Source organism: Mercenaria mercenaria, chromosome 7 (genome assembly GCF_021730395.1).
Source record: "Mercenaria mercenaria strain notata chromosome 7, MADL_Memer_1, whole genome shotgun sequence".
NCBI classification, from domain to species: Eukaryota; Metazoa; Mollusca; class Bivalvia; order Venerida; family Veneridae; genus Mercenaria; species Mercenaria mercenaria.
This window is the reverse complement of record NC_069367.1, coordinates 60,900,938-60,961,771: the sequence shown is the minus strand read 5'-3', so window position 1 is coordinate 60,961,771 and position 60,834 is coordinate 60,900,938. Positions and strand designations below refer to the sequence as shown.

At 36.0% G+C, this 60,834-nt stretch overlaps 2 protein-coding genes across 2 annotated transcripts; both read right to left on the bottom strand.

Annotated features, from left to right (window-relative positions):
* Positions 1 to 7,909: 7,909 nt before the first annotated feature.
* Positions 7,910 to 37,588, bottom strand: LOC123554074 (cullin-4A-like). Its single transcript, XM_045343963.2, has 21 exons — positions 37,146 to 37,588; positions 34,873 to 35,092; positions 34,502 to 34,571; positions 33,946 to 34,019; positions 32,985 to 33,147; positions 31,383 to 31,472; positions 29,329 to 29,411; positions 27,095 to 27,162; positions 25,878 to 25,996; positions 25,233 to 25,308; positions 24,034 to 24,162; positions 22,970 to 23,074; positions 22,398 to 22,508; positions 19,981 to 20,066; positions 18,607 to 18,714; positions 17,495 to 17,608; positions 16,252 to 16,357; positions 13,854 to 13,927; positions 13,058 to 13,156; positions 8,946 to 9,098; positions 7,910 to 8,328 (listed from the first exon to the last, which is right to left on the bottom strand). The coding sequence occupies exons 1-21, from the start codon at positions 37,423 to 37,425 to the stop codon at positions 8,233 to 8,235; spliced, it is 2,424 nt and encodes an 807-aa protein (XP_045199898.1). The 5' UTR covers positions 37,426 to 37,588; the 3' UTR covers positions 7,910 to 8,232.
* Positions 37,589 to 52,608: 15,020 nt separating this feature from the next.
* On the bottom strand, positions 52,609 to 56,211 carry LOC128558304 (ladderlectin-like). The gene is made up of 3 exons (XM_053547228.1): positions 56,077 to 56,211; positions 54,742 to 54,838; positions 52,609 to 53,398 (listed from the first exon to the last, which is right to left on the bottom strand). The coding sequence occupies exons 1-3, from the start codon at positions 56,209 to 56,211 to the stop codon at positions 53,175 to 53,177; spliced, it is 456 nt and encodes a 151-aa protein (XP_053403203.1). The 3' UTR covers positions 52,609 to 53,174.
* Positions 56,212 to 60,834: the final 4,623 nt, after the last annotated feature.

The following is a 60,834-nucleotide window of genomic DNA, read 5'->3' as shown; positions in this document are numbered from 1 at the left end:
GGGACAAGAGCGAAAGTCAAAGAGACAATGATGGTTGGCTGCAATAGGGATCATCTGCTCGGCATGTCCAATCATCCAATTAAGTTTCAACATTCTGGGTCCAGTGGTTCTCAAGTTATGGATTTTAAACAGTTTTCCATGGTCTGGCCCGTGACCTTGACCTTTGATCAAGTCACCCCAAAATATATAGGGGTCATCTACACTGCATGTCCAGTCATCCTATTAAGTTTCACAACATTCTGCATCAAGTGGTTTTCAAGTTACTGACTGGAAAGAGTTTTCCATGTTCAGGCCCCTGTGACCTTGACCTTTGCTAGAGTGACCCCAAAAACAATAGGGGTCATCTACACATTAAGTCTTACCATCCTATGAAGTTTGAAGGTTCTAGGTCAAATGGTTCTGACTTTATTGATCACAGTTTTACATGTTCTGGCCCCTGTGACCTTGACCTTTGATCGAGTGACCCCAAAATAAATTAGGGTCATCTACTCCATAAGCCCTACCACCCTATGAAGTCTGAAGGTTCTAGGTCAACGGTTTTCCAGATATTGATCGGAAATGAAGTGTGACGGACGGACGGATGGACTGCCTGACTGACAGGACAAAAGCAATATGTCTCCCCCATAACTAAACTGAATCAAAAGCAACCAAGGTAGCTATTTAAGTAGGTTTGATGACTGGAAAACCTTGTGTGATCCAATACATGAAATGATTACAGAGATATGGTTTTGTACACTGAACTTTGACCAAGGACTGACAAAGACAGTAAAACTTAAGTTGAGTAGAAAAGCTTTCGCTAGTACTATAATCCTCAAAAAGCCTAGCTAAAAATGGCATAATGTTATCAGACCTTGCTACTTAGTTTATACACGTACACAAAAAAATACTTTTTTTTTCATAAAGTAAAAAATACAAAAACATCTGTGTTAGATCTTCCGCCATCTTTAATAAATAAATAACTGTTACAAAACATCTCACAGTAGCACAGATCATTTCAAATAAGTAAAATTTATTTACAGACATATTTGAAATATATGGTGGTGATCAATTAACTTCATAAATGATCCATGTTGCAACAGGGGTAACATTTTTATTAGCACAGTCAAGGGGTTGTAAAACCTATGTAAATTTGGCAATTACATCTGGGTATTAGAGAAAAAATCCAGACAAATTGCAGAATTGCACAGAAGTTTTCCCCAGATTTTTAAATATAGCACTAGAGCAGTCATAGATAACTTAATAAAGTTAACATATTTATTATTTTAGGTAATCACATTTTTGCCATGTGCACAAATGACAAAAAGAGAATTATATACACTTTACTTGGCAAAGACAAACTAGAAACAGGTTTCACAGAAATTGCCAGCAAGGATAAATATATTAATGATAAGTATCATACTTGTACTATTAACTTTTCTATGTAAATGGAAATAAGGTCACCATATCTTACTATCTTATATATCTAGATACTTACATCTTAAATTTGGAATTTAAGTACAAGTACTAAGTACGCGGCTTAAAAAAGAAAATACAGACACTGAAGATAAATCTGAACTTACTTGAAATAGCAGGCAATCTTTTAAAAGGCACACTTCCAGATTTACGTCAATTCAAATAAAAATAATCTGGTGTGTTCTAGTGCTAAGTAATTATAAATGAAATTTAGAAATGAAGTGATCCAGCAACTTCTAGGTAGTATCTATAAATAAAAGCACTTGACTGTGTCCAACATTTGTTGAAAAGCTCTCAAGTTATAATAATAACAAGAGCTCGTCGAACACGAAATGCCCCCCTTGATGCATTCAGTAATTTCGCAAGGAACAGAAATTATATGCTCACTGTAAACAAAAGTTCTACCATTCTGGTTTAATCTGACCTTGACCTTTAACCTATTAACTAACAGTGATCTTGGTACCATCCACTGAGCCATTTTTGAATGTTCCAAATTTCAAGACTAGCTCAAGGTCAAAATCGATGTCAAATTTCATTTCGGTACAAAACAATGTGTATGTGGTCCAAATTTGAAAGCTGTGGCTTGAGAAATGTGAAAGAAGGTCACTAGGTCAATCTCAAGATCAAAGTTCATTTCAGTACACAAAACTATGCTTGTGGTTCAAATTTGAAGGCTGTAGCTTGAGAAATGTGAAAGTAGGTCACTAGGTCAAAATCAAGGTCAAATTTATTTTGGAACAAGAAACTATGCATGTGGTCCAAATTTGAAGCCTGTACCTTCAAAAATGTGAAAGTAGGTCACTAGGTCAAGATCAAGGTCAACTCATGTCAAGGTTCATCTTGCCACTCAAAACTATACATGTGGTCCAAATTTGAATGATGTAAGTTATGGATATGAAGGTTCTAAGTTTTTCCCTATACAAGTCTATATGAACCATATGACCCCTGGGGCGGGGCCATATTTGACCCTAGAGGGATAATTTGAATAAACTTAGTAGAGAACCACTAAATGATGCTACATCACAAAATATCAAAGCCATAGCCTTTGTGGTTTGGACAAGAAGATTTTTAAAGTTTTTCCCTATATAAGTCTATGTAAACCATGTGACCCCCAGGGCGGAGCCATATTTGACCCTTGGGGAATAATTTGAACAATCTTAGTAGAGGACCACTAGATAATGTCATATACAAAATATCAAAGCCCTAGGCCCTGTGGTTTTGGACAAGAGTTTTTTTCCAAGTTTTTTCCTATATAAGTCTATATAAACCATGTGACCCCCGGGGCGGGGCCATATTTGACCCCAGGGAAATAATCTGAACAATCTTGGTAGAGGACCTCTAGATTTGGCTACATACCAAATATCAAAGCCCTAGGCCCTATGGTTTTGGATAAGATCAGAAACCGTTTTAACTGTTCCTGGCCAATGTGACCTTGACCTTTGACCTAATGACCTCAAAATCACTAGGGGTCATCTACTGGTCATGGCCAACCTAACTATCAATTTTCCTGACACTAGGCCCAAGCGTTCTAGAGTTATTGCCTAGAAACCATTTTACTGTTCCTGGTCACTGTGACCTTGACCTTTGACATACTAACCTCAAAATCAATAGGGGTCATCTGCTGGTCCTGACCAACCTTCCTATCAACTTTCGTGACCCTTGGCTTAAGCGTTCACGAGTTATCATCCGGAAACCGTTTTACTGTTCAGGGTCACTGTGACCTTGACCTTTAACATACTGACCTCAAAATCAATAGGGGTCATCTGCTGGTCATTACCAACCTCCCTTTTAACTTTCATGATCCTAGGCCCAAGTGTTCATGAGTTATCATCCGGAAACCGTTTTACTATTCTGGGTCACTGTGACCTTGACCTTTGACATATAGACCTCAAAATCAATAGGGGTCATCTGCTGGTGATGATCAACCTCCCTATCAACTTTCATGATCCTAGGCCCAAGCGTTCTTGAGTTATCATCCGGAAACGGATTGGTCTATATTCCGACTGACCGACAGACCTACCGACCGACCTACCGACCGACATCTGTAAAACAATATACCCCTCCTTCTTCGAAGGGGGGCATAATAATACAAGTAATAAAGAAATTTAGCCCCTCATTAAAATTTTCTGAAAATTTGATGTTTGTCTGGAGGTGTGCCCCTTTAAAGTTGTAAGGAACATGGGATGTTGTTACATTCTATATACAGCCATGAATCTCAAACAAATCTGCATAATGGTAACTTTGTAGACAATACTTGTCCCTGTCAGTGGACTTGAAGGCATTTTAATGATATATTAAAGAATTACAACTGAAACAACATCCTGAACAATCCCAAGTGACAGATGTAGTATTCCTATAGAAAATGAAGGTAAATATGCTCTCTGATTAAAAGTATATCATTATATAGCTTAAACACTTTAAATGGAATGGAGTTAAATCTACAGAAATATATAACCTTGTTCAATGACATGTTTAATGCAACAAACAATCCTTACTGTCTCATCTGTTCCTTTCAATTTCATACTGTTCCCATAATATAGAGCAAATCTATGTTACATACAGATCTGTTTATATCTTGTTCAATTTCCTTATTGCAACCTTTATTTACCCTGAAATCTTTCCTAAAAATACACTGCAATCTGTTTAAGAGTGTACAGCACTGAGAAGACTGACATGTGGTACAGAGACTATTACTTTAAACAGTTTAATCATGTGAGAATTTTGTCTACTGGGAAGTATATATCTACCTCTATAGGGAGGTATCCTCAGACATGTCATTTACACAGGTAAGGCCTTTACTGTTCTTATCTTCTATTGCAATCTTCACTCTCAAAATGTACAGAATGATGTAGAATTTCAGGGCTTTTTTCACTTGATGACTGAAACTGACATTTAGCTACTGCATAATCTCAACAAGAGGACCATAATGGTCCTGAATCGCTCACCTATCCCCACATGACCCAGTGTTGAACTGAGTATAACGTCGTTATTTCTATTATTTGACATAGTGACCTAGTTTTTGAGCACATGTGACCTAGATATCATCAAGATAAAAAATTCTGACCAATTTTCATGAAGATCCATTGAAAAATATGGCCTCTAGAAAGGTCACAAGGTTTTTCTATTGTTTGACCTAATGACCTAGTTTTTGAAGGCACGTGACCCACTTTTAAACTTGACCTAGATATCATCAAGGTGAACATTCTCACCAATTTTCATGAAGATCTCGTGAAAAATATGGCCTCTAGAGAGGTCACAAGGTTTTCTATTTTTCGACCTACTGACCTAGTTTTTGATCGCACATGACCCAGTTACGAACCTGACCTAGATATCATCAAGCTGAACATTCTCACGAATTTTCATGAAGATCCATTGAGAAATATGGCCTCTAGAGAGGTCACAAGGTTTTCCTATTTTTAGACCTACTGACCTAGTTTTTCAACCCACGTGACCCAGTTTTGAACTTGACCTAGATATCATCAAGGTGAACATTCTGACCAATATTCATGAAGATCTCATGAAAAATATGGCCTCTAGAGAGGTCACAAGGTTTTTCTATTTTTAGACCTACTGACCTAGTTTTTGACCGCACGTGATCCAGTTTCGAACTTGACCTAGATATCATCAAGATGAACATTCAGACCAATTTTCATGAAGATCCATTGAGAAATATGGCCTCTAGAGAGGTCACAAGGTTTTTCTATTTTTAGACCTACTGACCTAGTTTTTGACCCCACATGACCCAGTTTCGAACTTGACCTAGATATCATCAAGGTGAACATTCTGACCAATATTCATGAAGATCACATGAAAAATATGGCCTCTAGAGAGGTCACAAGGTTTTTCTATTTTTAGATCTACTGACCTAGTTTTTAACCCCACGTGACCCAGTTTCGAACTTGACCTAGATATCATCAAGATGAACATTCTGACCAATTTTCATGAAGATCCATTGAGAAATATGGCCTCTAGAGAGGTCACAAGGTTTTTCTATTTTTAGACCTAATGACCTAGTTTTTGACCCCACGTGACCCAGTTTCGAACTTGACCTAGATATCATCAAGGTGAATATTCTGACCAATTTTCATGAAGATCTCATGAAAAATATGGCCTCTAGAGAGGTCACAAGGTTTTTCTATTTTTAGACCTACTGACCTAGTTTTTGACCCCACGTGACCCAGTTTCGAACTTGACCTAGATATCATCAAGGTGAACATTCTGACCAATTTTCATGAAGATCTTGTGAAATATATGGCCTCTAGAGAGGTCACAAGGTTTTTCTATTTTTAGACCTACTGACCTAGTTTCTGACCGCAGATGACCCAGTTTCGAACTTGACCTAGATATCATCAAGATGAACATTCTGACCAATTTTCATAAAGACCCCATGAAAAATGTGACCTCTAGAGTGGTCACAAGCAAAAGTTTACGCACGGACGCACGCACGCACGGACGCACGCACGGACGACGGACGACGGACGCTGCACGATCACAAAAGCTCACCTTGTCACTCTGTGACAGGTGAGCTAAAAACGCTACTTCACAATTTTGAAACAGCTACTTAGCAACTGAAAAGAATCACATAAATTGGTCATTTTTGTAGATTCTGTTCCAAATGCAGAGTATCGGGTTTTATCCTCTCTAGCTATCTTCATGCAGATGTAATATTACATGCACCATAATAAAATGACAGTTGAAGTTAGCACTGGTGCTACTTGTGATTAAATTAAAAGCATACAATGTGCTTACAACAGAACAAATTTTATCATAACAAAGTCAATTCCTCAAAGAGAACATAACTGCACTACCTATTTATATGTAACAGTGTGATATTTATGGATACGATCTTTTGTTATCACCATAAATAAACTTCCACTTTTGATTCAGCGTATCACTAACGAAAAATCTGATGTATTCGTTAGAAGTCTAGCAATTAGATTTTATTAAAACAATAAGTTATTCTAAAGAAAAAGCATTAGCTTCACAGTTCAAAATTAGCTTCAAAACAAATGACTGCTCCAGAGCAACTGGATGGAAGCAAAATCAAATAAAACCTTTAAAGCTATGTATGAATCTGTTTTTCACAAACTGAGTCAACTTTGTGCTTTTTTATTTCACAACTCCTGGGAAAACAATGTTAACCTTTAGCATGCTTGCTGCAACAGGTGCAGAATAAGGCCAGACTGCACATCTGTGCAGGCTGATTCATGGTCTGCGCTGTTTGCTATTCAGTCAGTAAATTTTCGGTGAACACCCCTCGAAAAGTAAATGGTACTGCCCAAAGTGAACGTTAGACCAGTCCATTTTAGAATTCTAGCAGGCTAAAGTTTAAGAAGAATCATGCTCACTTTCCACACAAAGAAAGAGGCATACACTTCTTCACTATATGGGGGGAAAAATGCCCTGAAATTCAACAAATCAGGTATAAACACTGGCTATACATGTATGTCTTGACCAGTTTGCAGACAACCATCAGCAGATGAACTAATACAGGCATTCAAATATACAGGAAAAAATATAGAAACTGTTGTCTAAAATTAACAAGTGTCAAAGTCGTAATATATGCCTTTCATAGCAAATGAATACTCTCCTTATGGAGTTCCACAATTTTGATTATTCAAGGACTTAAATGGAGATACTGCTCAAAGCTGACATATCAAGCTTGGCTTAGAACTTCTATCTAAACATATTCTGCAACAGTTTGACTGAGGTAATAATTCTTAACTATTCCTTTTTAAGACTGCAATGTCTAGTTTCTCCGTTCTGTGTAATTAAAGGGTCATAATCCTAAACGATAGGCTGGTTCTTTAAATGGACCAGAGTTTTTTGAAAAACACATTCTACAAAAATCTGGTTAATTTCAAGAAAGTGTACTGCAGTAATTGAGTGGGCTTTTTTTTTCAAGAGCCACAACTCAAGGGCAACATGGTTATATTATACTGAACCAAGATATTATGTCAATAAACATTCTGGGGAACTTAGTCGAAAACTGGATCAGAACTGCACAATTTATAGAACAGACAATTCTTTTTTTATACCCCTGCAAACCAGTAACATTGCTCAGGCGTATAAAAAGGAAGGTTTTGACAAAAATGTACGAGCTGTGATGCAGAAAAAAACTATTTTAGCTTATAAACCATTTTTATCAACTCATGGAAAAAGTAATTCCATTACTGACAAATATCAAAGTAATTATCAAGATTAATCTTTTAGAAAAATTGGAAGATTTATTTGTACAGACTTGAAAATAGTGAAACTAAGTAAGAAGAAAGGAGCCTTGGACAGTATTTCCATTTTTTTCCTCTCCATAACCTGCAATTCCATTTTGCATAATTATAGAATATCCCACAATTCTAAAAAAAAACAACAGAAGAAAAAATAGCATTTAGAATTTAGTTGACAGCCTGCTGACAAATGGAAAAAAATTATGGTATATAGCCAAGATTAGAACAGGTAATGATATTTCTTATTTTACTCATTTGTACTTCCTATAACACATTTACATAGAAAAAAAAATCGCAATAATCATCAATTTTAACTCTGCAATCTAATCTTGCATATTCAAATTCTGATATTTCATTCACTTCTTTTATAATGTATTCCAAGCTTCTCTGGCGGAAAACACAAACTGTAACACACGTATGCGTAAAATCTTCTGGTTTTGCTTGAATCACTTTAATCCAGGCATCATCTATTTTAAACATGAAATATCTATGCAATAGTCATTTCTGTAATTTTTAGTCTGTTATAATCACAGTATATCACACGTGTTGAGATTATTTATGCTACATAGTTGTATGTATTTGGATTATCTTTGTCACGTTCCATGTAGTCTCTGTCTATCAAACTTTCTATACGCTTTTTCAAATCTGCCATCTGAAAACAAAAAAATACTTAAATATTGTCTGGTTTGAATTCATAAATTTTGCAAAAAACATCTAAGTCAAGACTGTATGTCAATTAATCTCAACAGTTGTTTGTGCTTTGATTTAAAATCAAAATATCAGAATATCAGTTAGAATTTTGATGCATACAATTTTTCATCTTTACAAAGTTAACAAGTGTGGTCTAACAGATGAAACATCAGCCACTCAATCCTGAGGTCAAATATTAAAACTAGAAGACTCGATTGCAATTCAAACAAGCCTTATGCTTTCTTCGCAATAAATCTTGAATAAACAGCACCAACTTACAATGTCAGTGCTCTTTATTAACTGCCTGACATTTAGCAATGTGCAAGACAGAGTTATTTTCTTGACCTCTTTATTAACCTTACGATGATCAGTGTACAAATCCTAAAAGTTATAGCTAACAGTACAGTTTTCAAGAAAAGAAGATCTTAAAAAAATCTTAGCATATGCATGAGCTCTGTCAAGTGGCAACAATACCAAGTTGACAGTATCAATACACAAAACTTAACCTTTTGTAAGACACAGGAAAGTTAACCACTTAAAACTAAACCAAGTGCACAACAAGCTACTATAGTATATTACCTTGACTGGAAATTTGAGCTGATTATACAACTCTGATATCAACAGATTGTGTGTCAGGGTTTTACGCGTTTTCATGATTCTCACAATGGCTGCGTCTACCTGGTACTGTCTATCCTGGAACACTCGTTCTGTAGTGCTCACATTCTCTTCTTGCTGTAAACGTTTAAGATATCATTAGTTACATGGTAAGTTGTAGGCATTGTAACTGAAAATACAAACTTCAAGCAGGAGCTATCTATATTAGATGTACGTGAAGTTAACTGCATCAAAGACCAAGGACTGAAAAAATTATTAAAATATCATTTCCTGAAAAAGAGTTATCTGAGCTGAAAAAAATGATCCCGGATGAAATATTTGGAAAAAATGGAAACAACTCTGCAAATTTATGATAGGCTTAAAGCCCTGCTCCCGTCCTACCTTTTAATGCTGAATGGTCACTGAAAAAGCATGGAAATCCTGACTATGAACAGTGATGCCTGTCAAAATAGAATCTATTTTATATAAAATTCTGAATGAAATACCGTTTTACGTGCTGAAGTGTGGCATGTGACCGTTAACTGTTGCCTATTGTAATCATGGGTTGCATACAAACAAAAGAATTTGAATAGCCACGGAGCAGGGCTTCAAGTGACTACTGACCTAGAACCTCATGCAGACTACCCACTTTTTACCTCTAATCATGAAAAAAGCATGCATACTTGCCACATGGATTAGCAACCTGAATACAAAACTATGTAAAGATCAAATAATTGATTGCCCTGGGGAAAGTGGGACATTTTCTGTGATGAAATTTGTCAACAAACAGACAATTTTTTTTAAAAGAGTCAAAACCCACAGAATTTCACAAGGTGAAATATGTTGGTAATGCTACTGCTGGAAAGAGAACAATCTCAACTACCCATACATATGCGTCAAAGTATGGGAAAAATATCTAGAAATATGAGAAAATTGAAGAAATCAATTTCGAGATTGTTAGATGCATAGCTGTGTAATCATACATGGCATTTATCATAGATAGGTTACTTTTCCTTTGCACTGATATAACATGGGCAGGATTAGGATTAAGAAACGGTGTTCACTCAACAATTTCACTATATAATCGGATTGTTTCCCTTGTGTAAAGAAGACTTAGGGTAAGTCTCTATAAGTTGGTGCATAAACTCCTATGGAAATCTGTTTACTAAGCCAGATAAAGAAGAGAATTTACAATGTATATTCTGTAAATGGTTACTGTAGGCTTACTTATTTTAGCGGTGTACTAATTATCGCACGTGCGCTAATTCATGTTAGCGCATTAATTTGTCCAAGCATTTTCATTTGATGATGTTTTCTTCGAACTTTTGCAAATAAGTACTCTTGAGAGTTTGCATTAGTTACACTGCTTGCTAATATTTTAAGGTTCGTATGATATTCCTGTTTATTGTTCATATTATTATTTTAAATATATGATCATACAAAATAAAATATTTAAGCTTGTAGTTTGTGTTTTTTCTCATTTGATCAAGTTGTTATTGATTTCCGTATCACCTTCGGGCATGTCCGTTGTTGCAGTCGCTCGTTTATGGAAAGGTGTGAACGTTTGTATTAAGACACAATACATGTAGGACAAAGGGGATTCAATGATTAAAATGTGTGACAATCTCGTTTTATTTCAGCAATTATAACTAGTATACATAATATATAACACGCAGATTATTATAATCAGGGTCCACGCTTCTAGGCGACGTGAGCGAAGTGGTCGCTTTTTTTCTGATGACTTCGCTCTGTTTGTACAGAAAAGCGAAAAACAAGTCGCCCTAAAATCTGGCGCCCGAGGCAGTTATCATACATGTATATATCACATCTATCAGCTTCTAATCAGCTTGTAAAAACATTACATAATCAATTAGCGAAACTTATCCCGTTACAGGTTGTGAACTTCACCTGTCAACAAAGTATGCTCCGCCTATCACCGAATAATGTTAGGATGATTTTAATTGGTCGAAAACTTTGGAAACACCAATCAAACGAGGCGAAACAAAATTACCTTTAATTGATTTTGCGCATCACGGATAAAAAGTGTGTGCATCACGTGTGAAAACAAACAACTAAAAACTGTCAAAAGTAGGGTAAATAAAAACAAAAACACAAGTATGTCGGCGCAAGAGTCAGTAGCTGATTATAGGATGATAGCCCATCGCAAATTGACCGATAGGGCCTAAAGAAAATCTCTGAATAATAATCAGAGTTGTTCGTAATGCATGGTTTTAATTGCGGCTGCCAGACGTAAATATCCGTGTTATACACAAATTAAATTGAAATTCAGACAACAGATATTTAATTTCAATCAATAAAAATCAGTCACAATCAATTTTAAATAAGAACACATTAGCTTTTATCTTTTTGTAAAAGTTTTTTGAAAACGAAAGTAGGCTTTCAGGAGGTCTGCTCGCGGTGACAACTTGCCGGTATTTCATGAACATTTTTCTTAATTTTCTTCAATAAAAGGTATTGTCATTGTAGACTTTAATATCAGATACTGTCCAGTGCTGTTAAATTGTCTTTGCATCATCACAATTTGTCAAATATATTCTTTAGACTGGAGAATTGGGCAATGCTTATGAAGTGTATCAGTATCCGGACATAAAATTTTGGATATCTTGATTTTGACCAGCTGGGGTTTGAAACAGGGGTAAGAATTGAAAAATTAATTTTCTATTATTAGTTTTGACTGATGGAAGGAAGATGAGCCTGGCAAATCGCACTGTGTTATATGTAGACTGGCAAAATTTGATAATGCATATGCAAGGGGTCATGACACATGAGCCGAACAACAAATCACACTACACATGCCTGTTATAATACAGATGGTGATTTAGTATTATTTATGAATGTTTCAAACTACTGCATAAATACATGCTCAGTGTGTGTGTTTGTATTTGATACTTGGTATTTTGTACTTAAAGTAAAATATGTGTTGTTTTGAAATGTTATTCCTTTGTGTTGTACCATCAAAACTGTAATATACGGTTTAATTAACGACTGTTCTGACCCGCAGCCTCACTTCTCCCTGTTCTGAGAAAACTTCTCCCTATTTTCACTGAAGGGAGAAGTCACTTCTCCCAATTTTTCTGGGCTAGCTTGAACCCTGATAATTAAATACAAGAAGAGATTTACGGTATAACACTTAAGTAAATAATTTCAAATAAATCGTACTTTCTTTAGCCCGCTAACAGTGAAAAAAGTTGATTTCATAATCAGTATGACGTATAATTACAGCAGAAACACATTACATAAAAATTGCCGAAGGTTAAGTTTATTTCCGAATATTTTCGCGAATCTCCGTAAATCTCCGAGAGCCTCATCTCGGACAGCGCTAAAATTAGAAATTAGCGGTCTCGCGAGAGCGCTAATTCACGTCCACGCATTAATTAGATATTTCACCAAAAATTGCGTTTGCGCTAAATTTTTGCCGCGCTAATAAATGTACGCCTACAGTAACAAGAAGTTGTGTAATGACTTTATCTTGCTGATTACCCTTTGACTTAAAATATTTGCTGAACTTGGACAATACTTAATTAACCCTTACCATGCTGGACACAACTGATTCTGCCTCTGTGACCAGTATAGATTATGATCAGCCTGCACATCCATGCAGTCTGATCATAATCTACACTGTCCCCCATTCAGTCAGTAACTTTTTGGTAAGCACCTCTTTTACCAGTTAATAGTACTGTCTAAATTGGAAGATGTACAAGTTCATTACAGAAACTTAGCAAGGTAAGGGTTAAGCAACTAGGTATCAAATATATAAAGTCAGCTTTTTACATCTCTTGACATGAAGCAATATTTCTGTAAAAAACCTGCACAGTAACAAAACTTTCCTACTTAGTTATTTTGTTCCAGTTTTGAATATAAAACATTTTTCAAATTTTTTATTATTACATGCATGTACACACAATATTGTAGTAATATTTTTGGAGTTCTGACCACTAAGTAGACTGAATTACTTTAAGTTGCAGTCAAAAATTTTCATGTAAAATCAAAAAGCATGACCAACAAACTGATTTTTTCAGCAAAACATTCCAAGAAGCAAAACACTGGAAAGAAGACTGCAGAAAAAGTGAACGTACTGTTTCTTTCATCTGTATCTGATTGATTTTGATTCTGTATAACTTGTGTTTGAAATCATCGTTGAACTTGAACTTGTCATCATTGGCAACATCCTTACCCTAGAAACAATAAAACTTGAAATTTAATCAATTTAAGAACTGTGACACTGTTTTGTGTGTATAAAATTGGTGGCTTCGGTCACGAAGGCTTCTTCGTAAGGACATCAATGCACAGATAAATACATGGAATGGAAATTTTTGGCATTCCTTTGCATTTAATTTTGTTGACTGGACAAACAATGAAAGCTAGTCTCCGAAGTATATTTATGATTTCATAGTAAACAGAACTTCGTACCTTTCTTATTTACTGACAGATTTATGTGATCAGAAATATGCCACTCTGATACTGAAACTCTTGGAAAAATACTTAATCTTACTTCCTTCAAATTTGATAGGATTCTATTTTGCACTCATTCATTAATGTTCCTAGATTCCCTACCAGTACTGATCCGTTCTCAACAAGAAAATGACATTTCCCTTATGAATTAGAGGTAGAGGGCCAATAACCTCAGATACACCGTCTTCTATCAAATCAAGGATGAAGCCCTGGGTCTCGTACTTAATAAACTTAAGCTACTTTAACAACTGTCCTAGCTCTTTTTTCATGTTTACTAACTGACCTGTATCATTTAAATATATCAAAATGGTGCATAAGGAATTTATTTAAATACTTCTCTTTCTTTCTGAATGCCTTACAACAAAACTATGAAAATATATTAATGTTCTATCTCTTAACAGCTTCTCTAGCATTACATACCTTAGGTGCTTTCAAAAGCAATCTGGCTTTTCCACACGCTAAAGACTGCAACGTTCTCCTAAGTTCACTGTCCTCTGCAATACAGAAAAATTAAAACTACATTTGCATTTTGTTTTTGTTTGTATTTCTAGCTAATGTCAACATAATTTAGGTCATATGTCAAAGTGGAGCTAGTGGTAGAGGGAGACCCTGTTTAAACCTTCAGCAGTAAGTAGTCAGCTATATGAAGTCAGCAACCTTATCCACTCGGCCATTAAATTCTTGCACATTCTTTTGTGCGAAGCTTAAAAGTTAATCATTAACAAATCATGTCCACTTTAAAACTGTGATTATCAGAACATTATCTGAGATATCAAAATAAATTTGCTCTCCACCATTTAACTGCTAATTAGTAAACCTCAAGATGTGGGCTTAGGGCAAATATCATCAATGTTTTAAGTCTGAATCTTAGACAAAAGAATCTCAAATGTTCAGTATAGGATAACTTTCAAGTTGTTGCTTTATGATACTGGATGTTTCAAGGCTGTGTGTATCTACCAGGCAGTCATTCCAGTCTGTGTAATTTGAACAATCACTGAATAAAATAACAATTTAGCACTTACACTCAAAACCTAATTTTCTCTCTTCAAATATTGGTAAGTATGAGTCAACGTCATTCAACATTACAAGTATCATAAACATAATAAGACTTAATATCCCTAAATATAGAAGTTATTGTTACTTCTTGCTAATGCATCTACACTTTTCAACATATGAAAACCTTTTGTAATTTCAGCCAACAGAAGTTGTTTTTTTTGTAAAACAAAAGTCACTTAATGAAAACATTTAACAATTTAAGATTTAAAGTTATGAGTTCTGGCCTATGTACTAATTACTGGCATTCATCACATGAATATAACAAGAGGACCATGATGGTCCTGAATCGCTCACCTATCCCCACATGACCCAGTGTTGAACTGAGTATGACGTCGTTATTTCTATTATTTGACAAAGTGACCTAGTTTTTGAGCATATGTGACCTAGATATCATCAAGATAAAAAATTCTGACCAATTTTCATGAAGATCCATTGAAAAATATGACCTCTATAGAGGTCACAAGGTTTTTCTATTATTTGACCTAATGACCCAGTTTTTGAAGGCACGTGACCCACTTTCAAACTTGATCTAGATCAAGCTGAACATTCTCACCAATTTTCATGAAGATCCATTGAGAAATATGGCCTCTAGAGACATCACAAGGTTTTTCTATTTTTAGACCTACTGACCTAGTTTTTGATCCCACGTGACCCAGTTTCGAAACTGACCTAGATATCATCAAGATGAACATTCTGACCAATTTTCATGAAGATCTCTTGAAAAATATGGCCTCTAGAGAGGTCACAAGGTTTTTCTATTTTTAGATCTACTGACCTAGTTATTGATCGCATGTGACCCAGTTTCGAACTTGACCTAGATATCATCAAGGTGAACATTCTGACCAATTTTCATAAAGATCCCATGAAAAATATGGCCTCTAGAAAGGTCACAATAGTTTTTCTATTTTCAGACCTACTGACCTAGTTTTTGATCGCACGTGACCCAGTTTCAAATTTGTCCTAGATATCATCAAGGTGAACATTCTGACCAATTTTCATGAAGATCCATTGAGAAATATGGCCTCTAGAGAGGTCACAAGGTTTTTCTATTTTTAGACCTACTGACATAGTTTTTGACCCCACGTGACCCAGTTTTGAACCTGACCTAGATATCACCAAGATGAACATTCTGACCAATTTTCATGAAGATCCATTGAGAAATATGGCCTCTAGAGAGGTCACAAGGTTTTTCTATTAATAGACCTACTGACCTAGTTTTTGACCCCACATGACCCAGTTTCGAACTTGACCTAGATATCATCAAGGTGAACATTCCAACCAATTTTCATGAAGATCTCATGAAAAATATGGCCTCTAGAGAGGTCACAAGGTTTTTCTATTTTTAGATCTACTGACCTAGTTTTTGACCGCACATGACCCAGTTTCGAACTTGACCTAGATATCATCAAGATGAACATTCTGACCAACTTTCATAAAGATCCCATGAAAAATGTGACCTCTAGAGTAGTCACAAGCAAAAGTTTACGCACGCACGGACGACACGCGATCACAAAAGCTCACCTTGTCACTTTGTGACAGGTGAGCTAAAAACTAGCCTACATTAATCAAACATGGAGAACAAAATTAATTACTTATGGCTACAAACATTTTTCAGTTTGTAAAATTAAATTCAAATTCAAATTTTCCAAGTCTTTGAATCAAACTTGCAAGGATTACCGGTATTAACCACTTAGTCTGTGCAAATAATCAAAACACATTCACAACAAGCAGAATTAAAGTACTATTTATACTAAAAGTTTACCTATTGCTGTTGCCTGTTTGATCTCCTCAAATGAGAACACGTCACCTTCATTGAAGAGGAGTAAACATAATGTCTGGAACAATGAAACCTGTAACTCTTTCATACCCTACAATATCAAACAAAGGTAGTTTACATTCTTGTGCAGTGTTATTATATTTTACCAGTTCTGTTAAAATGACTCAGTGCTATAAAATATTTTTTTTTTATAAGAAAAAAGTACTTAACAGAAAGAAATCTGTTTTACTTTATTTCTTCTATTGTTTGTAAAATACAATATGCATGAAAATGAATCTACCATTGGTTGTAGGTGCAAATGAGAACATCTGGTGCTTGTGGTAACAGTTTGGTAGTAACTCGGCTGAGCGTTTTACTATCTAGCTGGGTACAGGCTTTCAAGCAGTCCTTGACAATAACTTAGGGCAAATTTCTGGGCAAAAATGGACATAATCTAGGGCTAAAGCATTTTTAGCGTCAATCTGGTGGAATATATTTTTTTTCTAAACATTGTTAGAGGACCAAAGAGGTATACACAACACGCCCAGGTACAGGCTCATACCATAACAACATATCGTTTCTTTTCTGTTGAAAATACTTTTGAAGTTTTCCAGAGTGCTGTAAAATCATTTAATTTCGTGGGCATGAAATTTCATGGTTTTGGTCAAAACAGCAATTTCATGGGGATATGAATTCGTGGATTCCAACTTTTGAACATAAAATATATGGGAAACATTTGAACGAAAATTAGTCCCCCACCAATGTTAATGATTTCACAGTATCTTTGGACCTCTGTGACAGTACAAAATTTGACCAAAGAAACCTGGCATGGATAAACTAGGTTAACAATATATGACAATCATTTTAATTAATTTCTGTTATGATTTCAGTTATTCTAGAACCCATATGAGCATCAATTTTACAAACTAAACGGCAGATGAAAACAATGGCAGAAAAGATTTGCTTAAGTGCAAAAGTAGTCATCAACTCAGCTGTTTGCACAGTCAAATATACTATTTTGTTTTCTAAAATACAGGCAAATGATAAAAAGTTGGTCGGTCATAATTCAGCAAGTGTCCGACACTCAAGATTTGTCACATTCTTTTTCAAGTTACAGATCTGCTAGATAAATATAGGTTTATTTCACTTTTAGATGCTGGTAGTTGATTTTGAACTTGAATCTGACCAATGACAAAGCTGAACTCTGTGACAGGTCTTCAGAATTCAAAAGTTCTACCGTTCTACTCACCCCTGAAAAGTCAGCTTTTAACACACAATGTCCGAGTGTAGGCTGCCACTGGAGCTTGCGTCCACTGTGTTTACTTAGGTAAAAAGTCTTGAAAATTTCCTGCAGTTTTACCATCTGGAAAAACAACTTTTTTTGTTTTGACAAGCTACATGTCACCAGAGGGGTTGTGGTGGGGTGTGAGTGTTGGTGGGGAGCAATTGCAAAATACCAACTTTGTTTTTAGCTTTCATAAATGTCATGTATTTATTTTATTATTTTTTTTGTTGGATTTAACGTCGCACCGACACATGATAGGTCATATGGCGACTTTCCATCTTTAATGGTGGAGGAAGACCCACCGACCTTCCGTAAGCCAGCTGGATGGCTTCCTAACAAGAAGAATTCAACGCCCCGAGTGAGGCTCGAACCCACATCGATGAGTGGCAAGTGATTTGAAGTCAGCGACCTTAAACACTCGGCCATGAAGGCCCCTTTCATCAATGTCTACTTTTCATCTAAATCACGATACGAAAGTTCCAAACTTGTGATCTCCTTTGAAATACTTCGTCCTTTACACATTTTCAACTTAATTTCCCTTTAAGACACACAATACATCTAAATCTGCTTCCTAATTTTGATAGTGAGCACGACTAAGACCTTGCTTTGAATATGGCCAGTCACATAGGTAAAACCAACTGCATAGGCTTCTTGCATGGAAAGTTCTACATCCCAAGATGGGGGTTCTAAACCCACAGCGATGCTGAGGCAAGTGATCAGGTCACCCAGCCGAGAAGGCCCTTCAACAAACTAGAGCAAATGATTCTTAGAAGAAATCTGAATTAATTATAAAAGATTACCAGATTTGCATCAAGAATTATGAACAAGTTCTGAAGTGGAAATAGTGCATGACACCTATCAAAGATTTGTTCTCAAACTAAAGAACAATGAAAATATTGACATTCATGAACTTTTAAAAGCAACACATGATGTAAGAAAAGACCCCCCAGATACAGTTGTGACAAGTTTACACATTAATATGGAATAATATTTATGCCTCTGATGCTGTTGTAAGTAAACTGGTATTTGTGTAGAGTAAAAAATATAATATACATTTTGAATATATGAATACACACCTCACTAGGCAAATGAACGTCCATAGCTGTGTAAGTTGGCCAGTATCCCATTGTGAGGATGTTCACTGTCAGCTCCAAATTCTTTGATGCTCTCTCATTTTGTACAGACTATAACAAAGATAATACACTGAATTACATTATATGTAAAATAGTTTTTCGCTTTTAAGGAGATGTACGGTGCAAGCTTTTCAGAGCAACTACACAGTGACAGCTGTAGTTTACTTGTTGTACAGGTGCTGTTACTGTAGACATGTTACTTTACTAAGAAACTGATATTTGTCTTTGTACTGTAGAGGTACTAGCTCCATAGAGGTCATACAGAAGTTGTATTTCAACTACAATACACCCTACAACTTTAGATGCTGTTACTGTGAGGAGGATAAGTCATAATGAAAATGATAACTTAATACCTGCCTTTGTACTGTATTGGTATTAGCACCACAGAGGTGGTACTGTAATGTACAAACTACAACACAACCTCCCAACATTGTACACTTGTGCAAACACTAAAGTTTGTTGTACTGATGTTGCTGCTCTGGAGATAGTAATTTACAAAGAAAATAAATGATAACTGCCTTTGTATAGTAGAGTGGTATTAGCACCACAGAGGTCATACTGTCATGTACTAACTACAGTGGCAGTTTACACCAGTACAGTCCAAGACCCGTCTCTTGTGCATATGTTGTTGCACTTCAGAAGCTAATGTAATAGGATTTAACATAACCAAAACAAAATAATTATTGTCCCTGGTAGAGAGCTTTTCACTGTTGGTATGTGTCACTCAGATGGGTTATACCATATATTTTACTTTTTTGTCAAGTTTAGAGCCACACCAATAAAACTTAGGTCATAATGGTTTATTTTCAACAATCTGATGGTGGAAGAAAACCAAGGTGCCCATATAAGTATTATTAAGTTTATTTCCTGGATCCAATAGCAACTATATGTATTTAGAAATATCATTTTGGTAAGTGAACAGCAATAAGGTCAACTTATTTTATTTTGTTGGGTTTAATGTCGCACTGACACAATTATAGGTCATATGGAGATTTTCTAGCTTTGATGGTGGAGAAAGACCCCAGTTGCCCCTTTGTGCATTATTTCATCACAAGCAGGCATCATGGTAGAACCAACGACCTTCCGTAAACCAGCTGGATGGCTTCCTAACATGAAGAATTCAATGCCCTGTGTGAGACTCGAACCCACATCGATGAAGGGCAAGGGATTTGAAGTCAGCAACCATAACCACTCGGCCACGGAGGCCCCTGCAATAAGGTCAAAAAAGGATTATATCTGGCTATATTTCTTTTGACAGTTGGAATTAAAAATTCTTCAGCCATCATTCAATCTTAATGCAATATGTTTTTATAATACCTGTTTAAAGGCTAACATAATATCTTTAGACAATTCCATGTCTTTAAACATGCCCTCTAACTTCACTGTAAAACCGCTTCCACATTCTGTAAAGAGATAATGTGTTTTCAGCCTTATAGTCTTATCCATAGTTTTACAGAAATAACACAACAAGTGGAGCTAAAATTGTAAAACTACAAACACTGATGTCAAAAATAGCAGATTTTTACAACTGAAGTAGATTTTTGATAAACTTAAAACAAATATTTTTCTTTGAAGAGTCTTTTAAAGGTCTTCATAATGATGTTAATTCCCAGCTGTTAACCTTTTGCCTGCTGGTGGCAAATGAATCTGCCTTTGCGACCGGTGCAGACCAAGAACTGAAGATCAGCTTGCACATCCGTGCAGGCTTATCATGGTCTGCACTGTTTGTTATTCAGTCAGTAAATTTTAGTGAACACCCTTTTGAATAATAAATGGTATTGCCCAAATTGAATGATAAACCAGTCCATTTTAGAAATTTAGCTGGGTAACGGTTAAAGATATAAAACATACATCTTGCACTTTAACATTTATATCCTTTAATATTTACTTCAAATGTAGAAAATTCTCATCGAACACATTTAACATTATTAAATATACAAATCAATTGTGTCTGTAGAGCTACATTCATAATTAAATTCGTACAGTAACAGATGTCTGTTAAAAAAACAACTTCTAGTTTTAAAATGTAGTTAAGAATGGGTATTATCTGAAACTTCCTAAAATGATCTATTAGCACATCGAAAAGCCTTATCACGGCACGTGACATATTATTATCTGAAAAGTGATATTTCAAATGAAGTCTAAAGTGCTTTTTGCCTATCTGCTAAACCAGCACCAAAACATGATCAATACAAGAAATGCGGCAATTCCACGAAACCAGGTTTTCAACACTTTTCATAAGAATAAAAAAAGTATACTGAATCACAGTGCACCACTTTAAAGCACAACCCTAACCCTAACCTAACCCTAACCCTATTTTTAGTAACAATGACCTTGACCTTGATCCCAGAAACCCCAAAATCAATCCCAAGCTACAACTTTATATAAGTTTTCTATACACCAAGTTTCATCATGATACCTCATTCCTAAGTTAAGTTATTGACTGGAAACCGTTTTTCTATTTTAAGTAACAGTGACCTTGACCTTGACCCCAGAAACCCCAAAATCAATCCCAGCCTTTGTCTTGATATAAGCTACATACATAACAAGTTTTATTCAAATATCTTTACCGAAACAGAAGTTACTGACCGGAAACACCAGTTTGACGCCGCCGCCGCCCGCCCATCCGCCCGCCCAACGACATACCCCAATCTAATAACTCAGGTTTTCACGAAAACCTGGTTAGTAAGATTATCAAATATACTTGAAAAAGGTGGTATTTTGAATTTTAATGTATCTTCTCTATTTAATGCATAAATTTTACAAAATATGAATGGGAACTTTATGCTGAAACATTTAGGCCCATGATGCATCTTTTGAACAGCTGTATCATTATATACTGTTATATAGATAATACTGCTTTATCCCTAGTGGAAGTACACATTTGTACTGAGTACTACGAGTGCACTATTTTAAACCTAATGCATATTACTATTAATAAACAAATTTAATAATTTTATTTTACATAAACTATATACAGTAAATAAGAAATTTGGGTCTAGCATCCCTTTAACAAACAAGAGCTGTCAGTTGTCAGCACGCTCAACTATTTTCAGTGCTTGATAGTATAATATAAGCTATGAGTAAAACTTTAACATTACAGTAAGCATATTCTAAGTCGAAAACGGGCCATAATTCAGTCAAAATGCTCGACAGTTGTCTGCTCCTGTTTTCAGACTGGGGTCATAATGGTAAACAAGTATGCAAAATATGAAAGCAATATCTCAATGGACTTTGAAAATATTTGGAGTGATACGCAAACTTTAACATTACAATAAGCATATTCTAAGTCGAAAAGGGGCCATAATTCAGTCAAAATGCTTGAAAGAGTTGTCTGCTCCTGTTTACAGACTGGGGTCATGACGGTAAACAACTATGCAAAATATGAAAGCAATATCTCAATGGACTTTGAATATATTTGGAGTGGTACGCAAACTTTAACATTACAATAAGCATATTCTAAGTCGAAAAGGGGCCATAACTCAGTCAAAATGCTTGATAGAGTTGCCTCCTCCTTTTTACAGACTGGGGTCATGATGGTAAACAAGTATGCAAAATATGAAAGCAATATCTCAATGGACTTTGAAAATATTTGGGGTGGTACGCAAACTTTAACATTTGTGTGACGCTCACACCGACACCGGGGCGAGCAGGATAGCGCCCCTATTCTTCGAATTGTCAAGCTAAAAAACTTGTTATGAAAACAGTGAAACAACCATGACATATACATTTACCTTGTTTTAATTTTGAGAGCATTGACTTCTCAGCATCAACTGACGCACTCTTCCCGACCAGAAGACGTTTGGCAAGATCCTTTTTGTAAAAAGCTTCAAACACATCCTTACCTGTAAAAATCAAAGCGCACTGAATAACTAATTAAAATTTTGTCTTAATCATTCTTCTCAGTATTAACTATGTTTATTGGGTTTTGAGTGAAATAAGACACAATTTCGGACAAATGGCAACCTCCAGCTTGCAGGTGCCGCTCCAGGGACCAGTGCCACTCTAATGACCAATCAGCAAAATTCCCCTTTACTAACTAGTTTGCTAGCTATCCACTGGCCAGCTTGCTGGTGCCCATGCACTGACCAGCCTGTGGATGTATCTCCATTGAAAAGCTTACAAATGAACTTACACTTACAAGTCATAATTTCAGGTTCAAGCAGGCACCTAACCTCCTACAAACCAGCAAGAGGATTCCTTACATAATCATAATTCTCCATCTGAAATAGGTTTTCAACCTGCTGGGGGAAAATTGGACAGATTCAAGACACAAACCAACACAGTACAAGAATACATTTCTTACCATGTATAAACCTGAAGAGGACCATGATTTTATCAAGCAATCTCTCTAACTCTTCTTCTGTTGCCTCTTTGTTTCCTGCACGTAATTTGTTATCTACATATTTGGCTGAAAACAGAAAAAAAAAATCATTCTGCTGTCAATACTACTGATTTACAAGTTTTCAGAAAGTATCCTTACCTAAGCTCTATGTAAATAGTATCTAATCATTCCCAAAAATTCAGTATCAATCCTGCATGAGCAGCAGAACTGTGCATGGGGAACATGAGAAGTATAATCTTGCAGCCAAACGAGTCCTCTCAGACAAATGAATGCTCTCAGCCAAGTAAGTGCTCTCAGCCAAATAAGAGCTCTCAGACAAATGAATGCTCTCAGCCAAATAAGAGCTCTCAAACAAATGAATGCTCTCAGCTAAATGAATGCTCTCAGGTAAATGAGTGCTCTCAGACAAATGAATGCTCTCAGCCAAATGAATGCTCTCAGGTAAATGAATGCTCTCAGTCAAATGAATGCTCTCAGGTAAATGAGTGCTCTCAGACAAATGAGTGCTCTCAGCCAAATGAGTGCTCCCTGACAAATGAGTGCTCTCAGACAAATGAGTGCTCCCTGACAAATGAGTGCTCTCAGCCAAATGAATGCTCTCGGGTAAATGAGTGCTCTCAGACAAATGAATGCTCTCAGCCAAATGAATGCTCTCAGGTAAATGAATGCTCTCAGACAAATGAATGCTCTCAGCCAGATGAATGTTCTCAGGTAAATGAGTGCTCTCAGACAAATGAGTGCTCTCAGCCAAATGAGTGCTCCCTGACAAATGAGTGCTCTCAGCCAAATGACTGCCCTGACTGTCTGGTGATAAAACAGTTATATCATGCATGTTTTGTCCTTGGAAGGTGGGGGTGTCAGGGACGACATTGCTGACAGCAGCTTATCAACACCTGACAACAGTTCTAAAGTCATACCCACTATCATGACGCAAAAGAAAACTGATTCATAGTAGAAAATGTAATCACTCAGCCAGACAGGGTCCTACCCCACTACTTACAGTAGCTAGACTATGCAGCACTAACCTATATATTCTGCAGGTTTGTTCTGACGAGCGTTGATGAAGTTCTCAAAACTCTCTCTCATTGCATTGATAAACTGTTCATTTTTAGCAAAACATGTTGTTATTATATTGTCTATTTTGTCTTTGAAATCTGCAAAAAAACAAAACAAGATCGATTATTTCTTTTCTTATTTTATTCACCCTGCAAGTTACTCATTTCTAAAAGGCAGCTTGAATATTCGCAATTTCAATAATCCCTGGTCTGTCTGAAAAAAGTTAAGACATTATTTGGTAATCATGAATCTAAGCTCCTGCCTAAATTTATTCTTCTGATAAAAATAGGGGCACATTTTTTATTATATGACTCACTGTATAAATCAAGTCCAAAGTTTGTGCTATATCAATATGACTGGTCTATATTCAACATGTGTTTACTGAGCTAATAAGTCAAAAATTTAACAAGAAGAGCATGAACCTCTTCATGGCCAGTCAGTAATCGGGGGTGAGTAATTATATCATCCTATCAAATTTAAAGGGTTTGAGTCAAGTGCTTCTCAACTTACCATGCAGAAAACTTTTTCAATGTTTCAGTCCCTGTGACCTAGACCTTTGACCTATTGACCCAAAAAATACTAGAGATCATCTAATTCATAAGCTCAATCAAGCTATCAAATTTGAAGGTTCTTGGTCAAGTGGTTCTGAAGTTATTGAGTAGAAACCATTTTCAAGGTTAAGACCCCTGTGACCTTGATCTTTGATCTCAACAACAATAAGGGTCATCTACTTCATAAGCCCAATCATGCTTCCATGGATGATCTGGGTCAAGTGTTTCTCATGCTATTGAACAAAACTTTTCGCTCTTACCCGCAGACCCGCAGACAGATGGACCAACACAAACTAAATGGCTTGCTGGCCAACAGTCAAAACCTCCAGCAATGGTTTTGTCTATTTTATGGCAATTCACTTAATAAGAGTATATTACAGATTCTACTGTCCAGACTATGTGACAATGTTTTTGCCTATACCAAATACTGCTGAACGACAGATTAATGAAATTATTAGAAGACTTTGTCAGTGAAACAAATAAACATGGTTCTTTCACTGACAGTTTCTAGATAAAATCCTTAACATACTATACTCAAACACTGTTTTCCACATCAAGTATCTAAATAAAGGATGGTTTAAGGTTACAGCGTCAGTGAAAGAAGTTAAACTGCTTACCCAACATGGCTTGCACCATATCTTTGTCTTTTTCAGGATCATTGCTTACATTTAGGACAATAATTCTACCCGTTCCCTGAAAAAAAAAGCACTAAGTCTACAACAGTGCAATAATGCTTACTTGCAGAGAGATTTTATGTCATAAAGGGAGTCAGCGGCACAGGACAGACTACAATGCTGGTGATCTGTGTTTGTGTTAAATTCCCAGTCACGGCTGTTATCCCATTATCCCAATCTACTTATATTTGTACTGTTCTCAGCAGTACCAGCCTAGACTTGATGCTTGGAAGGTAAGTGAAGCCTTCTGTGCGTTCCACCAAAAAAAAAATTTGTTCCATCCATTCAGGTTGGAACTTTCCTTGACACTAAATAAGATACACTTTGTTACCTTTTATAACTGGTGATATTGGTTACCTAACACCCAAGTCTTTATAGAATTTGTTTGTAAACACTCAAGTTCTTCCTCATCAAAAGTTAAACTCAGAAATTTTAGGTTTCAGAAGTACCAGCCTCACATTTTTTTTCCAATTCAGTTTTATAAATAGGCAACATTTTGCTACTGATCTTTTCAGTATGGAATCTGTTACATTTTCTGATCATCTGATCAAGTTGAAAAGAACTTCCCATTGCTGAATTCTAATGTACCTTAATGTAAGTTCCAAAAGAAGCACACAATTCTTTCTGCCCATTTTTCACACGGGAAAACAGATTATACATTCTGGTAAGATCAGAGATCCGGTTTTCTGACAACAGTTGATCCAGACCTGAAAGTAGTTAAGACAAGACTTTTTAATGCAAAATTAAGTGAAGTTATTCTGAACATAGAATTTTTCATATTTTCAAATAAAACATTGAGTGCCAGACTGTCACAAAATACGCCCATCATCAAACTTGGCCTAATTCAAGGGGCATAATCCAAAAGTGCCTGGGGCAATTTGGGTGGTTATCGTACTTGGCCGAGATATAATGCCAACAAACATTGTCAGCAAGTTTGGTGAAGATTGGATGAAAACTGTTGGACTTAGAGAGCGGACAAGGCTAAATTCGCAGTTTTTCGAGTAATTCAAGGGCCATAATCCGAGAGTGCCTAGGGCTATTTGGCTGGTTATCGAACTTGGCCGAGATATTATGCCCACAAACATTGTCAGCAAGTTTGGTGAAGATCGGACGAAAACTGTTTGACTTAAGAGAGCGGACAAGGCTAAATTCACCGTTTTTCGAGTAACTCAAGGGCCATAATCCAAGTGCCTGGGACGATTTGGCTGGTTATCAAATTGGCTGAGATATTATACCCAAAAACATTGTCAGCAATTTTGGAGAAGATCCGGTGAAAACTGTTTGACTTAGGGAGCAGACACGCTTTGGACACCGACTGCCCGCCCGCCGCTGCCCACCGCCACGGGTGTTCACATAATACGCCCCGCATTTTCATAGACGGGCGTATAAAAATATCATGAGATGTGTATAACTGCTTCAACACTTGACTTACTTCATTTTTACTTTTTTCAACATTTAATTCCAGCTATGAACCATGGTTAGATAACGTAAGCATTGTTTCTGGATTCCTAACTGATATCTTCCCAGATGAATTCAAACATGATGACATGTCAAAACTGTCATGGGATCAAACTTGTGACCCTTTGACTGGAAGTCATGTCCTCTATATTCCACACAGATCTGGTAAGCTTATTCTGACATTTACAATGCAACACAAAACAGCATGTGATCATATGATCATATGCTTAAAATCATGGAATTAAAAGTACACACCACAAAAAACTTTCATGCGAGGTATGAAGCAATTACATATGCACATAACAAGTGACAAGACCTATTTTCACAATGCAAATAGTTTAACTTACCTTTTACCAACATCTGAGTTACATGCTGCTCCAACAGTTGTTTCTCTACCAAATATACCAACGGTTTTCTGAAAATAAATAAAATCTATGTTGAAATATGTGCTTCTAATGCTAAGTCTAAAATGTCAATATAAACCTCTAGACAAGAACAACATTGCAGACTGCTTTTAATTTTATTTTTTTTTGCCTTACTTATAACACTAACAGAACTTCATAGTTTTGGGGTTCCAGCTGGTGACAAATATGTCCTCCATACAATAACTTAAAGTACAACTGTGGTTAGAATATCAATATAGTAACATCTATAGACATCATGTCACTCATGCATGCATGGTTTAATTCAGTTGAACAGAACATTATGTCCCAATAAAATAATATAAATCTACAAGCTTCTCACAACTTATCAGAACTCTGTTTTGTTCCCAAGGAGAATGATCCCATTTCAATAATGTGGATTTAAGGGGTGAATGTCTATCCGTCCCAAAATTTAATCAACAGTGTTTTACTTTTCAGCTTTAGTGGAACGGTGGCACGGCCTGTCAGAATGGGAAAATTGCATCGTTACAACTAAACTGAATTGTTATAAAAACAATTTTTTTCATAAATAGGTCACATTTGTCAGAGTTATGGGACTTGATGCTATCACCTAGTTTTATAGCTCCGAATACACATGTAAAGTTTCATTTCAATATTTGCATTAGCTTTGGAGATAGTAACTTGCATGCAAAATTTTAACCAGGATTTCCTCAGTCCAAAAGGGGGCATAATTTTGCAAACTGCATGTCAGAGTTATGGGACTTGTACACAAGTAAAGTTTCATTTCAATATTTGCATTAGCTTTGGAGATAGTAACTTGTACGAAACATTTTAACCAAAATTTTCTAAGACCAAAACGGGGCATGATTTGGCCAAAATAAATGTCAGATTTATGGGACTTGATGCTATCACAGAGTTTTTTAAACCTGAAGACACAGGTGAAGATTCAAATCAATATCTGCATTAGTTTTGGAGATAGAAACTTGCATGCAAAACTTGAACCAGGATTTTCTAAGTCTAAAAGTGGGTATAATTTGGCCAAAATACATGTCAGTGTTAGGGCACTTGATCCTGTGAGGTTGGTTACTGACCTAGAAAAAGAAAAAATAAATTTCAGAACTATATTCCTTTACATAATAGCTATATATGCTTGCATAAAAAACTTTAACCAAAAGGGGGCATAGTACATGTCAGAGTTATTGGACTTAATGCTATCACCTAGTTCTATAACCCTGAAAACACATGTCAAGTTTCAATTCAACATCTGCATTAGTTTTGGAGATAGTAACTTGCATGCAAAACTCTAACCAGGGTTTTATAACACCGACCCCGATGCCAGGCTAAGTAGAAAAGCTAAAAATTGAGAGAGGGGGTGGGGAGGCTTATAAAGAATAGGATAAAAATACCTTCTTTTTGGGGACAGGAATGTTGCCCTCCTAAAAACACACTGCAACACTTGCTTACAGGTTTCTGAGTTCTGACAATGCCTGTATATGCAGTAACCACTTGGTATTTTAAGACCAGGCAAGAAAGAGTCTTAAATGACTATTATTACTTCACTGCTACTGTTTAGTAGGGAACAGTTTGACAATTCTGCCCACTACACTTCAACATCAACACTCATGTGTATGTGTGTTCGGGTTTAACGTCTTTTTCAACAATTTTTCAGTCATATAATCGACAGTGTCTACTTGTAGCAGTGAGCACAATGCCCAACTTTATAGTGCTGCCTCACTGAAATATCACGCCGTAGACACATGACATGATACCCTACCCAGTCACATTATACTGACACCGGGCTGACCAGTCCTAGCACTATCCTCTTAATGCTGTGCGCCAAGCGAGGAAGCTACTAGTACCGTTTTTTACGTCTTTGGTATGACCCGGCCAGGGATCGAACCCCCGATCAATACTCATGTTTATAATGTAAGTACACCTGGCCCTATCTTCAACAACATTTTCAGTCTGAAACTTTTAAATGGTAAATACTCCTTTTGCTCCACCACTGTTAAATCAGTGTAGAAAGTACTGAAATTTTCACCGACATGCACTCTGCAGCTGCAGACAGCACTGAAAAAATTTAATCACCATAAACCTGCTCTAAGCAAAGTTATGGCAACCTGAATATTTGCTGTTCTTAAACTTACATTCAGACATTAAATGTTGAAGACTACTGGTCCATTATGATTATTACTTACTTTGTAGACTGATCCAGATAATGGAGAAGTCTTTCATTTTCTTCCTCCAGACGCTGTTCTACATGCTGTAGGTACTCGGGAACCTGTAATTATAACAACCAGCTAGAATTCGCAGAAGTCCTACAAATATTTGTTGTAAATGATTTTCTACTCATGCCTAAAATTAAATTGTTGATGCTATTCTCTATCTAACGCTGTTTTTCAACAGTCTTCTTTAGCATACTACCAACCACAAACTGACCAGCACAGGTTTTTTTTCTTCTATTGCCTGCTTAGCTCAACAGGGAAAGTGCTGATCTACTGATCACAAGGTCAGTTTGATCCCAAAGCAAGGCAAATGTTCTCCCTGACGATTTGATAAAATGAATTTCTGACATTATGTCTGAAGTAGTTTTGTCCCCCACTTCTGATTCATATAGAGGAGTTGGTAAACAGGTAAATGCTGGTACAGAATCCAAGAAAGCATGTTAGGTTAACTGCCTACTGTTTCGTAACAGGAATAACGTTTAATAGAAAAAACGATGCCAAAATCCCCAAAACCAAACATTTTTTGAAGGTGCCATTTAGAAGGCTTTTCCGCCTGAGAAAATTTCAAGTCATGCAGTATTCCCCTGTAATTGATACAGCAGGATTTTCAATACCTTTTGCCCAAATACCATGCCAGTTTTTCCTCAATAAGGCTCATGCACCTTCCCCTCTTGATAAACAAGAGGGCCAAGATAGCCCTAGGTCGCTCACCAGAGTAACACACCACAACAGTGTAAACATGTTTGTCCTAGTGACTCAGTTTTTGACACCACATGACCCAGTTTCAAACTCGTCTGAGTTTTCAAGGAGATAAACATTCTGACCAAGTTTCATGAAGATTGGAGCAAAAATGTGGCCTCTAGAGTGTAAACAAGATTTTTCTTCTATTTGGCCTACTGACCTAGTTTTTTACCCAACCGGACCCAATTTTTAACCAATCCGAAATTTCATGGAGATAATATTCTGACCAATTTTCATTAAGATTGGACCAAAAATGTGGCCTGAGTGTAAACAAGCATTTTCTTTGATCTGACCTAGTGACCTAGTTTTTGACCCAACATGACCCCGATTAGAACCTGTCCATATCATGAAAACAAACATTCTGACAAAGTTTCGTGAAGATTGGAGCAAAAAAGTGGCCTCTAGAGTGTAAACAAGCTTTTCCTTTGATTTTACCAAGTGATCTAGTTTTTGAACAATTCAAAATCATAAAATACTTCATGATACCAAACATTCTGACCAAGTTTTATGAAGATTGAATGAAAAATGTGGCCCACAGAATGTAAACAAACTTTTTCTCTGATCTGACCTGGTGACCTAATTTTTGACCCCACGTAACCCAGATAAAAACTTATCTGAGATTTCATGGAGACAAACATTCTGACCAAGTTTCATGCATATCCGATGAAAAATGCAGCCCCTATTGCATACACAAGGTTTATCTTTGATTTGACCAGGTGACCTAGTTTTTGATCCCAGATGACCCATAATCGAACCTGACCTAGATTTCATCAAGATCACTCTGATCAAATTTCACGAATATCCATTGAAAAATGCAGCCTCTATTGCACACACATAGTTTTTCTTTCATTTGACCGGGTGACCTAGTTTTTGACCCCAATGACCCATATTCGAACTTTACCTAGATTTCTGGTGAGCTAAAAAAACACCTGTAGCAATTATAGATTCCTTTATAATATAAGCATGATATATAAGTAACTGACAACTTCCATACAGTTGCACATGAATATATCTGAGATACTATATTCGATCATTATGTATAACATTGGAAAATTATGGCATACAGCCAAATGTTTAAGAAATAGATATATACATTTTTCTTTCAAAATTATGACTGCGATCAATTACCAAATGCCTGTTTTTGTGCATGATGTGCCTCAATATCAAGAAATATTTGCCTTAAGCTGAAGTGAAAAACAAAATGTACAAAAGGTCAAGTCCTGCATGTGCAAAACTTAAGAAATGTTTTTTGACACATTCACATATTTCTGAATTAACAGACTTACATCTCTCTCTTCCATTAATCTCTGACCCTCTGCCCTATACAGACTGTCTGTCGCCTCCAGGAATTTCTTCTCAAATGCATCCTGATAAATCTGCAGGAAAAAATGACAAGTTTTTGATTATGAGAAAATGTGTTCGAACTTGAACAATAATTTAAGGCATTCCATTTTAAACAGACCATTTAAACAGAATGCTACTTTTGCTTTGTATATTTGTATGCTAGGAAGGTAACTAAAACACCTACAGAAACAGCAAGAAAAATAAAATTATTTCACCTCAGTATTTTCTATATAAAAATTTAACAATTAACTATGTATTTCAACAGTATGTAACTTATGCAATGACTGACATCTATCTCAGCCTCCTTACATGTAACTGAAGAAGAGCATAAAAATGTTCAGGGTATCCACAAGTAAATGAAAACTTCCCAATTTGAAACGTCGATCAAAAACACTTTCAGATGCACTATAAAATATAAAATTGTCATAGATCTGCCAGAGGAGACAACATGCTCAACATGTGTGATTGTGATGTAAGGCTTATCTGTGGAAACTAGAGCAGTGATTACTACCACCAAAGTCAATGATGATATGGGATATCAGTTTAAAATCCATTTATTAATAACAGAAATTGAGTAATAGACAAATACAAAACATGCAGAATTTCTGAGTAAAAACAGGACATAAATTCTTGGAATATTTCTGTCATGCACCTTATGTCATATAATGTTGTTGATGATGTGGAACAACTGTAAGTTTGAATCAAATCCATTTAGTTTTAAACAGACGAGGGAAACTGGTGCAACCCAACAGTCTTTCTTCTTCAGTTGTTCTTTTTTTTTTTAACTTTTCGAAAATGTTTTCAGTCTATTTTTTAAATTAAAAAATAGGGTCCTGAAATTGTAAAGTTAAAACATTACGATTATTATTCTTTTGTATGTATTCTGAATAGTCAATTTATACTTATTGTAAGGTCAGTATGGGATAGTTCCCCGACACATGCTGACCGTTTGACGGGGAGAATAAACGGGGTTACCCTATTTTTGGGGCCCGAAACAAAAACAAAAAAATCTATTTAGTAATAACCAATATCAAGTGAAAGTGCATAAAATATTTATCCTGAAATTAAAAGTAAAAAAACTCATAATTTTTTTTTTGTTGGGTTTAACATCGCATCAACACAATTATAGGTCATATGGCGACTTTCCAGCTTTGATGGTGAAGAAAGACCCCAGATGCCCCACTGTGCATTATTTCATCACGAGCGGGCACCTGGGTAGAACCACCAACCTTCCGTAAGCCAGCTGGATGGCTTCCTCACATGAAGAATTCAACGACACAAGTGAGGCTCGAACCCACAATGTGACATCGGTGAGGGGCAAGTGATTTGAAGTTAGTGACCGTAACCACCCGGCCACTGAGGCCCCCTTGATGAGGAACAACTACATTAAGTTTGGAGCAAACCCACCAGGTAATAACAGAGATAAAGTAAAAGTACCAAAAAAAACTTTAAACAAGGTGTGGACACAAATGCTGATGTCAGGGTGAGAAGGATAGCTCCCTATATACTTTGTACAGTCAAGCTAAAAAGCAATGTAACTATACCTGAAGATCTGACAACATTCTCAGAAGACTTTTAAGCCGACCCCTATCAACTGTTTCCCCACTCCTTTCTCTGTCTATCAACTGAAGTAGACCATCTACAGTTCTACCCTGAACTATATGGTGCCCAACAATATGTATTCTGAAAAGCTCCAAGCCCATATCCCTACAGGAGGAAGAAAAAGTTCAGTTCACAGAAACTCTAAAGGTATTATATATCTGATTAAAATTTTTCCATTAACCAATACTGCAACTGTGGCATCATTATCAAAAACATCATATACAGACAAGCCATCTTTGTTCATTATGGAAAGTTTTTGGTTTTATTAGGCACACCATGTCTTTGTTTACAAAGTGGCGGCCACATTTTTCTTGTTATGAACACAAATTGAAATATATTAATTTCTTGTTAAATCCTACTGTAAAAGAGTTATCAAATTTAACCTCGTTGTAACAGAGTAATCAAGTTTAATGTAAATGTAAAAGAACAATAAAGTTAAACTTCACTGGAATAACCGAATATTCAAGTATAGTATCAATGTCACAATGTAATCAAGTTTTCCATAACTGTAACAGTGTTATCAAATTTAAATTATGTGTATTAGAGTAATCATATTAACCTGAGTGTAACAGATTATCAACTTAAGTCTTTACCCTGATTGTAACAAACTAACCAAGTTTAACCCGAATGTAACAGCGTAATCAAGTTTAACCAGACTGTAACAGTGCAATCAAGTTTAACCCCAGTGAAACAGAGTAATCAAAATTAACCTGACTGTTACAGTAATCAAGTTAACCTGACTGTAACAGTAATCAAGTTTAACCTGACTGTAACAGAAATCAAGTGTAACCTGATTGTAACAGTACTTAACAATAATCAAGTTTAACCTGACTGCGACATAATGCTGTTTTATATCAGCAAAGCATTTCAAATGAAAAATATTAAGTGGTTACACAACATTACCATATAGAAAGAATAGTTGAGTTTTGCAGCACATAGGTTCTATCAAGAAACAAAAATATGCTTCGGATCATTATCTGAAAATATAAGAGAATGAAAAAATAAACAATTTACCTTGTAAACTCGAGAGAAAACTTTCCACTAAAAGTTTTCAATTTTCTTATTTTTCAAGCCTGTAAATTATCTAAAATGTTTCGAGCGTAAAAAAAAAGCCATAAGCACTAGCCACCGACATCCGTATTTACCATCTGACATTCGGAAAGACTGCCAAAGTCAGCTCAGTCGTCTAATCACAAATATATGCAAAAATCAAATTGAGAATTGCGTAGCTTGGACTTACATATGCCTTGTGATCTGCATTTGAGTTATTTGAATTGTGTATTTAACTTAATTGTGTATTTATGCAAACATGAAGCTTATAAATCCGTACCTCTGAAACTAAGTAATCTTTTCATCTTTTAACGACCAGGTTTGGAATTTGCTAGAGACTGAAAATCAGCATCTAAATGATTTTATCAATGATGAAGATGAGAAAGATATTTGCATAAAAACGACTTACCATCTGTCTACAGTGTGACTGCCAACATGTGTCCATCTTTTTCAAGAACTCTTCATACCCAATATTTTCTGTAGGGCATGTTAAGGTAAATAAACTTTTTAAACAAAGTACATCAGAACTGACTGATGACCAGTATTTTCAATATGAAAATACAAATTTATGAAAACCTAAAAAAATTAGAGTACACATACAACCATTCTATTCCACAGCCAATTTTGTATCAAATTAAACTTTGAATAATTTACAAATATGTATCCTTGTATGTATACATATATCCAAAGTTGTAGGTACAACTCAAAACTCTAATAAAAAAATTGATAACTGACAAAAATGCAGCTCTTTTTCAAAATTATATACTCATCAAAGGATATTCCAACAGCTGGCCAATGTTCAGTTTCACATGATTTTCACATGCCTGTTTTAAATGCTCATACAACATAGATGACATTTTATATGAGCACATATTTTCCACAGCCTGATATAGTTCTTCGAGACTTGAGTGTATTGCATGACTTGTATGAATAGCATCTACAGCTTCACGTAATTTTCCCCATGTCACTTGTTGGTAGTTGTCTGGAAGCTTCGGTTTTTCTGAAAAATTCAATACCTAACATTTATAAATTTATAACATATTAATTATCCTTATATACCAGGTTTTTTTCTAGCTAAATTGGGAACATAGCCTTTACCCCCAAAACTGGGAATTTTGACGCGTAAATGTTCCAAATTGGGAAATATTTAGTCCCATAGAATATAGTAAAGATGTGTATAAGCATTTCCTCATACACTTGTTTCACATTGTACAAACACTTTAATATACTTCCATTACAAAATTGTCCGTAATTTGGTCAATATTTGTGCAATTTTGATAAAAAATTTTCAGAATGTAGATTGGGAATTTTTGCACTCATTTTGGGAAAAATACATACTTTTTGGCATTGGGAATATAGCCGAATAACGACTATAAAAATGGGCAAAAAAAACCCCTGTATACTGTAAAAAATCAGTTTATACATTATCAACAGAAAAAGTAATATTAATTAAATGTTGTTTAAGTCACTCTGGCCCAGTCTACCTGTCCTTTTTTCTTAGAGTTGTGTATCCGCAGGTTATAACTAACAGCTTTATTACGGGCAATAAAAAGGGTACATGGCGCAAAGCAGCACTTGAGAAAGGTACCATGGTCAGGGCTTTTTTTTAGGAGTTGGGGAAGACGCTGGGCGCTGGTCAAATGGGGAAAAATCACGCGAAAGAGGCCAATTTGGGGAAAATTCACAATATTATATCCATCATGTGATACTGCTTTTACAGTGTATGTACATTAGATTTTTTTACAGCAATTCAGATTTTAAGTTATCCTATTTCAGGGATCAAACTGAATTTTTCCCCACTAACAATGCAGTGCCATTTTTTCCACTAGCAACATAGTTGGTTCCACTTGGTTATTTGGTTCCATAATAAATGTTCAGCTCCGTTTCCAACGTTTTCACTTGTTCGGACAGGCCGGGACTTTCTAGTTTCAGAAGAACAAACCAAAGTACTCGATGATTCTTTGGACTTTTGGCTGGACGCGGAAGTTTTAAGTTCTTTCAGGTCACTGCCCATGGTGTCGCTTGAATTTTAAGTAATATCCCTTGTCCTTTTTCACCTAAAGAAACTTTTGATTTTCCTCTCCATTTTCGCATTTTCGAATCACCAACCAAAACAAAAGTAAATTTCGTCTAGACACTTACTTAGATATCCGATAATTTCATTTATAATAGCAACAAGCGTCTACAAGTGATCACGTGTTTATCAGTAAAATAACTACCCCAAAGGAGCTTTCAAAGAGCAAAGGACAGTCTGAGCGAATTCGTCGATTATCAAACTTGATCGCTAAAAAATATTCCAGTGCCATGATTTCCTACTTGGATTTTTTTATTCTCACTCTAATTTCATGAGTTAGTGACCGCTAAATTCGATCCCTGAAACATAAGAACTGGAGATAGATTGGGAAAAATTTTCCAAGGGGAAGACGCCGACTATCGGTGTCACTTTCTTAGTAAAAAAAACCCGATGGTACGTAAGAAAAGGGGCATGACACTGCGACATACTGAATCGGCCTCAGTGTTTTTTTTCCACTGACTGGGAATGGGGCCGGGGCCATTACAATTGGGAAAAATGCATCGTAAAATGCCTAAATTTGGGAATTGTTAAAAGTCAATTTTTTTTATTAAAATGACATTTAAGAAAAAAATGGTCATAAATGCATTATATTAGCAAATTGTCTTGTGATTCAAATGTTTGAGGTTCCATGGGCACAAAAAGTTGAAAAAAAAATTGAAAAAAATTAACTTTTGGAATTTTATCTTCGAAATTGGGTAAAAACATACTATTGGGATTGAGACCCAATTTCAGCCCCCAAAAAAACACACTGGGCCTGCAGAAAACATAAGCATCAAAATGTATACATGTCTCTTTACTAGGGTGTCACTCAGAATGTCTTCTAGCAAACAAGAAAAGCATGACTTTTGTGGCTGCTCTGGAATAACTTTCTCTATTTGGAGGACTCCCTGAGTCAAAACCCTTGTCCCCTGGAATCTGTGGAAAAATATGTTAGTTTCAAAACTTGGTAAGCTCTAAAATTGACAGATAATTAGTTTACCCTTTAAGTTCTTAATAACAAGCTTTTTTGTAGTTCCAGGTTTGGTGCTGTTCAGGGGTGAAGCATGTCTATGGACTCCATTGCTTCCTGGGCTTGGCACGGCCGAGAAATTAGCACGTTTCTGTGAATCAGTCATTGTAGGCGAATCTGCAGAACTAACTCTAGTCCTTTTAGTTGCAGAGGTATTCTGATCGCTCAACCTTCGTTTCTTTTGGACTTTTTCTTCGTCTTTCCGTTGTGGTTCATGCAGAACACGCTTGTTTGCATTTGAGAGAGGCATTCATCTCTTTAAGGCCACTTAATGGCCGTTTCCTACCTGGAAACTATGATCGCAATTCTAACAGGGAAATTATTTATCATATTATTCTATTAAATATACAAAATAAACTGCAAAATGGCGGATCTCTCGTGTATTTTTTCTTCAAAGGTACACAACTCAATTTCATGGAGTTACTGTTCCTGCTTTTGTTGAAACGGTGAACTAGATGATCTCGCCCGAATAATTCGTGCGAGGGTATAAAAACACTAAATTGGAAATGGCGCGAACGTCATAAATATTTTCAGAATTTTAGAACTCTTTACGTGTTATGAATCAATATCCTAGTAGATTTACATCAAAGAATGCACTTACTGTATATAGTGAGTGAGAACGGAATGGTTTTAAAAGGTAAATTTTATTTACCATCGCTTTGTGAAACAATTGATGAACATATAGATCTATTAAGCTCTGTAGAGCTCGCTCATATATGGCCCAAAAACACAACACTTTCCACACCCTTCGTTTTTTGTATCCTGGTTACATAGGATACATAGGGATACTATTTTATGAACAGTTAAAACAAATTATACCTTACCCCCAGCAATGATGGTACCCATTCACATCTGGGTCGACTGAAGCAATCGTGAGAAAGTGCCTTGCGCAAGGACACACCGCAATCGGAGTAGCCGGGAATCGAACCTCTTGACCAATGCGTCCACCAGTGCAATCAATAGGTCTACTCTGTATTATCTGGGAGACGGTAAAGCATTTGCTAATTATCTAACCAGTGTGTTCGCTCTCAAGAAGCCCGACATGATCTGTAGACTGTAGTGGATTTCGCGTATTTTCACTATAAAACTGAATTTTTGATTATGAGGGTATATGAGCTGGCCAAATGATAAGTTTTCCAAAAAGATAATATTTCAACAGCTCAAAGTTACTTTATCTTGTCAATTCACAGAAAGTAATCTTCGTCAAAAAATTGCAGAAAATATAAGTTACGATTTCCTGATGACCTTTAAATTACAAAAAGTAGGACAGGTCCGTAATTAGCCTATACAAACGAAAGATGTAACAAGAGGTTTCTAACTGCTTTAGGTTAAACTTTTGACTAATTTTATAACAATGTTCGCAAGTGTGAGTTAGGTGTAGGAGGGACGGGGCTTGGGGTTGCGATCTTCCTAAGAAAGTTTTGCGATACAGGAGTTCTCGATGCATGTTTTTATCATTTTGTCCCTTTAAAATACACCCACCCCTTGAAAGTTACATTGTAAACAGGGATGTTCTGTCAATGAAAAGTCGAAAAAGCTAAAGGAATGGAGAGGAGTGGGGAGATGATCATGCTCAATAGGAGATTGAAAATTAGACATGAAATCTCGCGGGTTTTAGCCCACTTTTTCCTTGACAGTGTATAGTTCAGTAGAAAACAAAGAGCTGTCACTATTGGTGACAAATACCCCCCGAAGCATGCCCAAGAATGTTACAGTTGTCTGCACAAGAAGAAACACACATCATTTCGTGACCATGACCTTGACCCAAGAGACCCGGGTCATAAGCGTGACACACCTTCTCTATTTGGTTAACATTTGTGTCAAATTATTTTCAGATCCCTTGATAGATGGCAGAGTTATTGACCAGACAAGAAACAAGAGGGTCATGATGACCCTGGATCGCTCACCAGAGTAATATGTTTCAAATGTCAAACTGATGATTTTTAGAAAATTTTCCAATGTACAATCAAGTAACCCCTAGGGCGGGGCCAATTTTACCCCGGGGGTCATGATTTGAACAAAGTTTGTAGAAGTCGACTAGGCAATGTTACATATCGAATATCTAAGATCTAGGCCTTCTGGTTTATTTTAAGCAAATTTATGAAGATTTCCCTATGTACAGTAAAGTAACCCCTGGGGCTGGGTCAATTTGACCCTGGGGGTCAAGATTTGAACAAATTTTATAGAGGTCCACTAGGCAATGCTACATGTCAAATATCTAAGCTCTAGGCCTTCTGGTTTATTTTTAGAAAATATTGGAAGATTTTTCTATGTACAATCAAGTAACCCCATGGGGCGGGGCCAATTTGACCCCGGGGGTCATGATTTGAAGAAATTTTGTAGAGGTCTACTAGGCAATGCTACATGTCAAATATCTAAGATCTAGGCCTTCTGGTTTATTTTTAGAATTTTTTTGAAGATTTTCCTATGTAAAATCAAGTGACCCCTGGGGCGGGGTCAATTTTGACCCTGGGGTCATGATTTGAATAAATATTGTAGAGGTCCACTAGGCAATGCTACGTGTGAAATATCTAAGCTCTAGGCCTTCTGGTTTATTTTAAGAAAATTGTTGAATATTTTCATATGTAAAATAAAGCGACCCCTAGGGCGGGGTCAATTTTGACCCCGGGGGTCATGATTTGAACAACTTTAGTAGAGGTCCACTAGGCAATGCTACATATCAAATATCTAAGCTCTAGGTCTTCTGCTTTTTGAGAAGAAGATTTTTTTAAAGTTTTCCTATGTAAAATCAAGTGACCCTTGGGGCGGGGTCAATTTTGACCCCGGGGGTCATAATTTGAACAAATTTTGTAGAGGTCCACTAGGCAATGCTACATGTGAAATATCTAAGACCTAGGCCTTCTGCTTTATTTTTAGAAAAATTTTGAAGATTTTCCTATGTAAAATCAAGTGACCCCTGGAGCGGGGTCAATTTTGATCCCGGGGTCATGATTTGAACAATATTAGTAGAGGTCCATTAGGCAATGCTACATGTCAAATATCTAAGGTCTAGGGCTTCTGGTTTTCGAGAAGAAGAATTTTTAAGATTTTTCTATGTAAAATCAAGTGACCCCTGGGGCGGGGTCAATTTTGACCCCGGGGTCATGATTTGAACAAACTTGGTAGAGGTCCACAAGGCAATGCTTCACACCAAATATCTAAGCTCTAGGGCTTCTGGTTTTTGAGAAGAAGATTTTTAAAGTTTTTCCTTTCGGTTGCCATGGCAACCAGAGTTCTGCATGGAATTCAATTCTTTGAACAAAATTTAGAGAAGACCATCCAAGGAACATCCCTGTGAAGTTTCATCAAAATTGGCCTGTTGGTTTAGGAGGAGATGTTGTTTAAAGGAAAGTGTGGACGGACGGACGGACGACGGACGGACGGACGGACGACGGACGGTGAGCGATCATAATAGCTCACCCTGAGCACTTTGTGCTCTGGTGAGCTAAAAACACATTAGACTTCTATGTGTGACCTTGACCTTGGAGCTAGGGGTCTGTGTCTTGCGCTTGACATGTCATCTCAATATAGGGAACATTTATGCCAAGTAATTTTAAAATCCCTTCATCAATGACAGAGTTATGGACCGGACAAGAAACAGACCATGTTAACCTTTAACCTCTAGGGGAAACACGAGTATTGTTAGCCATCTTTAATGCATTTTGGCGGGATATAACTGAAATACACAGAGACACCACATCCTCTAAAATACTGGAATTTTAACCGTCATGGAGTAAGTACAAATGTTTGCTTATCTAATACATGTCTAAGTACATACATTAACTATTTACACTATATTTGAACCTGTTAAGTTTAAAAGAAATAATTATACAGTACTGTCATATGTTTTCATGACAAAGAAAGTTTTATAAACAAGATCAGATGCATAGTTTCTAATTTATATCCTACTCTTGAATTTTGCACTTGCTATACTGTTAACATATTTCATATTGTTCTTTACTTACTAGATCATTTGCCATTTTTGTAGAAAATGCTACTCTTTCTAGAGAATAACAATTCACTTTTAAAGTTTTTCTACCAATGCTTTCGTCCCTTATTTTCCTCACCTGTAACATTTCTACAGCTGTAACTTTTAGGCATATTTACAGCTGTAACTTTTTCATTTTTATATCTGTAAGTGTTTTACAGTTGTATCTCATTTGTATAATTCGAACTGTTTAAAGTCGTTTTAAAGCTGTAAATTGAAATATACAGCTGTAAAATCAGTGTTATTATATAAAATCTACAGGTGTAAATTTTAAATAATCATCACTGTAATTTTGAACAAGAGTACATGTCTTTTACAGCTGTAAAATTTCGTACAGGATTCAACTGATGCTTTTGTTTATTCTACGGCCTAAACCCAATTTTATAAAGTCATTAAAAATAAAGAAAAAAAAAACAACTTATAATTATCCCCAATTTACAACTGTATTCATCGATCCATAACAAAATAAACAATGCATAATTTTTGATTCAGCAAAGATGAGTCGCTTCATTTACTCCTGTCACATCTTATTTGGTTTGATATATGACCGTATATCGCAACAATATGAAGAGATTTTACGCGGAATAACTCGAAGTATGCACAATGCATATAACACATTCATATTGTTAAGATATATTGAAAATAGTTCTGCTATATATAATTTCAATTTTGATATGCCTTTCATGTAAACAAGAAGAAGAAATAAGGAAACACTTTCTCATGCCGCATGTATTGCGCTAAATATAATGCGACGACGTGACGTCAACGCGTAAGCATGTTTTAATATTGTTAAAATACGGGAAGTGACACGTCCCCCGGAATAACTTAGGAATGCGTAGTGGTCCAATGAGTTCTTTTGTGCGCCTTAACAGTGTGGTTGAATTAATGCTGATGATTTCGATCCTGAAACGTCTTTTACATAAACTACATGTAGTAGATCAAATGTATTGCGCCAAATAACATGTTTCCGTGTTGTAATTGAAATGTGCATTATTTAAGAAATAATTTATAGCAAAACAGTGCTTTATCACTATTTATACACGATGGGCGGTTATACGTCGGGCGTAATAATTTCGGGCGCAGTCCGAGTGAAATTATATCGGACGACGTATAACCACCCGAGTGTATAAATAGTGATAAAGCAGTTTTGCTATAAATTATTTCGATTCTAATATGTTCTTTATTGTAAAATTTATATCAAATATGATGGAACTGTTTTTTCGCGCAAGCATGGCGCCAATAGTAGGTATTTGTTAAAACACGACAGGGCCGGAAATGGTAATACGTCTTGTGGCAGAATTCAGTTCGGGCGAAAATTATTGCGAATTATTTAACCACTTCCTCTATGTTTATTTTCTGTGATGTTTTAAAATGGATGGAGAAATTAAAATGAATGTAATTATGCCTTTGCACAAATGAACTTTATTTAAAACCCACTTACGTGTTAAAATAATTATGTCTTAATTTGTTTGAAATCGGATAAATGTACTGTCAGAATTAGAAAAGATATTGGCAAAATACTAGTATCAAGTTCGATAAGAATATAGAATGTGATGGTCAATGCTTTGATTCAATGTAGTCTTCACAGACGAATGTTCTGTGGTTCAACAAAGCTTCCGCTCAAGTCGCAAGGTCTGTAGTTCTAGCAAAACTTCATCTCAGGTTGAAAGGTCCGTAGTTCTGCCAAAGCTTCCACTCAAGATGCAAGGTCCGTAGTTCCACCAAAGTTTCCACTCAAGTGTGCAAGGTCTGTAGTTCCACCAAAGTTTCCACTCAAGATGCAAGGTCTGTAGTTCCACCAAAGTTTCCACTCAAGATGCAAGGTCTGTAGTTCCACCAAAGTTTCCACTCAATGTGCAAGGTCTGTAGTTCCACCAAAGTTTCCACTCAATGTGCAAGGTCTGTAGTTCCACCAAAGTTTCCACTCAATGTGCAAGGTCTGTAGTTCCACCAAAGTTTCCACTCAATGTGCAAGGTCTGTAGTTCCACCAAAGTTTCCACTCAATGTGCAAGGTCTGTAGTTCTGCTTAAATTTCAACTCAATGTGCAAGGTCTGTAGTTCCAGCAAAGTTTACACTCAAGATGCAAGGTCTGTAGATCCACCAAAGTTTCCACTCAATGTGCAAGGTCTGTAGTTCCACCAAAGTTTCCACTCAATGTGCAAGGTCTGTAGTTCCATCAAAGTTCCCACTCAATGTGCACGTTCTATAGTTCCTCCAAAGTTTCCACTCAATGTGCAAGGTCTGTAGTTTCACCAAAGTTTCCACTCCATGTGCAAGGTTGTAGTTCACCAAAGTTTCCACTTCAAGTGCAAGTCTGTAGTTCCACACAATAGTTTTCCACACAAAGTGCAGGTCTGTAGTTCCACCAAAGGTTTCCACACAGCGTGCAAGTTCTGTAGTTCCACCAAAGTTTTCAAACAACGTGCAAGGTCTGTAGTTCCACCAAAATCCCACTCAACGTGCAAGGCCTGTAGTTCTATCAAAGTTTCCACTCAAGATGCAAGGTCTATAGTTCCACCAAGGTTTCCACTCAGTGTGCAAGGTCTGTAGTTCCACAAAGTTTCCACTCAATGTGCAAGGTCGTAGTTCCACCAAGTTCCACCAAGTGCAAGTCTGTAGTTCCACAAGTTCCAATCAGTGCAAGGTCTGTAGTTCCACCAAGTTTCCACTCATGTACAAGTCTGTAGTTCCACCAAAGTTTCCACTCATGTGCAAGGTCTGTAGTTCCACCAAAGTTTCCACTCAGTGCAAGTCTGTAGTTCCACCAAAGTCACTCAGTGCAAGGTCTGTAGTTCCACCAAAGTTTCCACACAATGTGCAAGGTCTGTAGTTCCATCAAAGTTCCCACTCAATGTGCACGTTCTATAGTTCCTCCAAAGTTTCCACTCAATGTGCAAGGTCTGTAGTTTCACCAAAGTTTCCACTCCATGTGCAAGGTATGTAGTTCACCAAAGTCCTCATGAGCGTAGTCTCCCATTTGCAAGGACTGTAGTTCCACCATAGTTTCCACACAAAGTGCAAGGTCTGTAGTTCCGCCAAAGTTTCCACTCCATGTACAAGGTCTTTAGTTCCACCAAAGTTTCCACTCCATGTGCAAGGTCTGTAGTTCCACCATAGTTTCCGCACAACGTGCAAAGTGTATTCCACAAGTTCACTAGTGCAAGGTCTGTAGTTTCAAAAGTTTCCACTCAATGTGCAAGGTCGGTAGTTCCACCAAGTTTCACACAATTTGCAAGGTCTAAGTTCAACTCCAAAGTTTCCACTCAAGTGCAAGGCTGTAGTTCCACCAAAGTTTCCACTCCATGTGCAAGGTCTGTAGTTCCACCATAGTTTCCACACTCAGTGTACAAGATCTGTAGTTCCACCAGAATTACCGCTCAATATGCAAGGTCTGTAGTTCCACCAAAATTTCCACTCAGTTGCAAGGTCTGTATTCAATTTCACTCAGATCTATAGTTAGTTCACAAAGTTTCCTCAATGTGCAAAGGTCTGACTTATTCACAAAGTTCATCTGAATGTGCAAGTCTGTAGTTCCACCAAAGTTTCCACTAATGTGCAAGGTCTGTTTTCTAGTTTCATCTCAGGATCTTAGTTCTACCAAAGTTTCTTCATTGCAAGATCTGATTCTACAAAGTTATCTGACAATGTGCAAAGGTCTGTAGTTCTACCAAAGTTTCCACTTAAGTATGCAAGGTCTGTATTCCTAGTTTCATCTCAGGATCTATAGTTATAGCAAAGAATCTTTTCAAGTTGCAAAGTGTGAACTTAATCCAAAGCTTCATCTGAAGATGCAATGCCTATAGTTCTACTAAAGTTTCCACTTAATGTGCAAGCTCTGTAATTCTAGTTCATCTCAGGATCTATAGTTCTAGCAAAGCTTCTTTTCAAGTTGCAAAGTCTGAACTTCTTTCAAAGGTTTATCTGAAGATGCAAGGCCTTTAGTTCTACCAAAGTTTCCACTTGAGTTGCAAGGTCTGTAATTCTAGTTTCATCTCAGGATTTATAGTTCTAGCAAAGCTTCTTTTCAAGTTGCAAAGTCTGAACTTCATTCAAAACTTAATCTGAAGATGCAAGGCCTATAGTTCTACCAAAGTTTCCACTTAAGTTGCAAGGTCTGTAATTCTAGTTTCATCTCAGGATCTATAGTTCTAGCAAAGCTTCTTTTCAAGTTGCAAAGTCTGAACTTCATTCAAAGCTTAATCTGAAGATGCATTCCTATAGTTCTACCAAAGTTTCGACTTAAGTTGCAAGGTCTGTAATTCTAGTTTCATCTCAGGATCTGTAGTTCTAGCAAAGCATCCTTTCAAGTTGCAAAGTCTGGACTTCTTTCAAAGCTTAATCTGAAGATGCAAGGCCGATAGTTCTACCAAAGTTTCCACTTAAGTTGCAAGGTCTGTAATTCTAGTTTCATCTCAGGATCTATAGTTCTAGCAAAGCTTCTTTTCAAGTTGCAAAGTCTGAACTTCATTCAAAACTTAATCTGAAGATGCAAGGCCTATAGTTCTACCAAAGTTTCCACTTAAGTTGCAAGGTCTGTAGTTCTAGTTTCATCTCAGAATCTATAGTTCTAGCAAAGCTTCTTTTCAAGTTGCAAAGTCTGAACTTCATTCAAAACTTAATCTGAAGATGCAAGGCCTATAGTTCTACCAAAGTTTCGACTTAAGTTGCAAGGTCTGTAGTTCTAGTTTCATCTCAGGATCTATAGTTCTAGCAAAGCTTCTTTTTCAAGTTGCAAGGTCTGAATTTCATCCAAAGCTTCACCTGAAGTTGCAAGGTCTGTAGTTCTACCAAAGCTTCTTCCCAAGTTGCAAAGCCAGTAGCTCTAGAAAATCTGCATCTTAAGTTCAAATGTCTGTTGTTTAAGCAAAGTGTAATACCAAGTTAGAAGGTCTATAGTTCTAGCAAAGCTTCATGAAAGGTCTATCGTTCTAGCAAAGCTTCATCTCAAGACGCAAGGTCTGTAGTTTTAGCAAAGTTTAATATCAAGTTAGAAGGTCTATAGTTCTAGCAAAGCTTCGTGAAAGGTCTGTCGTTCTAGCAAAGCTTCGTGAAAGGTCTGTCATTCTAGCAAAGCTTCATCTCAAGACGCAATGTCTGTAGTTTTAGCAAAGTTTCAGATCAAGTTGTAGTTCTAGCAAAGTTTCAAATCAAGTTAGAAGGCCTGTATTTCTAGCAAAGTTTCATATCAAGTTCGAAGGTCTGTAGTTCTAGCAAAGCTCCATCTGTAGGCATAGGAAATAGAGATCAATATAATTGCACCTTTACTAATCCTACCTGTTCTGTAATACAAAAGTGCTTCTATTGTGACCTTTTAATAAAGCAAAATTGTATTATCTGCACTATAAAATACTTACCGGTATTTCATTTTATTATCCGCTTGTTAAAGGTTATTTTTTACCATAAGTAAGCTGATAAAATCATAAGAAGCTGGTTTTAAAGAGTAAATCAGACACATATGAATAAATCCTAAATGTTTTTGTTGTACAAAAAGGTATGATACTGTGTCTTAAACTGTTTTCATTTTCCACTCAACTGTATAATTGCAAAGAAAGTAAGCTAATAAATATCTCTGCTTACAACATACTGGCCTGTGGCAAGGGTTGTCATTCTTTGCGGATCACAGCTTTAAATCAAATATTAAAACTTCTGTTATTGATATTAACATAACTATAATAAATTTCACATTTGTAAAATCATTTTTGGTTATTTCAAGGACTTGGAAATCTATTTCTAGACATTATTTAATATATTTCTATCGTTGTCCATCTCTACCATCTGAAGTTGTATATCTTGCAAAGCTGCTTATCAGCTTTATCTCAAGTTATGATATAACCTTAGGACGGCCAGCACATATTTATGCAATCTCGCCAGGCATATGTATGTTTTTCACAACACAGAAAATGACGTCACTCGACCTTCAGCTATTTCCGGAAGTAAATAAAATGAAAGTAGAAATACTTGAAAACGAAAGCCGCATTTTGATTCGTAGATAGTCAGGGGTCACGCGCAGGGGTCACCCCGTCTAAATGTATGCGCGTGGACTTTTTTTTTTTTTGCTATTGGGGAGCCAATTTTCAGCACTTTATTACGAATTGAAATTACCTGGGCTTTAGTACAGCATGTCAGCTTTTAATCTATGAAAAAAATTTGAGCTCTGGATAAACAGAAATCCCACAGGGGTCCGTAACGGACCAAGGGTACATTGATAATTTTGGAACTTCATCAAATCGCTCAAAATGTCATTTTTGATGTTGTCTGAGAGTGTCAGTATATGCCTCAGATGTAAGATATAACCGTATTTGAGAGCTGCAGACCTAGACATTTCAGAAATATTTTCAAAATAAGTTTCGTGTAATAAATGTTGTTTCTACGGAAGCGTGAAAAGGGCCATCAGACGTTAATACGTTTTAGTACGTTAAGGCTGCGGAAAGGATATGTAGCTCTTGCAAAGCTTTATCCCAAGCTGTGAAGTAGTTCAAGGAAGCATCCGCGCAGTCTTGTCAGGATCGATGCTGTTCGTTTTCAAAGCCTATTGAAATTAGGGAAACTGTTAGCGAACAGCATGTATCCTGGCCAGACTGCGCGGATCCATGCTGGTCGCAAACCCACTGTGTTGGTTTTCCCATGGCGCGGCTCAAATACATTTTCTGTTCTGCTTTGTTCTGTTCCATTCAAAAGGAGTAAATCAACGGAAACACTTTTTATATAATCTTTTAATAAAACAAGCATTCTACATGTGCACATCATTTTGTGTTAAGCGTAAAATACAATACCATTCCTTCAAGTAAATGAATATATTCTGGTTTTTTAAGTTAAAAAGTGGATAACAAGCTTCGATGCTTCAGAAAATGAAACATTTTACAGGTATTTTTGTCAATGAAAGCATTCTAGAAGTAGAAGCTATAACTTCAAAACATATACAAAAATCTTCAAACAATATCTCCTTGCAAAATAATTACACAGAATTATTTATTTGGTGACCAACAACCAAGAGTGTTCTGTTTATTTATATACAGTGGTAACTGAAAAACACCTTTTTAGAAGCTGTTGGTCCGACTTGAAATATAATCTCGGAAATGCTCTTGGGTGTTCCTCTCCCAAGCATGTTAAAATGAATCTGCTATATTAAAATTGTTATCGCTAGAGGGCGTTGTCACTATCTCTGTATGGATTATAGTAGAACATTTCAGCAACCGCTGGCCTAGTTTGAAAATAATTTAATAGAAATGTTCTTAAGATACTCCAGTCCAAGAACGTATATTTTGAATAGAAAATTCATCATTCTCTATCATATTACAAAAGACATAAAATATACATTTCTATATGCTGTTTGTCTTTTATTTTCTTGTGCGTAAAACAGCGCATATTCAATTGGTGGAATAATACGTTCATGTGTTATGTGAATGCAGGCGCGTAACACGTCATTAAGAGAAGACTGAGCTTTAATTTTGAAATAACCTGTAGCTCTATCCATTTGCTTTAATCATTCATTACAGGTATCTTGTGTACAACCAAGCACTCAGAAACAATAAAATATGGAGAGAAAAAAACAATGTCAGATTAAGTTGCAAGTTAATGTAGGTTGAAGAACTTTTTGTTTTTATAAAAGGCAAGATATATAGATTATAAGGTAATGTAATTTGGATCTATAGGATTATCCGATTCGCTATCGAAAACATGTACAGCTCGGAAAAGAATCGCTCTATAAACTTTTTGCAATTAAGTTTCTAAGCACATTAACCGAATATTCTCTACATCTTTGCTTTTTGCTAGACGATAAATTGGGTGAAGATATTTTATGGTACAATTTCACAACATTTTACACGCAAATACGTCATTGACAGGTATCGTGTATTTTTATTACGTAAATATATAAGATGTGGACAAACTGTCATTGTTAATGGCTGGTTTGCTTTGCAATTTTACTATATTAGGCTATTTTCCACTGATCTTCATCTTTCTTTGATATAAATAGAATATTTGACCGTGCAATCAGCTGAAAGACGAATTATTTTCTGTTTTAGTTAGAGTCTAAATGTTTTCCGTTTTGCTTTAATTTCTTAATAAAAAAAAAAAGACAGAAGTTCAAACAGTTGAGACTTGTACATTTGTATATCCCGGTAACCGAAACAACTTGTAACAATTGACTTTCTTGAGGAAAATTACACAGTCGGTCAACGGGCTTTCATTATTAAGTACTGTAGTTGAACCATCCAGTCTAAATAATATTATTTGTTTGTATCCAGTACATCAACATAAGTCCTCAGTAGGCTGAATGTTGAACATACGAGTCAGTGATTGGTAAGGGACAATTAGAAATAATGAGTGTGGTAAATCATGCAAAACCATTCACATACAACTGAAAGGAAACAACAAACAACAATAACAACAACAGCGAGCGAAAAAAGCACTTCCTTCAGAGAGCTAAGCGTTTCCATTGGTACTCCTTACAATCTCAATTATTGGATGAATGTGCTGTTGATACATCTGAGTTTTGGAAATCAATTGGCAGGATTGGAGTAAACTGTAAAAAAGATAATAAAATTCCAATGGAAGTTGTTTTAGAGGATGGGTCAGTTTCTAAAGATGTCAGTATTGTTTTAGCAAGATGGAAACAAGATTTTAGCTCTCTGTTTCAAGCCGCAAATAATAATACGGATACTACTAAAAGCAGGAGTACGCATAACGACAATATTTGTTTTAATAATCACATATCTGTGTTAGAAGTGCATAAAGCTATTATTTCTGTCAATAAGGGCAAAGCTAGTGGCATAGACAATATCCCTGTAGAAGTACTTAATAATGACGCAGCGATTTCGTTTCTTCACATCTTGTTCAATATATGTTTTGATAATGGTATTGTTCCGTCATTATGGAGTAAGTGTTTGATAAATCCCATACCGAAATCTTCTACACTTGATCGGAGAGACCCGCTGTCCTACAGAGGTATTGCGCTAGCTCCCGCTATGTACAAAATATATTGTTCTATTTTAAACAGTAGACTAAGTACTTGGTCTGAGGCAAATGATAAAGTCTCAGATGAACAAAATGGGTTTAGAAAAGGCCGGAGTACTACTGACCAGATACTTGGGCTAACTAACTTAATCGACACAAGAAAAAAGTTGCGCCAGTCTACATTTTGTGCGTTCATAGATTTTAAAAAGGCCTATGATACAATTAATAGAAATATATTATGGAAACGTTTATCTGATATAGGTATTACTGGTAAAATGCTTGACGCTGTAAAATCATTATATGTATCTGTAAAGTCATGTGTAAGGATTAATCATCTTAAGACAGACTGGTTTGATGTAAATTGTGGTTTACGTCAGGGGTGTATACTTTCACCTCTTATGTTTAATCTATTCATAAATGATTTGTCACTTTATCTAAAATCATTTGGTAAAGGTATATCAATTGGAGACGAGAAAGTCTGTATTATGCTCTATGCTGATGACATTGTAATATTGTCTGCTGATGATTTACAAATGCTACTAAATGCTCTAAATGACTGGTGTTATCAAAATGACATGAATGTCAATGCCTGTAAAAGTAATGTTGCACATTTTCGGCCACAGTCAGAATTATGTACCCAGTTTAGATTTGTGTGCGGAAGGAATCAGATTAACATTGTTGACAGATATACTTATCTAGGTGTTGTTCTGCATGAAAATTTGGATTACGATATTACTGTTAAATCTGTTGCTCAGAGTGCCAGCCGGGCATTAGGTTTGCTTATTGCTAAATGCAAGACAATCGGTGGTGTACCATTTGATGTCTTTACAAAATTATACGATTCTATTGTTTGGCCAGTTATCAGTTATAGTGCTCCCTTGTGGGGATTTCGATCATATTCGTGTATCGAAGCCATTCATAATAGAGCAATGCGTTTTTTTTCTTGGTGTTGGCAAATACTCACCAAATGATGGTATATCAGGCGATATGGGTTGGAAACCCACAATAGTCCGACAATGGAAATGCATCTCGTTATACTGGTCTAAGTTATCTTGTATGGATATAACAAGGGTCAATAAAAGAATGGCACTCTGGACATACAGTAAAGCTAGTCGGTCATGTAGGAATTGGTATTTTAATGTTAAATGTTATTATGATGCTAATGATTTTTCTATGTATACCAGTTTTATTAATCCTATATCTCGTTCTTTCGCACATGATGTTGAGAACAAAACATTATACAATTGTACAAATAGTTGGTCTACAAGAATAAACAACGTCGTAGGTCCCTCTGGTCGCGGGCGTAACAAATTGAGAGTGTATAAAATGTTTAAAACTGAATACGAAGTCGAGAAATATTGTAAAATTGTTTTAGCACCAAGACACCGTTCTGCCTTTTGCAAGTTTCGGATGGGAATCGCGCCCATAAGGATTGAAACCGGACGATATGAGGGTTTACCAGAGGAATCTAGGACTTGTCCGTTTTGTGATATTGCTACTATAGAAAATGAGTTTCATGTCATATTAAATTGTTCTGTGTATAGTGATTTAAGACAAGATTTGTTCACAAAAGCAATGTCTGTGAATACCAATTTTTTTTTATTGTCTGATTCTGATAGATATTGTTTTCTATTTTCGAACCCAGATATGATTCGTAGTTGTGCCAAAACCTGTTTTATGATTCTACAGCGACGTCAGTTTTTAATCTGTAAATAGCGTTTAATGTTGTAAATAATGTCAATATTCTTACTTAAGGTAAATATTGAAGTACTTTTTATCCCGGCTGGAATGCCTCTGCTAATCCTATTCACTTTGATTTGATCAAGGCGAAATTATATTTCATGTCATTTACCATCTTTTTACCTCATTCGTGTTAGCATTTTTTTTAATATATACTTTATTCTTTTTAATAAAAGAAAACATTATAGTTTTAAAGAAATCCATATGTATTATCTGGATAGCAGTGGTGTTTCGGTTTTACTCTGTAAACTTGTACAGTGATAACGATAAATAGCTGTGATATTGTCAACCATCTCTTATAACTCCGTGTTGGAGTGGCATTGTACTTTTATGATGTTAACCTTGTTTTATACTATAATTATAAATGCATGTACAATGATGAGATGTAAATAAATAAATAAATAAAAAAATCCTACCGCGAGAAAAAATATCAAAATAAAAGTATGACTTTTTCGTTTTCATTATCTCCATAAAATAGACTTAAATATCTTTTAAGCTGTAGTGGAAACAAAACAATAAATTAACAGTACATTATCTTCACAGCCTGACATTAATTTTGCATTAGGTACTAAAACTGATTCTGTCAAAAGTCTTTATTTCCATTACGGAACAACTGTCAATCTGATATATTAAAAGTACTGAGCAAATACTAACTTGAGATAATTCAGCATTGATCTAGACCGAGATTTTTTTACACAACGGACCAGTAATCAATTAGGATGTTTATACATTATGGATTTTAGATTTTTTACATTACGGGCCAATAGTTAATTTTAGATCTTTTTTACATTACGGGCAAATAGTTAATTTTAGATTTTTTTTACATTACGGGCCAATAGTTAATTTTAGATCTTTTTTACATTACGGGCCAATAGTTAATTTTAGATTTTTTTTTTACATTACGGGCCAATAGTCATTCTGAGATTATTACAACACGGGCAAATAATCTCTTTGAAAGTCTTTCACATCAGTTGTGAATAACTTAATCCCTGCTTGCATATTTCTGTGGTTCACATAAATTAACATCAAACTAAGAAGCTTTGAATTCACGTCCTTTTCCTTCAGTTTCAAGATAGAAAATTTTAATGAGGTCCTTACACCAATTTTGTTAGCTGTTTCTTCTTGTACCATTAGAATGATGGCTGATAACAGACTTTGACACAATTTAATTTCGTAGACATGAAATTTCGAGACATCCGCCACACGACTATTATGAATATGAATTCGTGAGTTTGAAGTTTTAAAGTTGAATATGTTTTCACAGTAATTGGAAAAGCTCTGCAAACTTCATCAGTATGACAGTATATGGGTAGTTTATTTGAATTCACAAATACTTGCTCTCTGTTCACTGCACTTTTTATCATTCCATTTGTTGTTATGGTAACGAAATGTTTCCATGCAATGTTCCGCATTTAGCCCGTTGTTTGGGTCTCCGGGTATCCAGTTCACATAGCCACTGGCTACCGATGTACCATCTAGCCACACAAACACGCCTTCTTCTTCACAGTCCGTACCACCAATCCATACGTTGTCAGAAGCTAAAAGATAAGTTGAAACCAATTATATAATGACCATGTTACTTCAAATAAGATCTTACTCTTCACTTAAGTGAAAATAATTAGGTTAACAATTATTACATGTATTATTCATTATTCAACTTAAATTGCTAATTATTATAAAATGTCACTTATCGTTAAGATAAAGTTTTTGTAAAAATGAAAAATATGCAACGAATATATATTTAGATGTGTCAAGTTAATACAGATCAGCTGAAAACCATTTTCATATGTACATACATCATTTAATAACCTTTTTTAGACGAAGTATTAAAATATTTAATTGACGACGACGACGCACACCCGCACGTGTGTGTGTATGTGCATTTTTTGCGACCCCTATTGAAAACTGTTAGTATATTTAGTAGGAAGATAATGCAAGATACAGAAGACGCTCAGATTCTAGAAGACCGCCCCTCTTGTTAAGAATGTAAGGTGTAAAGTACTCATAGACGGCACTCTAATCACAATGTCAAAGAATTATTTGGCTGAGCGGCCCAGACTCTTACACATGATACCTGGTTTCATACATAGATAGACAGACAGACCACTGCGCCCGCTCTATGTGGTGTGAAAAAAAAACGGTAGCGCGTCGTTAAATAAACAAAATACTATACACATTTGTACAAGCATGCGCCCTGTCTTTCCCTATTAGGGAAAAACCTTTTCTAAAATAGCGATGTCACATACGAGTATATTAGATCTATATACTACTGGCACTATTATGACGTCATAAATTATTATATAATGCTCAGATTAAGTTAACGCCACGATCTATTTTGAACGTGATAGACAACAAAAAATTATCTAACATGCCTGCCTGTGTAAGACAGATGTTTTCCCAACCCTCGGGACAGCTTGAATAAAAAGCCTCGCCAAAGCTCGGTTTTTCATTCCACACTGTCCCTCGGGTAGGGAAAACCCCGTCATACGCAGGCAGGCAAGTAAGATCTTTATAGTCTAAACAGAACCAATGAGAATAACGTTTACTAAGTGAAAGGATTGATGTATACATGTATCAGCGAAAGATATATTAAATATTAGCGAAAGACGGCAGGAAATAGTGCCGTCGTCGTCAATTAAATATCTAAAACCTATTGAAATAATTACTCGTTTATCTTTATATTTATGCTAAAAATCGTGATCTTGGTTGGGCAATCAGGATAGAAAAAAATATCAAGATATACCTGTAGTAAAAATCTAACATGTTCAGAGAACAAAAAATAATTGTAAATGGCAGGACGTTAAAGTGTCGAAAAACAAATGACGGATCAATTACTTGGTTAAAAGCAGACTGGTCACTTCTAAAAACTAAACATACTCACCGATGCTGCTTTTCGACAGAAGAGTTTTGTCTAGGAACTCTTGTTCTTCTTGCGATTTTATGTCAGCTAAAAATCCCCCCAACGACTCACAGTGATCCTATAATATACAAGTGGTACAGTATGTTTTCCATTTCCATTTAAACTGTACCCTGCTAAATTTCTAAAAACCAACTTGTCCATCTTTCAATTTGGTCAGTACCTTTAACTGTTTAAATGGGTGCTTATCAAAAAGATACTAGCCTTTCCAGTACAGATCATGATCAGACTGCACGGATGTGCAGGCTGATCATGATCTGCACTGGTCGCAAAGGCAGAATCAATCGTGTCCAGCTTGATTAGGGTTAAACTCGATATTTTTATATTATACAAAGTGTCGGGAAAGCATTTACAACTTATACTCACTACCCTTAATGACTTCTTCCTGGATTTCTGACCAGAAATAAAGCAATCGTAGAGATCTTGATCAAATTATATTGCACCATCAAACGATCCCGCAACATCCGGTTTAAGAGTAAATGGCACACGCCTACATCACAAACTGCGCTTTTTTAACTATAAAAAGCCAAACTCCGCTAATTTTTAACCTTTGAAACACATAGCCGCTTGACTATCATTTACATGAAGTATGATATTTTACAATTAAGGAGAAAAAAATGTGTCCGTATATATATTTCACTATTTTTCTACCAATTTCAAGAACAAGGAACTTTTGTTAGATAAGAAGGAATATATTTTCGGACACAACTAGATTTTGTCAATCTTCTACGACCTTTTTTATATTCTATGTACATATGAGAAGACTGAAATGTCGTATGCTTCATGCCCAAAATGCATATCAATATAAAAGTAAATGAAAACGAGAACTATTGACTTTCCATAAGTTAAGTGATCTCAAAGACATAAAGCAACCTACCTAAAAGTGATAGCTGCTTACTTAGCATTTAAAGCTTGATATCAAATCAAATGGGTTCACGAGATAGCTCTCTTTGAGAAGAATGCAACAGTATCAAAATATCAAAATGTTTCTAAATGAACATAAGTCACTATAATACTCAAGTGACACATGGCTTAAAGTACGACGGAAGTTTTTAAAAGTCTGGTAAATTGATTAATCATTATGATCAGAATACGTGTCCACCACATTTTAAAATGCAACCTTTTTTTATTTATCATTGTCTTTATTACTTCTAGTGTACTAACTTTGTCTACCAGATAAACACAACCTCATATTAACGAAAAAAAAACAAAAAACAGTCAATTTTTATAAGGTAAAGGAAAAGCTAATTTGAAATATTATTTATTACATCTTGAAAGGATTATATTAGAATTTCACACCTTTGCAGCGTCCCAGCTCTGAACAGTCTCAACAAGCAGATAGCAAGAAAACTCTGAGCATATTCTTGTACCTGAAAGATAAAGACAACGTGCAAGCACATATAAACTTAACACAATCGAATGACGATAAAGCATTAAAGTCGCGTCGGGCGTTCCATACATACATTGATTAAGGTATTAGAGCACTAATAGTAATGTTTACAAAATGGCATTTGCTTGGTATATTCTAAAAGGTAACCGTATTTTGAACTATTTTGCAATTTTTAAACAACTTTTACCGTGCCGTTTTTTATAAATTTTGTATAACTTATGGTATCTCCTCAAGCTCAAGTAGAGACAAATTCCAAAGTGATAGCAACTATCCAAAACGTTTACAGAGAACTCATTTTACCATTTATTGTAATAAAAGAAACATCAAACTATTGTTAAACAATTATAAAACACAAAATAAAAATGTTAATATCATTTTTTCTATGGTGCCTCAGTAAACGGATTTAATGAGACAGAATTCATACTTCAACATTGAAAAAATAAGATTGAATGCTGTGTTTCTGTTTTCAATTTGTCCTACTCCATTTAAAAATAACCTTAGGGCAGAGGCAAAACCTACCTAAATTTCTTCCACAATATATAATCTAAGAGTGAAAGCAAAATAGAGAACTTTTACCGCGTGTAACTCAATATTTTTTAAAGATGTGTAACTCTACCCCTTCTATTTAAGTAGTAAATTCACTTTTAACACCAAGAAATCGCTTATAAGATTCTTTTTTTCCCCCCCATTTTTGTACAAGAAATCAATAATAAGTCTTGAAAGAAGTAAAAACTTACTAGAAAAAGGAAAATAAGGAAAAAAATTGGTCCCAGTAGGGCTTGAACCTACGCCCCCTAAGAATTGCAGTAAAAGTAGGTTTATGGTAGGAATTGAATACTCTTCAAAAAGGAGGTTCTGTTAGTGATCACATACCTAAAACTAACGCGATATATAACAGCCTACATTTCTTATTGTGGATTTGAAGTTAAACTTGCTAAAAATAAGGATGTTTCCTGAACAGGATAATCAGAATGTCACAATGCTCGACTGGCAACGTTTTTAAAACAAGTCATGTATATTTTCTTGCGGATGCTTCCGTCGAAAACCGTAATTATAAGTTTAATAGTATGTCGCTGTTGGCTGCCGGTTTTGTTCTATTAGACAGGTATAACTTCAAAACGGTCATCAAGACCAACTATACAACTTTAATAGTGGGCATTACTCTTTTAATGCAGTAATGAATTAGAACAATATGAAACCCCCAAAATATTTATTTCTAGAGATACACATTTACCAATTTCGTATTTCAATTATTCAAACAAAATGTAGAGAAATATAATTACCAGCTCTGAAATACAGTGATGGTGATGTTGACGTTGACAGGAAGTCAGTCTCGTTGTAAATCGAACATCCGACACAACCCAGTGTTTCCGGTTGATAAAACACTCCAAGGCATGTGGGATAGGAGTGACAAATCAGGGCGCAGTGTATGTCACTCAAAATTGTCTCGAGCTCGAAGACAACGTGTTTCACTGGGCACGAGTTTCCTCCTAAAGACGACATCCCTTCAAACGGAGTGACATAAGAAAGTGACAGTACTTCTTGAAATTCATTGTAAGCAATGATGAATGAAAGAGCAAAGAATGCTAATGACATTCGCATTTTGAACCTGTAGTTTTAATTCAAAATAAATATCCAACCTAAGATATCTTGCCCCTAACGTGTCCGCATGCTTTATGAAATACTAGTCTGCTCTTTGTCATCGGTAATCGATTGACGTCAGTTAATTTGTATTTTCATATGGGCCTAAGTCGCTCACCTGAGAAGGAACGTGTGTTTAAGACCTTGCATCTGACTTAGTTTCGTGACCATCCATTCAGCAGCTTATTAAGTTATCTTCTTTTTTTTTACTTTTTACTGTGACAGCCCCTGAAAGCTGCCGAGCAAAACAATTTGAACAAATGTGAGAGAGATCCATACAAAAATGCTACGACCATTGAAGATTGGTAAAGATCTATCAAGTAGTTCATGAGAAGAAATTATTTCAAGTTTTCTATTTCTAGCAGAACTAGAAAACTGAGGGAAGACCATACACAGATGCTACAGATAAAGTTAAGTAATGGCCCATCAAGCAGCTCATCGCGAGAAGTCGTTTATACGACATTTTTTTCCTATATTTAGCTCTAACAACCCTTAAAAGGTGCCAAAAGGAACATTTTGAACACACTTGAAAGCAGATCATACAAGTTTCTACTTCTATTTGCGGTGACGAACAATAAAAAGGGTCGTTTAAAGATTTTATCTATAGTTTCCGCTCTGTTGGGTCCTAAATGAGACCAAGCAGATCCGTTTGAACACGCTTGAGACAGGACTATACAAGAAAGCTACAGACGAAGATTAGGAAAAATCTATCAAGTAGTTCATGAGAGAAAGTCACTTGAATAATTCCTGTTTTTAAGTGGCCGCCATTGGGACCATGAGAAAAACAAAAAAAGTGAAAACTGCCTAGGTCCTTCAACAAAACCAGGCTCTGTTCTATTGAATGCACACGCCAACAGGTATGTTCATGGGACATGTAAATGAAACACAAGAGTGCAATTCCATGAACGGCGGTACATAACCCCTAATTAAAACAAGCAAATTCGATGAATTGGTATCCCCCGCCCAAAGGGTTTGTGGTGAGGAATGGCAAAAAAATATATCCGTCAAAAAGTTAAGGATGTTAATAAGAAGCAAATAATTTCAGTAGTCAAAATCAATTTAACAGAAAACAAATGTTTAATTAAAGAGTACATAATAAATGTATGATACTTTGATCCTGACTAAAGAATTTATTTTGAATGGGATATGCTTATTGTAATAAGCTTAGCTTTTAAAATTAAATGCAGTTAATTGAAATGTGAGCTTGAAGTTTAACTGGAACGAAATATTGTCTTTGAGTGGTTTGGCACCAGGTGTTGCTAATTAACATGTACATTTGAACTTAAAAAGAACAGATCTGATGTCCTTAAGAGAACACAGGTAAGATATCTTGAACATGGCTGAGGGCAAGGTTTGTGCAGTCACAACTTAACATGTTGAAGATTTGAACTTTAAAAAAAAAAAAAAAAAAAGGAATGGAAATATATATATGTATATATTTATTTTTTTAGGGGGTGGGGGTGCGGGGGAACGGGAGAGGAAACAAAATTTCACATGTTGATTATAAATATTGATGGAAAATTAAAAGTGAAAAAAAAAGGGTAAAAGGGTGAAGTTAGGGTGGGGGTGGGGGTGGGCAGAAGATGCATGATCAGTGGTGGGCATGACTGTATGGGGGAGTGAGGTGGGGGAACTTGCATGTTGATAAATAATCATGGAAGGTTTGAAAAAAAATCTAAAATAAAAAATAAAAAAAAATAATATTATTATTTGTTTTTTTTTGGGGGGAAGCGGGGTTGGGAGGGGGAGGGGGTGTGACCAAGGCAAGTGGGTGACCAGGTGTGGGTGCGCAACTTTACATGTGTATAATAAATGTTCACAGAAAAGAATGAAAGAAATTTAATGAAATTCTGCCGAATGGTAAGTTTGTTATGTACAAATATGTGGATTTTTGTTTTTTTGTGGGGTGGGGGTGGGGGTGGGGGGGGGGGGGGGCAGAGGATGCATGATCAGTGGTGGGCATGCCTGTATGGAGGAGTGAGGTGGGGGAATGGTACAACTTGCATAAATAATCATGGAAGGTTTGAAAAAAAATCTAAAATAAGAAATGAAAAAAAAAAAAATTTTTTTTTTTTTTGGGGGGGGGGGGGGGGGTTTGGGAGGGGGAGGGAGTGTGACCAAGGCAAGTGGGTGACCAGGTGTGGGGGCGTAACTTCACATGTTTATAATAAATGTTCACAGAAAAGAATGAAAGAAATTGAATGAAATTCTGCCAAATAGTAAGTTTGTTATGTACAAATATGTGGATTTTTAGACAATTAAAGGGCAATAACTCTGAAGTTACAAAAGAAATCCGTATAAAATTGTGTGTGCACAACCACATTATAGTGCTCTAAATTCTGTTAAAGTTTCATAGTTCAAGGTCAAATATATCAAAAGTTATAATGCAGAAATTGCCATATCTATAGTACCCTATATAGTTAACACTAGAAACTTCTAAGGGCCATAACTCTGGTGTTACTTGGGCAATCTGTCTGAAACTTGATGGGCCCCATAACCTCATAGTGGTGAACATGTTTATGAAGTTTGTCTGAAAAAAAATTGTAAAATAATGATTTTTTTTTGGGGGGGGGGGGGGGTGATCAAGGTAAGGGGGTGACCAGGTGTGGGTACACAACTTCACATGTTTACAATAAATGTTCATGGAAAAGAATGAAAGAAATTTAATGAAATTCTACCAAATGGTAAGTTTGTTATGTACAAATATGTGGATTTTTATACAATTAAAGGGCAATAACTCTTAATTTACAAATAAATCCAAACGAAATTGTGTGTACACAACCATATTATGGTGATCTAAATTCTGTTTAAGTTTCATAGTTCTAGGTCAAACATATCAAAAGTTATGATGCAGAAATTGCCATATTTATAGTACCCTATATAGTTAACACTAGAAACTTCTAAGGGCCATAACTCTGGTGTTACTTGGGCAATCTGACTGAAACTTGACGGGCCGCAAGAACTCATAGTGGTGAACATGTATATGAAGTTTTAAATAAATATTCCCAACCATTTCCTAGATATGG

Excerpts from the sequence above, each read along its gene's own strand:
- LOC123554074 (XM_045343963.2), bottom strand. The coding sequence starts at position 37,425 with ATGCCTCTCTCAAATGCAAACAAGCGTGTTCTGCATGAACCACAACGG. Across the intron at positions 22,509-22,969 it reads CCTCTTCAGGTTTATACATG|GTAAGGATGTGTTTGAAGCT; the intron begins GTAAGAAATGTA and ends TGATTTTTACAG. Across the intron at positions 9,099-13,057 it reads AGATACAGATGAAAGAAACA|CAAGAAGAGAATGTGAGCAC; the intron begins GTACGTTCACTT and ends AAACGTTTACAG.
- LOC128558304 (XM_053547228.1), bottom strand. The coding sequence starts at position 56,211 with ATGCTTTATCGTCATTCGATTGTGTTAAGTTTATATGTGCTTGCACGT. Across the intron at positions 54,839-56,076 it reads AGAGCTGGGACGCTGCAAAG|GATCACTGTGAGTCGTTGGG; the intron begins GTGTGAAATTCT and ends TGTATATTATAG. Across the intron at positions 53,399-54,741 it reads TCTGTCGAAAAGCAGCATCG|CTTCTGACAACGTATGGATT; the intron begins GTGAGTATGTTT and ends CTTATCTTTTAG.